Source organism: Triturus cristatus, chromosome 2_2 (genome assembly GCF_964204655.1).
Source record: "Triturus cristatus chromosome 2_2, aTriCri1.1, whole genome shotgun sequence".
Classification (NCBI taxonomy): Eukaryota; Metazoa; Chordata; class Amphibia; order Caudata; family Salamandridae; genus Triturus; species Triturus cristatus.
The window spans coordinates 1,247,520,020-1,247,592,108 of NC_140582.1; positions in this window are offsets into that span (position 1 = coordinate 1,247,520,020).

The window sequence follows — 72,089 nt, forward strand, 5'->3', positions numbered from 1 at the left end:
GTCTCTGCGCCAGGCTCTCTCGAGGGCTCGGCAGTTCTTCTTGGAGCTCTTGAGTTCGTCGGTGAACCATGGGGCTTTCTTGCAGCCGGGTCTGCTAGGTGGGGTCTTCAGAGGGGCGAGGTCGTCTGCGCAGTTGCTGATCCACTTCGCGAGGTTGGTGGCCGCCTGGCTTGGGTTCATTGCGCTGGTGGGAGGGTTCCTGCTCAGGGAAGTCACGAGCTGGTCGGCTGTGATCTTGTTCCAGCTTCTGCATGCAACCTGTTGCTGGTGGTGGTGGATCGTGGTCCTTCTGAAGCTGAAGTGGACGCAGCTGTGGTCCGTCCAGTGGAGTCCGGTGGCGTGGCTGAAGGCGATGTCCTTGCTGGATGAGAAGACGGGGTCGAGTGTGTGTCCGGCGTAGTGGGTGGGGGTGGTGACCAGCTGCTTGAGTCCCAGGTTTGCGAGGTTGTCCAGCAGGGTGGTGGTGTTGCGGTCGTTGTTGTTCTCCAGGTGGAAGTTGAGGTCCCCGAGGAGGATGTAGTCAGCGGAGAGGAGGGCGTGCGGGCTGATGAAGTCAGCGATGTCTTCGCTGAATTGTGTGCGTGGTCCCGGGGGTCTGTAGATGAGGGTGCCTCTGAGAGTGGTCTTGGGTTTGATGTGGACCTGGAAGTGCAGGTGCTCGGGGGTGCGAGGGTGTCGTCGGTGTTGGTCGTGATGCGGATGGTGTTCCTGTGGATGATGGCGATGCCTCCTCCGGTCTGGTTGATGCGGTCCCTTTGGATGATCTTGTAGCCGTCTGGGATGGCGATGGCGATGTCGGGCGCTGAAGAGGCGTTCATCCAGGTTTCCGTGAGGAAGGCGACGTCTGGTGAGGTTGTGTCGAGCAGGTTCCAGAGCTCGATGGCGTGTCTGTGGACGGAGCGGGTGTTGAGCAGGATGCATTTCAGGTGGCTGCTGCTGTTGCTCGTCTTGGTCTTGGTTGGTGCTGGAGTAGTGCTGGTCCGGATGCAGGTGAACTTGCAGGCGTTGCAGCAGAAGGGTCCGTGGGTGCGTCTGCGTCAACTCAAGCTGGAAGAGAACTGTAGGTACATTACAACTTTTGTGACTCATGTTGGTTTGTTCAGATACAAAAGACGGAGTTTTGGAGTGTCTTCAAATGCGGATATTTTCAAGATTTTATGTGTTACTCATGCTTTCAATTACAGTGATGACATACTGTTATTTGGGACAACAAAAAAGGAGCATGACAATCAATCAATCAGGGAACTGCGAAGTGCGCTACTCACGTGTGAGGGTCTCCAGGCGCTGGGGGTGGGGGTGCAGCTCCGAGTCAGCTGAAGAGCCAAGTCTTGAGGCTCTTCCTGAAGGTGTGCAGAGTGGGGGAGCATCTGATGTTGATCGGGAGCTCGTTCCAGGACTTTGGCATGATGTATGAGAAGGATTGTCCACCCGCTCTGGCTCTGTGGATACGCAGGGTTTCGGCGAGGGCGAGGTTGGCGGAGCAGAGATTTCTCTTGGGTACGTGGAAGGGGGCTCTTTCGTTGAAGTATTGGGGTCCAGTGTTGTGGAGGGATTTGTAGGCATGGGTGAGTATCTTGAAGGTAACTCTCTTCTCGACTGGGATCCAGAGGAGGTCTCGCAGGTGTTGGGTGATGTGTTCATGTTGTGGGATGCTGAGGACGAGTCTGGCTAAGGTGTTCTGGATGGTCTAGAGTTTGCGGACCAGGGATTGGTTTATTCCGGTGTAGAGGGCGTTTCCGTAGTCCAGTCTGTTTGTTATGAGTGTGTGGGTGACACTCTTTCTGGATTCTGAGGGTACCCATTTGAAGGTCTTGTGAAGATGCAGAGGGTGTTGAAGCAGGTGGAGGCGACAGCGTTGATCTGTCGGGTCATGGTGAGGCAGGAGTCGAGTATGATGCCGAGGTTCCGGGCGTGGTCCGCGGGAGTGGGGGGGGTTTCAGAGGGCAGTGTGCCACCAGGTGTTGTCCCATGCCGAGGCGGTGGGTCCAAGGACGAGGACTTTTGTCTTCTCGGAGTTGAGCTTCAGGCAGCTGCTGCTCATCCAGGATGCGACGTCTTTCATTCCTTCCTGGAAGCTGAGTCTGGTGGTGTGGGTATCCTTGGTGAGGGGGAGTATGAGCTGGGTGTTGTTGGCATAGGATACTATGTTAAGTCCATGCTGTCTGACGATGGCGGCGAGGGGGGCCATGTAGATGTTGAAGAGCGTGGGGCTGAGTGATGATCCCTGGGGTACTTCGCAGTTGATCTCTGTGGGTTCAGAGAGGAAGGGCGGGAGTCTGATTCTTTGGGTTCTGTCGGTGAAGAAGGAGCGGAGCCAGTCAAGGGCGGTTCCCTATGTGCCGACATTGTGCAGTCTGGCGGTGAGAGTGCGATGGGAGACGGTGTCGAAGGCTGCAGAGAGATCTAGTAGGATGAGGGCCGTGTGTAGCCTTGGTCGCGGAGAGTATGGATGTTGTCTGTGGCAGCGAGTAGGGGGTCTCAGTGCTGTAGTTGCTGCGGAATCTGGATTGGGATGGGTCGAGGATGGAGTTCTCTTCGATGAAGTTCATTAGCTGGACATTGACACTCTTCTGAGTGACTTTGGCCACGAAGGGGAAAAGAGAGATGGGTCGGTAGTTTTTGGGGTCCATCGGGTCTGCAGAGATCTACTTGAGGAGGGGCTTGACTTCTGCGCGTTTCCAGTCGTCGAGGAATGTGCCGGATTCAAAGGTGGCATTAATGGTGCATCGTAGCTCAGGTGCTATGGCGGCAGCGGCTCTGTGGAAGATGTGCGGGGGGCAGGGGTCCGTGGGGACTCCTGAGTGAATGTTTTTCATGGTCATGGCAGTGTCTTCGGTGGTGACTGGGGTCCAGGCGGAGATGGTAGGCTGGCTGTCCTTGCTGGAGGAAGGAGTAGTTTGAGTTTCTGGTGTCTGTTTGCTGAAGTTGTCTTTATGGGGGCATTGATTTTCAGATGGTAGTAGGATCCGAGTTTGTTGTGACGGTCCTGGGAGGGTGTGACGTCCATGGCCTCAGGAAACAGCCATCACATTGCATGCGTTACAACGCATGCGATTACAACGCGGTTGTTACAACGACTGCGCTGTTACATCGCAGTACTATTACAACGGAAGTCGTTACATCGACTTGCTGTAGTGGGCGTGCTAACCTAAAGAATAGTATAATTTACTATTTCGACACCTTCCCTACTGTTGCGCACACTGGGTTGTAATCGCATGCATTGTAAACGCATCCCTGTTATTCTCAAATCTGATAATGGTCCACCATTCAATAGCAAATAATTCAAGTAGCTTCTTGTTCGACTCAATGTCCATCATCAAAAGAGTAGCGCTCTCTGTTCCCAAGCCAATGGTGTTGTTGAACAATTTATGGGCACCCTGAAGAGGGTAATTCATTGAGCAACAAAAGAGGGAATCAATCTAAACCGAACCATGTGTCAAGTCCTTCGCGCCTAACGATCAACTGCTCACTCCACAACTGGTGAGAGTCCTAACTCCTTGCTATGTGGGAGAGTCATCGAACCCAACTACCACAATGGACAATGGACCGATCGATAAATGCCGAAAAGGTTCATGACACAGACACTTCTCAAAAGTGTAAGATGAAAACATATGCCGATCAGAGCCGACGCGCTCAGGAAACAGTCTTCAACAAAGGGGACTGGGTACTGGTCAAACAGAAACGGAAGCGGAAAATGGACACTCTGTTTGCTGTCGACCATTTGAGGATTGTAATGTGCAAAGGACATATGGTGACAGCGCAATCGTCCTAGCATGCCCATCAAACACAACTGGTCACACTTCAAACATCTTCCTCAGTGTTTGTCAGCTCCTGAGATCACGAGCGAGGCGACCCCATCTGAATTTCCAGATCAAGCACCTATGTCATCAGTGTGTGATCGTATGTTGAGGAATAAAGACGTCTGTTACAGAGCTCCGTGTGTGGCGTGTTCATTTGCATGCTCCCGGGCTGGGATGTCATTACAATATAATATGTAAGGCAAATAACAACAAACAACAGGGAAATGTCACAGAAGAGTGTACTGACCCAGCACAGTGACAAACAGAAAGTGACCGCACATTTCTGGACCGCACAGCATAGTTCAGAGTGAACATTTTGGGTCCTCACACCAACAGCTAGTCTTCCCCACACATGTGTTCTCACAAAGTGTTTTGTTGAACAATAAATGACTTCAAAGTTATTCTTTTTTAAATGTTAACCATGAAATTTCCTATGGGCTCCCTGTGTTATCATATTTACATTTTAACATGTTTTTTTCTCATCTCATCAGTATTTATCCATGTTTATTTGTTTACAGAGATAAAATGAAGCTGCAGCCAGAACATGTCCAGACTTACTTAGCCGTGTGCTGAGAGGTGTGCGCCTGTTTGTTTTCACATGACAAGTGGCCATTCACAGCATAGATCACTACTATAGTACAAATACAAACACAAATCACAACTATTGTAAAAACACAGAATACTACTATAGTACACGCTCAGATCACTACTATAGTACAAACAAGTACAGATCTCTACTATAGTACAGAGACAGATAACTACTATAGTACAGACACAGATCAGAACTTTAGTGCAAACACAGATCACTATCATAGTACAGACACAGATCACTTCTATAGTACAACCAGTACAACCACATATCACTACTATAGTACAACCACATATCATTACTATAGTTCAAACACAGATCACTACTATAATACAAAACACAGATCACCACTATTACTTTAGTACAAAGTCAGATCACTACTATAATACAAAACACAGATCACCACTACTACTTTAGTACAAACTCAGATCACTACTATAGTACAAAACACAGATCACCACTACTACTTTAGTACAAAGTCAGATCACTACTATAGTACAAAACACAGATCACCACTACTACTTTAGTACAAACTCAGATCACTACTATAGTACAAAACACAGATCACCACTACTACTTTAGTACAAACTCAGATCACTACTATAGTACAAAACACAGATCACCACTACTACTTTAGTACAAACTCAGATCACTACTATAGTACAAACACAAGTACACATCTGCAGTTAATACTGAAACCCTCTTTCCTTTCCTAACTCGCTGCTGCCAGTCTTCACAGATGCTGTCAGCAGCTGGGTTTGATGGCATCACCTGGTACTCAAAAGGAGGCCGCTTTTTGCAACTTTCAGATTTAAAAAATAAATAAATTGGCCACTCGAATGTTTTGGTTCTCCAGTTAGTTCAAATACATCTCAAAGACCATTGGGGGCCACAATTACAGTGTGGTTTGTGGCCGAGGGACGCACCGGTAGAGGTGGGGTCAGTGGAGGGATGGGATCAGTGGGGAGGGGGTGGGGGGGCCGGGACTAGAATCAAAAAATAGCAAAACAGTTTCAAAACATTAGACGACAATGCTGTATTTCAAAAGCGGATGTAACTACAAAGAGCACATTTTGATAATACATTTTTGTTAGCAGACAATAGCAATCTTAAGAGGCATTGCATAGCTTCATACATACTTTGACTCCAATTCCATCACAGTCTCTCTCTCTCTCCCCCTCTGGGTCAGCCAGTCTCTCTCTTTCAGTCAGTCTATCTCTCTCAGTCAGTCTCTTTCTCTGTCAGTCAGTCTCTCTCTGTCAGTCAGTCAGTCAGTCAGTCTCACTCTCTCTGTCAGTCTCTCTCTTTGTCAGTAAGCCTCTCTCTCTCTTAGTCAGTCTCTCTTTCAGTCAGTCTCTCTCTGTCAGTCTCAGTCAATCAGTCTCTCTCAGGCAGTCTCCCTCTCTCTGTCAGTCAGTCTCTCTCTCTCCTAGTCTCTCTCTCAGTCAGTCTCTCTCTCTGTCAGTCTCTCTGTCAATCAGTCAGTTTCTCTCTCTTTGTCAGTCTCAGTCAGTCTCTCTCTCAGTCACTCTCTGTGAGTCAGTCAGTCTCTCTGTCAGTCAGACTCTCTCTGTCAGTCTCAGTCAGTCAGTCTCTCTCTCTCTCTCTTGGTCAGTCAGTCTCGGTCAGTCAGTCAGTCTCTCGGTCAGTCTTTCTCTTTCTGTCAGTCTCTGTCGGTCAGTCTCTCTCAGACAGCCTCTCTCTCTGTCTCTCTCTCCTAGTCAGTTAGTCTCTCTCTCTGTCATTCTCTCTCTTTCTCTGTCAGTGTCTCCCTCTCTGTCAGTCTCGCTCTCTCTCTCTGTCAATCAGTCTCTCTCTCTCTGTCTCTCTCAGTCAGTCAGTCTCTCTCTCTCTGTCAGTCTCCTAGTTTCTCTCTTTGTGTCAGTCACTCTCTCTCTCAGTCTCTCTCTCTTTGTCAGTCTCTCTCTCTGCCAGTCAATCTCTCTCTCTCAGTCAGTCAGTATCTCTCTCCCTGAGTCAGTCTCTCTCTCCTTCAGTCAGACAGTCTCTCTTTCTCTCTCTTTCTGTCACTCAGTCAGTCTCTCTCTGTCTCTCTCGCTCTCTCTCTCAGTCAGTCAGTCAGTCTCTCTCTGTCAGTCTCTCTCTCTGTCAGTCTCTCTCTCTCAGTCAGTCAGTCTCTCTCTCAGTCAGTCAGTATCTCAGTCTCTCAGTCAGTCTCTGTCTCCACTCTCTCTCCACTCTCTCTCTCCACTATCTCTCTCTCTCCACTCTCTCTTTCTCTCTCTCTCTCTCTCTCTCTCTGGGGGGCCATGGGTACATTACCTGCAAGGTCTGCGGGCCACCAAGAAGGCCCCGCGGGCCGTACTATGAGTACCACAGTCACAGTGTTCAAAGTGGATGAAAAGCGTCTGTGATTTTATAAACATTTTTGACAGACGTGCGTGTGGATTGAGCCCATACGGGGAGGATGTGGCCTAAAGGCCACAGCGACTTTGGAGCTGGGGAACCAGGGGGCATATTATCAAGTACGGTGTTAAAATTATCGCCGCTTTAGCGGCAGAAAACTGCCGCTAAAGCGGCGATAATGGGCTTGATAATATGCCGCAGAGAATTCCAATAGAAGCCCAGGTTCACACCAGAACATGGGCTTCTATGGCTTCTCAAGGGCATATTATCAAGCCCATTATCGCCGATTTAGCGGCAGTTTTCTGCCGCTACAAAGGCGATAATTTTAGCGCCGTTGCTTGACAATATGCCCCTAAGCTCGACTCTCGGCGACGAAGCTCAACATCCTGTGATTCTGGGCAAATCACTTAATCTCCCTGTGTCCATCTGTAATGTAACTGATGCTTATGTAAAGCGCTCTGATACCTTCGGGTCGACTTCGCGCTATATAAAACAGAAAAACAATATATTGTGAGCTAAAAATAGAGACACTACATTTTATGCATTTGATACTTTTTCTTTGTGCCCAAGTGAAAAAAATTCAAATCAGCCCACAGCACACACTCTTAGAGTCCGCGGACGATTGAAAGCCGCGCGACCTTAAACATCATTTCCTAGCATAAATGAGAGAAAGAATGGAAAAATAACATTGCGTGCAAACACCTCCACCTGCTGGTCCATACTGGAACTGAGCTCCACTTTCTCTAAAGGTTTCCTTAAGCATGTTCACTCTCCTCAGATCTCTTAAAACCATGTTAAACACTATTTGATATCGTCGGATATCTTCATTTTACGTGTTTTCGGGTAATATCAAATAAACAAGCATTAGTCAAACCAATAGGTTCGCCTTTTGACTTTGGCAATGCTTTCTGCCGATGCGGTTTAAGATGGGTCAAAATGGTTACAATTGTGCAACGATGGACTCGTGCATCGTGCACATGTATGGGTCATATGCTGATCCAGCGTGATGATGTATAGACTGCATACGTCACCACGCAGGCTTACATATATGTCATGACATGTTTGCTACTTTGTGTTTTTATAATTTACCGTTTCAAGATGGCAAACGATCACCCTATAGCAGCAAATGTATATAAAAAAAAACTGAACAAAAGCGCATTTTAACAACAAAGTGACCAGGTAGCAAATTGCAGCTTCTGGGCCTCCTAATTAGTTGAAAGACATCAAATGTTTTTGTTTTTTTTAAATGGTCTGGGGATTGACGCGAAAGCAACAGGGCTGCGGGACATCAGGTGAACGCCGCCGCTGAGTGGAGGGGGAGTTTTTAAAAAGTCTGAGCAGTATGGGGAGGGATGGGGGGGGCAATGGACGAGAGGAGGGGTGGGAAAGGAATATGGGAGGGCAGTGTAGCGCGGGGAACCAGGTACGCCTTCTTGGCCTATGCCAGCGACCTAAGGACACACACGTACGCCAGTGCTAGTCTCACTCTCGGCCGAAGGTCACGTGCGACCTGGGCCCATTGATTTATACCCTCGGAACGAACCCGGTCACGAGGGCTGCTGTGGTGACACATTGTTGTGGAGTAGCCGGGTGGCTCGCTGCATCCCTCCTTTCCTTTAGACGCGCACTATCAACTGGGGAAAGAGAAAAGAAGACCGAACGAATGAAAGAACAGTACACCGAACAATTGAGATGGAAAAGCCTTGTCCGTGATCACCAGCACAGCGTCTGCTGGTGCCAGGATCGTTCAACACACAAAGTCTCTCAGTCTTTGGCTGGGCACAGGATTCGGTTGTAGTAGATACCGTTGACTTTCCCCTCTGGAGCCGCCTGTGTTGTCCTGGGGACTCCCCACGGATGCCTCTCATGATACTCGTACATCTTGGTTGCTTCGGATTGTGCTCGACTCTGGTTGAGGCGCAGAGGATGGTGGACTTTGGTCTCCATCGGGTGGTGGCATCACATGATCGTCCACAAGCTCTTCGTCTTCCTCTTGAGATCAGCCATCGAGGACTGAGTTATCGTTAGTTCTTTAAACCAGGACACACTTCTCATCATTGTGCCTGCCTCGTTGCGCCGTGATCATTGTGCCATCCACTCGAATTACAGTCCATACCTCGCGCTCATATGGCGTACAAAATTTCCAGTTGGGGTGACGGTCCGTGAGGACTACCTTGGACCCTACCTGCAGTGTCAGAACTCTTGCTCTGCGGCTTTCGGTCACTTTCTCGTTGGTCACCCGCCATTTCTGCTGGGCCCTTTCGACATCCAGGCAGGGCAGCGCCCACCCTGGATCCTCCGGGATTAGGTCCCTCGGCGATCATTTCAGCAGGAGTGAGGCCGGGGCACACCCGGTTGTTGAGTGTGGCGTTTGCCGGTACCCGAGCAGGAACTGATGCAGGCACTCTTCGGGTCTTGTTGCTGGTCCACTCCGATCCCAAGGGCTCTGTGGAGCGTCCTCGTGAATCGTTTCACCTCGCTGTTGGCTTGACGCCATTGAGGGGTGATTCGGCAGTGTCTGTTCGCTCTTGGCGCCAGAAGGTCATGGAAGTCTTGACCTTGGAAGGGTGGCCCATTTACTGATTTGACTACTTCCGGAAACCCAAACATGGTGAACATCTTCTCTAAGGCTGGTTGGACGTGGCTGAATGCCGTGGACAGTACTAGCTCGGCAATGGGGAACTTTCAAAACAAGTCCAGGATCACCATGGTGTGCCGCCCATTCGGGATGCTCCCTAAGTCAATACTTAAATTCGCCCAGGGTGTGAGACACGGCTCTTCCGTCAGTACAGGTGCCAGAGTGGGGTTGACCCCTGTGATGGTGCAAGTGTGACAGTGCTTGACCTCTTCGTCAACCATTTCGTCCATGTTGGGGAACCACACCTTTATGAGCAATCTTGCCTTCGTCTTGGCGGTCCCTTGATGGCCTTGAAGGGTGAGCCAGACCATTTGTTGGCATAGGCTTTTGGGACGCCGATCCGTTGCCCCCGTAGCACCAGCCCCAACCCGCTGACACTTAGCTCGTGTCGTACTCTCCAGAGTTGACATCGGGAATTCTGTTCTTCTGCTGTGAGCAACCAATGCCACTGCCCTTTCTCCAGGGCCTCTTTTACCCTTCCCAGGATGTCATCCACATCGGTGGCCTCTCAAAGATCTTATCTTGTCACAGCCATGGGGCAAGCATTGGCCTCGACTATGTTCACGAATGCTTCTGTGTTTGTGGCATCATCCGGTGTTGATTCGCCGTCCCTTTGGGTGGGGAGTCGGGACAGGAAGTCAGCAGGGTTATTTGCCCCAGGTCTGTAGAGCAACTGGAACGAATGCGCCTGCAGCTGGATTGCCCACCTTTCTATTCTTGGGGGTGCAAGGCATGATGATCTATTAAATAGTGTCAGGAGGGGTTTTTGATCCGTCCCCACTCAGAATGGATGACCGCAGAGGTATAGGTGGAAGTGTTGGCATACCCACCTTATAGCCAAAGCCTCATGCTCTATCTGTGCGTATCGCGTTTCTGTCGGGAATAGCGCCCCGCTGGCATAGGCGACGGGGACGCAGACTTTCCTCGTGTTTTCTTGCAGCAGGACTGCTCCAAGCCCTACAGGGCTGGTGTCCACTACAAGCTCCGTTTTCCTCTTGGGGTGAAAGTATGCCATGGTGTAACGCCCTGAACGTCTCAGGATCGTTTAACAGACACGATAATGAGAACGCAACCACTTGTGAAGGTTTAGTTATTTTAATGAAGGCAAAAATAATACAAGGAATAAACAAAGGTTATAGTCACTGGAATCCTCCAGGCTAAGTACGTTACCAGCCCACAGCACGGATGGTCCTAACCGTCCTCTGCATATACGCCGATCCCGGCGTATGCCAACAGAGGGCAGAAATGAAATGGCCGACAATGCCAATCGGTAGGCTGTGAGGGGCACGAAGAGTGTTGGGGAGAATCGAGGAGTCAGGGAAACACCCAGCCGGGGTCTCTACCTGAAGGGAGCAGCTGCTCAACCTCTTCCTCAGACTGCACCGGGACGCAGAGTCACCTCCTGGTGATGCGTCACCGATACCCCAAGCACAAGCAAAGAAGACTGAACCGAGAGCAGCCGCTCGATCGATCCTGTGGACTTCCGAGTCTGTAACGCGGCAAACACCTCCTGGTGTGCATTACAGCTGGCAGTCCCTGTATCTCTGGTCGGGCTGGGAGTTACGACTCCAACCAGCAAAAGCGCCACTGCGCTTTGACTCAGCCGAGTCAAAAAGCGAAGCTCAATGGTTATCCGGTAGAGCTTCCGGGTCCTTCACAGGTGACGATGGGGCAAGACACGGCCCAGGGAGTAACGACTCGACCTACCTCCGTTCTTGCCTTACTGGAGCACCACTCCGGAACACTGCTCTTCACTAAGCAGGTACGTCGGTGTAAACACAATATCCGACAGCGTTGTACCTCCCGGTTCCTCCCTTTATAGGGCGTGTTTTCCTTGAGTTATGTAACAGCTCTCCTGTTTACATAAGGGCGTGTTTTCCTTGAGTTATGTAACAGCTCTCCTGTTTACATAAGGGCGTGTTTCCTTGAGTTATGTAACAGCTCTCCTGTTTACATAAGGGCGTGTTTCCTTGAGTTATGTAACAGCTCTCCTGTTTACATAACCTCTCAACCGCTAAGCATCCTGGGAGATGTAGTCCGTTTTCGCTGGTTACCGTTTTCCTCCCCTCGCATGACAGGTATTCTTGACACATGGTTGTCTAGTCCAGAAGAGCCTTCTTAATGTTCTGGAATGACGATTCTTCTCTGGGGCTCCATTCCCAGGGTGTGCTGGTCTTTGTCAGCTGTCGCAGGGGTTCCGAGATCGAGGCCAAGTTTGGGATAAACCTTCCACAGTATGTCACCATTCTGAGGAAGCTCCTGATTTCAGTCAGATTCTGTGGGACTGGGGTGTTCCTGATGGCTTCCGCTTTGCGTGGGCCGACGCGGAATCCGTCTCGCGAGAAGTCATATCGGAAAAAGTCTATTGACCCTTGGTAGAAGACATTTTTGTGTGTGTAGGGTAAGCCCACAATCTTTATAGGGTCGATCTCAGCCGGATGTGGTATTCCTCCAGGCTCTGTGAGTATATTAGGATGTCATCACTCAGATTTATCACTCCGACCAGGCCTGAGAGGGTTTTCTTGATGGTGTTTTGAAACACCTCTGCGGCGTAGGACACACCAAAGCTGAGCCGGGTATACCGTCGGAGGCCGACGTGTGTGGAGAACATGGTTATGAAGTGGCTTTCTGGAACCATCTACAACTGGTGGTACCCACCATTTAAGTCCAGTTTGAAGAACCATTGGGCCCCATTGAGGTCAGCCATAATGTCACCCATCGTTGGGGTCACGTGCCTCTCTCTCCAGATGGCCTGATTAGGAGGCCTCATGTTGACACATAGTCCAATGGCGCCGGGTTGTTTCAGCTTTGGTGCGACTACCAATGGGGACACCCATGGGGTAAGTCCCGACACCTTTTCGATAACCCCCAAGTCCTCCAGACCTTACAGCTCTATTTCCACCAGGATGCGGTAAAAAACAATGCTTCGGGTGTGGCCAAAAGGTCCAATAATAAAGTGATCCTAAGGAGAGCACTTATGGTTAGAGAGTTGAAGATTAATTATTTTAAAGGAGCAAAAAAAAAATGTATAATGTACATAGGGACATAAGTCAGTTCATGTGAAACATTTATTTCCACAACAATAGAATTCAGGTGCTCATGCTGGAGCGGGTAGTACAACATTTTGTATACCCCCCTATTCTGCATTTTTATATTAATCTGAATAATCAACTAATAGTAATATTATTAATTTGTTTGAAGTGAAGACTCATCAATTATATTAACCAAAGAATTACACGTGGGATTTGCATTTTGCATGGCTAAACTAATTGTATACTAATATACGTACGCATACTAATGGTAGAAAATTTGAATATTGCATGATATATGTTGCTTTTGTGATGTAATTGTAAGTTGCACCAGATGACATCACTGGGTGAATATAAACGCTTTGAATGTTGCTATTATGCTAGATAATTACTTACACATAGGGGAATTAGTGAGGGTTTAACATTTTATTAGCCATTTCAATGTTTTAATTACATTTTTGTGTTTGTTTTGCTTAAGTTGACCATTTGGGCCTTCATAAAGATGGCTCACTGAGACGTTCCAACGTGACTGCTGCTGTCTCACGAGGTTTTGGGTGAAGGGCGCATGCGCTACCGCCAGCAACAATGGCCTCGTCCTGACCCCAGGAGAGATGTACCCACCAAGGTCATACTGGGAGAGTTGCCAGGACTACAAAACAAAGAACTGTCTTTAAAATCGGAACCAGCATGTGCGATGACTTAATCTTACGGACTATGTGAGAACTTTACAGAGTGACCTCAAATCCACCAATGAGGACTGTCTAAAACTCATTCCTGATACATTTTGACATTAAAATCATTATAAAAGACGGTAGAATAGTGAGTTCAGGGCTTGCTTGCTGACTCGCTTACTAAAAGCTTGTCATTCGATTTGTCTTGCTGCGAATTTCCTGACGTTATGCTGACGGAGAGGACGGTGACTCTGCTGGACAGCTGTTATCCTGAATCTTTGAGAGACTGAATTGCGGCTTGACTTTAATGAATTTAAAGATTTTCCACAACTTGACTGACTTAGAGGACGACTAATAGCCAGATTAGGTAAATATGATGTTCTGCGGTTTGGACGATGATTTCTAAAACTTCGCAATTTAATTAGATAAACTATGTTTTGATTAATTGACAAACGTGTTGTGTCGATTATTTGAAGAAATTAGATTAAGAGAAGCGTATAAATAAATGAATTGAATCACTAAACCATAAAAACAACTAACTGATTCATCACCAAATGAGGGGAATATCACAAGGTTAAAAGTTAATAAAAGTATTCAATGTGCATTAGGGTTTAGGTGAAAGATATTCCTTTCATGTCAGCGTTTGGAAACTTATCCCTATAGGGAAACAGATCAATGAAGTGTGAGTGTTGGTGTTATGGGCCCCACCAATGAATGTATTTGAATGAACGTGTTATTGCGATATTTGGTTTGTGACGAAGGGGGAATTTGACATTCCACGCTGAAACAGTTTTTCTGGTAGCAGGATGATGGTTGTTATTGTTTTGGTTTGGTGAATATAGCTTGTAAATTGCTTATTGATTATTGGTTATTGATTGATATTGGTTTATGTATTAACACTCTATGTTGAGTCACGTTGAGTTCTATGTTGTTTGCACGGCTTCTGGGATGTAGGAAGTCGGATGTTTGTAACGGTTCCGTAGTAGAGCAGAGGTAATCGCTGCTCTCTGGAAAGACGGAACTGTTGTTGCCCTGTAGGTACACAGGGAGAAACGTGTAACGATTGAAGTTGCATGACGCATTGTCTGGGTTCGATTCGGTGACATCGTCGTGTGTTGCCATTAGAGACATTTTCTGTGTGAGAGAAGTGTGTATGATAGCGAAGGTCACCTGTGAAGTTTTGGTCTTAGGTACCAGGAGTCTAAATGGCATTCCGATAACGCTTATCACTAGAAAGGTAATAGGTGCTCCCTAAGCTTGCTAGAAGGGTAAAGTAGAGGTAAGTGCTACTTTATCAACGTATGTCATAATTCTGTAGTAGGACAGACTGTTCGCTGTTCTCGGTAAAGACAGGATTCTGCGTGAATGTACTACATTTTCTCGTGTGAAAGTGCGTGAATGTGAAGGCATTCGGGTTAATTGTGAAACTCTTGTTTTATTTCTAGGGAGCATTGGGTCTCCAACCAAGTGTCTTAAATTTGGAGAAACGGTTAGCTAATGCTTGTTAGAAGGGTAAGGTAGAGGGACGTGCTACTTTATCAACGGAAGTAACGATTCCGTAGTAGGGCAGAGGTAAGCGCTGCTCTCGGGAAAGACGGAATTCTCGTGAGAAAGGTCTATTGCTATTCCTTAGTTAACGAAGCGGACAATGGTGGTGTTTTTATGTTGTTACTAACAGAATTGTAAATTTGAAACAAAACGTAACGAGTGGATTTTGTAAAGGAGGGGTAGACAGGAGCAGGAGCTGCGGCAGCGGCTGCTGACGTCAGAACGACCGCGCTGGGATTGGCCAGTCAGTCGGAAACATAGAACGCTCCGGATTGGTGCGTTACTGTACGCCGCGTTAGGAGTGGAGAATCACAGGGTGACGTAGACGCTCCGGATTGGTGCGTTAGTGAGAGTCGCGCTGGGATAGGTGGATGCAGAAGTGATGTAGAGCTTTCTGATTTGCTTATGAGTGTGTTTCCACAGTGGTATTGGTTGGAAAGGAAACAGCACAGAGGAAGCTGATTGGTAGAGACTTTGTATTGCACTGACGTTTCTAGCTGAACGCGAAAACAAAAGTTAAGCGAAAATGTATTATATTGGTAAAGAGAAGAAGAAAGTTTCGCTGTTTGGAAAGGTAAAAAGATTGTTTGTGAAGGACAAGCCTGCAGTAAAGCAGGAGTGGAGACTATTCTCTCCCCTGGGAACGCCTGTATTTCACATGCTAACGAAGTATGGCTATCACACTTGCTTGTGGGTTGAGAATTGGGTGCGATATACAAAAGGTGATGGTGCGCTTGCATTTCCTCCAGAAGGTTCTTTTAACATAAAAGTTTTGCGGCATTTGAGAGAAACAATGGAGAAACTTGAGCCTAAACCTAGACCTATGCAATTTGAAGCATTAATGGATTGGGAAGATGCAGTGTATGAGAAAGAACGCCACAGATCAGGAAGAGGTTATGATTTTGGTTTGGATAAATATCGGAATGAGAATATTGAGGACAGAATATGTACATGGCAACAGGTGGATGTACCAGATGATTTGTTTCCTGTCAGGAGTATGGGAGGATCTACAGGAGGTGAAAAGAAAGAGGAAAAGAAGCATGTTCAAATTTCAGACTGTCGGTACAGTGATACTAAAGATGAGTTGCTGGATGACATTCTGGGTAACAGACCACCTCCATATCAAGGGAAGCTTGCGGCAGTGGTGCCAAAGGCACCGCCAGCAGAAACTACAAAAGTTTTCAAAACTGTTCCAGTCCCTATAGGGAATAGTGCAATAAATAGACAGGAACCTGTTCAATTTAATAGTACAGTAACGAAGCCAGAACTCCTTCCAATGAGCAGTACGATTATTTGGCAAGAAACACAAGTGATAAATAGGTCAAATCATGTTTGCAAAAGTGAGGATAAAAAGGAAAAGCACCATATGCAGGAGAAGGAAATTAATGATGATAAAAAGCCTCAAATAAATAATGATTCAGGGGATAAAATAATGGATACATTGTTAACTGAGTGTCCGCCACTTTATGTGGTTCCCATTAAAAATACTGAAAATAGTGTACCAGTAAGTACTACAGTGGCTACTGCTTCTGTTGAACAGAGAGAAATACAGAATGAGAGAAATGTGCAGACATTTCAGATTGACCCACTACCTGTTGATTCAGCACTGACAGTGATACCTCCAGGTGTTACTGCTTTAAATGTGACTGATTCAGTGAAAAATCTACAAGCTGCAGATGCACAGACAGTGCCTAGACAAATTATGACTCTCCAAATTAATATGGTCCCTACTCAAAAGATTCAAACAGCTGTAGAAGGAGTAAATATGTCAGGGTTTACTTTGGAATCTCAGAATTCACAGATTATTGAACAGAAACTACCCCAGACAGCCCAAGCATTGAAAGATGGGGAGAAATTGTGTTTACAGCACTCACAGCCCAGGATAAAATAAATATACTTGGAGATGGAATTTTTCAAACATGGTTTGAGGAAGCAGCGGTAATTAAAAAGATAGAAAGCATGAGGGAACAAATTAACCCAGAGCCCGAAAAAGAGAAACAGCTTAGTGTTTTAAATTCAACATTTGAGCATGAAGAAATTAACAGTCCTTGCAATTTAAATCATGAAAATGTGAACCAGTGTCAGGAAAAAGAATTAATTTCCCTGAGTAAGGAAACAAATACATGTGCAGTAACTACACATGGTAGACTGACCGATTTGGCTCAAAAATATGAAATTAATGTTTCAAGAAGTTTTCCATTTCAGAAAAGCTTCAGGGTACACATGAATGAAGAGGCAAATGAGACAATGTGTTCTTCAGGAATGCAATTGCACGTTGCAGAAACGAAATATTTTTTTTAATACAATGGGTTTGAGAAATTAGGAGACAAGTGCACAAGAAAACATGAGAAGAAAAGGAAACCACCAGACCTAGCTGGGAAACTGGATAAGAAAAAGAAACCCCCAGATTTAGTTGAGGAAAATAATGAGCAGAATGAGGGAGAAGCTTTTGCTTGCTCATTGAGAAAAAGGAGGGATGTTGAGAAATGGAGAAGCAGGTGGAGAAAGAAGAAGAAACGAATCGCTGATAGGGGATCATTAGCATGTCCTGATGCTCACAAATGTGAAACTGACTACATTACCAGAGGGAATTGGTTTGCAGATGAATTGGCAAATTATTGCACAAAACTGAATTGTTCTTTGAATCAGGCACGGGCGAAGGAAGACACTTTTCCCCAATATCTCATGCTTACTAACACAGTAGAAACATGGAAAGAAGTGAGGCAGTTGCAGGATCAGGCAAGCGATGAGGACAAGAAAACATGGGTGAAAGAAGGTGGCACACAAAAAGAAGAGGATGATGTTTGGGTTTACCAAGATGAAAGAGCTGTTATGCCCGACAGTATGTTTGCCCATTTTGCACGCATGTATCATGGACAGGCACACACAGATAGGGAAACTCATTTCGCCAACGAAGTTATCCGTCTGATCTGTGAAATACTGAGGACTAAACAGAAACTGCATTGTGCCTATTGTCCAGACGATTCTGGAGTTGGTGAGCAAGTGAATAGCACAATAAAAGTCAAATTAGCAAAAAAGTGTGATTCCACTGACTTGAAATGGCCGAATGCTTTGCCCCTAGTTCCAATAACCATGAGAAGTACACCTGACAGAAGGACAGGTTTAAATCCCTGCAAGATACTAGTGGGACGAGCAATGAGAGAAGCATATGTACCTGATCCACAAGAAAGGCCACTGAGAAATAGACTGCAGATTTCGGATACAAGTTCAGAATCAGGTGCTGAGCAACCAGAAGCTGTTAACAGAAGAGAAGCAGACTGTGAAACTGGTGATACTAGATCAACAGACTCTGCGAGTGTACAGTAAGGTGTAAGACTCAACGATTTTTCACCTGACAACGATTTAGACGGTACGGCCGTACTAGGACAGGAACAAAGTCAAGAGCAGAGGCAAGTACATGAAAAAGAGAGAACAGAAGACTCAGAAATCATACAGTTCAAGATAAGGGGAAGTGAAATACAAGCAGACACAGAGACTGAAAGCAAGGGAGAAGAAGGTTCAGAAATCCTGACAGTTATCTTGTCTGACATTAGAGAAGAAACGGATGATCAGGAAATTCTGAACAAAGACTGTGAACCTATGGAGAAGGATGATTCACACATGTGGCCCAACAGAGTAAAGAGACTCAAGTATAAGATAGTGAGAAAAGGAACAACAGCTCTTGAAGATCAGATCTCTGAAATGACAAACAAGTTAGAACAGGAGAAATTGAACAGGCCACCTGAGTGGACTTACATAGTCTTACAAAACATAGAAGAAGTAGATTTAAGAAAGGAAAGGGACAGTGACAACGACAGTGAGCAGGACAAAGAAATCGACTTGAGGCCACCCTAACAGTGTTACAGAAAACACTTCTGGGTTTTAGCACACAAGACAAAGACAATTTTTCATGAACCATTTCCAAGTGGTTAAAATAAAAGAAGGGGCAAAGGACAGAAAGTCATTCAAGTGTGAAAACACACTTTGTACATACGGTACATATTTAGTAGAGTTCATTTATAGGTTAACTTAGACACCATAGCGGATATGGACAGTCCTAAAAATAGATATAACATTTTTGCTTTGGGTGTAGGGTGTGTTTATGTTGTACCATTTTACTAATGGTGCTGTTAATAATGTACCAATAGTTGCACAAGTAGATAGAACTGCACGTCACAAGGATAAGTAAGTTTTAGATTTAGAACTAAAATAACATTTTTGTTGAGAACAAGAGAAATGAGAAAGAAATATGCTGCACTAACAAAATTATTGAGAAGAAGTGTCTGATCGAATAAAATTTAGTGGGATGAATGGGTGGTATGAGATTTGGTGATGATGTAATCATCAAAGGGGGGATTGATGGAGCAAAGTACAGAAGATTTTGTGTGTACCCCGCTCAGACCAATCACCCCCCCATAACAAAGTAATATATTAATTTTGTTTGCTGTGTATTAACCAAACACACACATTACATGTGGGAAATGCTCTGCATTAACAGGTTTGATTAACATATTAATTAATGGTGTAAAACGCATGTTTAATCTATTTTGCGCATTTAAGTAGTGTAATAGTGCATGTCTATGTTGTAGTGTACATTGTGCATTGCATGATGCTTTTGTTTCATTTTAATGGCTTGCAGTGTGATGCTTTTCCGCTAGGTAACAGTTTTTAGGGGATAAATATTAGCCTTGGTGGGTGGGGGGACAGAAAACACTTATTTTCTGTGTATTTACATTTTCTTTGTGTGTGTTTACCGTAGTTTGGCTGGTGGCCAGTTTCAAGAGGGCTTCGTTTATCCCGGTTCTGCTCAGTAGAGAATGCTTGCATCATCTGGCTGGAGGAACCTCGTGCATGCCCTGTGCTCCTCTGAACTTTGCAACTCCAGCTGACTATGTTCGAGGCCGGTAGTGGCTGAGAGCCAGAATGATAGCACGAGAGCAGCTGAATGCCTGCCAAAGAGAAACAGTCGAATGCCTGCCAAAGAATGACCACGTGGAAACAGCTGAATCCCTGACACTGAACAGTTGAATGAACCTTTGGATGCCTGCTAATGAACTGTGGACAGTCGAATTTGTATCTATCAGCTTGTCAAACATAAAGTTATTCACGGACATCCTGGGAGCTGAGAAATACATTGTTATGAACGAACATCCTGAGACCTGAGAACTGCATTGTCATGACCAATCATTGCAAGGGAAACGACAAGAGTTGAAACATTTGAGGGTAGAGAGCCAGCAAACACAGTATAAATATCAGACCAAAATTGGGGTTGGTTGTCTGAGAAGGCGGAGGAGAAAAGCTGCTTTGGACAGATGCTGGGAGCTTGGAATTATGCCAGACTGTGCACTGATGACCCCTGTAGGTTCGAGATCGTTGCGGGACACTAGCCTGGGTGAGAGAAGTCATCGAGGAGGTCAAGGGTTAATTAAGTAAGTTGGGGTTTTAGTGCTGGGTAGGAAGGTTTTAGTGTAGGAAATCTTTAGAATTAAATGCATGTTTTTAACTATGGTTCACTGATCCTTCATTTTGGAACCCTCTGTCAGTTACATGACCAAGGATTGATTTTTAACCATTTTGAGAATAATGAAATGAATGCAAACCTACATTTTCTCTTCATGACTTTTATTAAACAGCTTCTTGATTTATGTCCTGAATAAATGACAATGCTCAAGTGGAAATTAATAGTGAGAGAATAAATGATAATTTCCTTTCTGCAAATTAATTACATAAAATCTTTTAAATGATTTCAGGTGTTCGTGATTCTTTTAGAGTCAATTAATTATGCAATTCAATGTATTTCTGTAGTGAGGTTAAGCTGGTCTTGACAATCACCATCAACCAGTCCAACTAATTGGTCCGTCGACCAAGTGGTGGAGTGCCTTGATGTTAAAGCTAGGATTCTACAGATGCAGATGTACATAAAGTATTTAATGTAAATATTTTCCTATAGGTAATAAGGTATTCCCCCACATGTCCAGCGCTTGAATTACTCATCCCTCCTGTGTGTGCAGACTCAGTGAGAGAGACGTGTGATGGTTGGTGTTATGGGCCCCACCAATGACTGCGTGTGTGAATGAGCTAGTGTGATGTCGGGTCTGCGACGCAGGGAGGGTATTGGTACATGTTATTCCCCATTCTTCCCGGTCATGCGCTGCAACACTCACACAATAAGTGAAAGAGGCGTGACGTGCAGAGTGATGGTGAAGTTTAAAATAACGGCATCGCATTGACAACAATAGTGTAAAACTCCTCAAGCAACTTTATACAATAGGAAGAGTTTTGTTGTAAAGGTCAACGGCGTTTCGATCTCAACTGTTCGAGATCATCATCAGGACATATAATGGGTGAGCACGCTGAATCTAAAATGAGGAAAAACGGGCAAATAAATAAGCTATAGTTTGATCCCTACATGTAGTATAATTAATACAATCAGAGGCTCCTTTTTATAAAAAACATAATGACATATATAAATATATATTACTCCTGAATTATTCTGTATAACATGTCTAGGGGTCAAGGTAGGTGTGGAAATGCATGAATTAAGGCAAATACAGAAGCGAAAGACATGATTTAAAGGCAATTCGGAAGCGAAAGTCAACGATGTAAATTACAAGTGGTGAAAGTATTTAAACGGTGGTAAAGAGAAGATAAATAGCAGCGATTCAGAAGCAAAAGACCAGTAATGGTGAAAATGCTGTGTGTGAATACGCAAGCATAGGTGGGAGTACAAGGAATAATTTGCGCTAGTAGGAAGGTAGAGTTGAGAGTGCAGATGAAGCTGGGTAGCAACCCGCTAAACGAGAGAAGGGGGGAGAGGGAGAACACTCAGAGTAGACTTACTGATGCAATTATTTGTAGCGCAAGGAAGAGCAATTGAGGGCTTCAGAAAACAGCTGAGGGTAGACGAGGTCACCCAGATTAATTTGCTGAAGGTACGAGCGTGAGAATATCACGTGCTGTAAAGGAGTTAGAGCAGTAATTAGAAACTGGTGTGCATCCGTGAAGGGCGCTTGCAAGGAAAGTGGTGAAAGGAAACACTTACTGTGTAAACTTGAAAGGCAGGGTCAGCTGTATAAATTGCGCTTAATGATTTGCTGCCAGGAGGCAGAGACGAAAAGGAATGCGCCAGTGTCGGAGCGCTCTCGGCTGGATTGCTCTGTCTATGAGCAGCTTCACTTGGCGTCCCTTCAGTTTTCCCAGGCCTCAGAAGAGCTGTAGGAATTCACTCAAAATGTCCTCCACATGTGTGTCGTGAAGCTGCTTGGTGAAAAACACAAACTCTTGGTCTTCCACGGTGTGACACCCCAACAGTGTTGTCTCCTTCCACTTGGTCACGTGAAACCTGGTCTGCACAGAGTGTTCAGAGCTTGAGACCTCGACCTCAATTACGGCTCGAAGCGGTATGGGTTCCGTACATCCATAGGTGTAAGTTTTGGCCAAACTGGGTGAAAGGAGTGGTTTGGGCGACAGTCTCTCGTATTGGTCAGAGTCCATTACGTTTGCGGACGCTCCCGTATCTATCAGGGCGTGCACAGAGGTCCCATTGACATGTACATCGCACATCGGGGGGGTGCTTCTTGCGGCTGGGCCTTTCTGCAAATGAAATGACAAAAGTGTCATCGTCATCCACATAGTAGGCGGTGGCACCTTGTTCTTTTGGTGTTTTGGTGGCTTTTCCCTCTTTAAGTGTTAGGTGTCGAAGTGTCGTAGGGCGTCCTCTAGACGCGCCACCTCAGAAGCGTCCTCCTCCACTTCGGGAGACGCTGGCATAGTGATTGGCCTTGCTGCATTTTGAGCCTCTCACTGGGCATCGGTCTTGCACTTTGTGGTCGAACCCGCAATGTCCACACTTCCCACCTGGCCGGCTCCTGGTGGCTCGCCCTTGTCCAGGTCCTGGGTCACCGTTGCATTACTTCCACCAACTCTTCCTTGTCGTGGGACATTTTCTGTGCCAGGGTTTGCTGGAGTGTTGCGAACTTGCACGGCCTCCATCTCTTCTGCCCATTTGTCCGATAACTTGTGGGAGCGAGCCAGAATGAGGATCTCATCGAGGGATATTCCGGGTTGGCAAAGCATCTGGTGTCTCAGCGTAACGCACTTGCATCCCTGGATGACCTGCGCCCTGATTTCCTCCATCTGGTTAATGTTCGTTCATGTGAGCGCCAACTTCCTCAGCCGGGCGTAGAACATGTCTACCGTCTCTGCCTCTGTTTGCCATGCCTGGCACAGTTTGAACCGCTCATAGTCTGGGTTCATTTGTGAGTCAAAGTACCTATTGAGTGCAGTGATGGCCGCATCGTACTAATGGGCCGCCCTGGTGTCCGGCAGCATTTCGAACAGCTCATAAAGATTGTCGCCTCCAAAATGCATCAACAGCGATCGTTTTACCATCCCATCTGTTTCTCTGGTCCCTGTAAAATAGTGGTTCAGGCGACCTTCCCAGAGCTTCCATCTGGGCGCGGTCGTGGCAGGGTCAATGAGCTGGCTGAATGGGGGTATTGGCTTCACCGACGCGTGTGAGTTCAGTGTTGTAGGCGCTTGTGCTTGCTGCTGTGGCGGTGGTGGGTCTCCCATGGTGCGCAGGAATGTCTCCCTTCCTGCGGTGGGTGTAACGATGTTTGCAGTGCGTGGAGTGTCGCCGTAACACTATGCCCCTGGAAATTGAGCCTGTTCCCTCTTGTGTCTGACTTGCGCCGCCTCGAGGGCCCTACGTCACTCCTACCCTTGGGCCTTGCGACTGACCTGCTGGTTGCTGTGGATGAGCTCCCTGCCAATGCTCCTTTGCCCTTGTTGGGTGGATCTTGTCATGGAGTATGATTCAGGCACCTGGTTCTGGCGCTAATTACAGTCTGCGCTTTTTTCCCCTTCCTTCTGTGATGTGACCCTTTGGTTTCTTTTCCTTTTTTTTCACTTCGTTGAGGCTGGCAGGGTGGGGCCTGCATCTGTCTATGGGCCTCAGATCGGCCTGGAGCTGTGCTGTGTTGCAGGGCCTCAAGCCCTACCCTCATGCCGTGCATCCGGTCTTCGGGGCAGCCCACCACACGCTCTTCTGAGGTTCTGTAATTCTCGAGTTCTGTGCCACCATTTTGTGTTGCCCTAACGTAGGCCTGTGAAGGTAGCGTGGCGATTAAAGTGGCCTGGCCTTCTTAGTTCATGTATACATTAACTAGGTTTCTTTTTGACTCTGAAATGAACTGTAAGAAACTGACCTCTGCACCTGAAACTGACCCCGCAAAGCCAATTTCCCTGATCGATCTTTGTCTGAGATTGCCAATCAATGTTCAGGACATCGTTAACTTTTAGTTTCCTTCAACATGCCTTATCTTGTTCAGCATCTGTTACCGTTTCTTTTTTTATGTTTCTTCATTACATGGGTTATGCATTCAGTTATAGGTTTGTCCGGCTTGTGGAGATTGAATTTGGGACATTCCTAATAATTAACTTTTGGGTTGGGATACTGTAAATTGAGTTTTTGTTATGTGACACTTTGTTTGAAAATGTACTTTATTTGCTAGAATTTTGTGCAGTGGGTGTACATTTATTAATGTGAATATTGGGTATAAAAGGAGACGTCTCGCCTTAGTAAAATGAGCAGTCTCCTGAGAATTTACACCGTGATGTATTTCTAGGATCACTGTTACTAGCTGAAGCTAATAAACTTGGTCTCTGATGCCATCCAGAAGTATTCTGTGTCTCTGTATACCAATCAATCAATCAATCAACAAAATTTGTATAGCGCGCTACTCACCCGTTAGGGTGTCAAGGCGCTGAGGGGGGGGAGGCGCTACTGCTCGAACAGCCAGGTCTTGAGTTGTTTCCTGAAGGAGAGATGGTCCAGGGTCAGCCGTAGGTGGGTGGGGAGGGAGTTCCATGTCTTGGCCGCCAGGTAGGAGAAGGATCTTCCTCCGATTGTAGATTTGCGGATTCGTGGGACGGAGGCGAGGGCGAGGCTGGCGGAGCGGAGTTGGCAGGTGGGTGTGTAGAATGTAAGTCGGCTGTTGAGGTACTTCGGGCCCGTGTTGTGGAGAGCCTTGTGTGCGTGGGTGAGGAGTCTGAACGTGATCCTCTTGCTGACGGGGAGCCAGTGCAGGTCTTTCAGGTGGGCAGAGATGTGGCTGTGGTGGGGGATGAACAGGATGAGTCGTGCTGAGGCGTTCTGAATGCGCTGGAGTCTTTTCTGGAGTTTGGCAGTGGTTCCAGCGTAGAGGGTGTTCCCGTAGTCCAGACGGCTGGTGACGAGGGCCTGGGTAACGGTCTTCCTGGTATCGGTGGGGATCCATCGGAAGATCTTTCGGAGCATGCACAGGGTGTTGAAGCAGGATGAGGAGACGGCGTTGACTTGCTTGGTCATCATGTGGGAGGAGTCCAGGATGAAGCCTAGGTTGCGAGCGTGGTCCGTTGTCTTGGGTGCGGTTCCCAGGGCGGGGGGCCACCAGGAGTCGTCCCAGGCGGTGGGAGATGGTCCGAGGATGAGGACTTCCGTCTTGTCTGAGTTCAGTTTAAGCCGGCTGATCTTCATCCATTCCGCGACGTCTTTCATTCCATCCTGGAGGTTGGCTTTGGCGGAGGCGGGGTCGTTGGTGAGGGAGAGGATCAGCTGGGTGTCATCGGCGTAGGAGATGATGTTGATGTTGTGTTGGCGTGCGATGGCTGCGAGAGGGCTCATGTAGACGTTGAAGAGGGTGGGGCTGAGTGAGGATCCTTGCGGAACGCCGCAGATGACTTCGGCGGCCGAGGAGCGGAACGGGGGGAGGCAGACTCTCTGCGTTCTTCCGTCGAGGAACGAGATGATCCACTCCAGGGCCGCTCCTTGGATTCCGGTGTTGCTGAGGCGCTGTATCAGGGTGCGGTGGCATACGGTATCGAAGGCTGCTGAGAGGTCCAGGAGGATGAGGGCGGCAGTTTCCCCGTTATCGAGCAGGGACCTGATGTCGTCGGTGGCTGCAATGAGGGCGGTCTCGGTGCTGTGGTTTGCTTGGAAGCCGGACTGTGTGGGGTCGAGGGATCCGTTGGTCTCGAGGAAGGCGGAGAGTTGTCTGTTGACGGTCTTCTCAATGACTTTGGCTGGAAAGGGGAGGAGTGAGATGGGGCGGAAGTTCTTGAGGTCCATGGGGTCCGCGGTGGGTTTCTTCAGGAGGGCGCTCAGCTCGGCATGTTTCCAGCTCTCCGGGAAGGTGGCGGATGCGAAGGAGCTGTTGATGATGTTCCGGAGTTGGGGTGCGATGATGGAGTCGGCTTTGTTGAAGATGTGGTGTGGGCAAGGGTCGGTAGGGGAGCCGGAGTGGATGGTGTTCATCAGGTGGGTGGTGTCTTCAGTGTTGATCGGGGTCCAGGTGCAGATGGTAGTGGTGGGGGTCGTTGGTTCGGTGGTTGGGTCCGTGGTCTGTGCGCCGAAGCTGTTGTGTATATCGGCGATCTTGCGGTGGAAGAATGAGGCGAGTGAGTCGCAGAGGTCTTGTGAGGGTGTGATGTCGTTGTTGCAGGTGCTGGGGTTGGAGAGCTCTTTGACGATGCTGAAGAGTTCCTTGCTGTTGTGGGTGTTGTTGTCCAGACATTCTTTGAATGTTGCCTTCTTGGTGGTGCGGATCAGCTGGTGGTGTTTTCAGGTGGCGTTCTTGAGGGCGGTCATGTGTTCTGCTGTCTGGTCGTGGCGCCAGGCTTTCTCGAGGGTGCGGCAGGTTTTCTTGGAGTTCTTGAGTTCGTTGGTAAACCACGAGGCCTTTCTGCTGCCGGGTCTGCTTGGAGGATTCTTCAGTGGTGCAAGTTCGTCGGCGCAGTTGATGAGCCACTGTGTGAGGTTGCGGGCTGCTTCGTTGGGGTCCGTCGTGTTGGTGGGCGGGTTCTGGCTGAGGGCGGTGCTGAGCTGGTCGGTGGTGATCTTGCTCCAACTTCTGCGGGGAACCTGTTGCGGATGGTGGTGTGTCGTGGTTCTCCTGAAGCTGAAGTGGACGCAGCTGTGGTCTGTCCAGTGTAGTCCGGTTGAGTGGCTGAAGGAGATGTGCTTGCTGGAGGAGAAGATGGGGTCGAGCGTGTGGCCGGCGTAGTGGGTGGGGGTGTTCACCAGTTGCTTGAGTCCGAGGTTGGCGAGGTTCTCCAGTAGGGCGGCGGTGTTGCAGTCCTTGTTGTTCTCCAGGTGGAAGTTGAGGTCCCCTAGGAGGATGAAGTCTGTGGAGGTGAGGGCGTGCTGACTGATGAAGTCGGCGATGGCTTCGCAGAATTGTGTGCGAGGTCCCGGGGGTCTGTAGATGAGAGTTCCTCTGAGGGTGGTCTTGGGGTCGGTGTGTATCTGGAAGTGTAGGTGCTCGGCGGCAGTGAGGGTGTCGTCAGAGTTGGTCGTGATGCGGATGGTGTTCTTATGGACGATGGCGATGCCTCCACCAGTTTGGTTGACGCGGTCCCTCCGGATGATCTTGTAGCCCTCTGGGATGGCTATGGCGATGTCGGGTGCTGAGGAGGCGTTCATCCATGTTTCAGTGAGGAAGGTGAACTTGAAGATCTTAGGCGTGTCCCTAATGCCGCTGGGTTAAACCCCAGTTCTTCAACTGGCGCCCAACATGGGGCGACTTCAGCGGTACTGGTCCAAGTCCGAAGATTGTGAGGAGCCCCGTGAGGAAATTCTGGAGGACGGCCGCCACTTCATCGACCCCTGCATGTCGACGTGGACCAAAGGTTTTTTTCTGCGAGGCTTTCCCTTTCCGACGGCTGCGAAGGACTGCTGCCCTGACTGTCGCCCTGTCTTGGACCCTCTTTTGATGATTTGTAAGGCGAGACGTTAGACGGTCTTCTGGTCGCGTGACAGACATTTTGGTTAAGTATAAGTGGGTCGCTCCCACAACTTTGTTTTGTTTCTTGGTTTTGATTCGGCCATTGCAATAGTCGAAGCCGGGGGGTTCGTATATTTGCGGGTGTATCATTTTTGATAACCCCTTGAAGTTTGAAGAAAGACTAGTGAGCTAAAAGATGCCTGGTTTTAGCAAATTTAGGAAATGGGTTTGTTATAGTTGTAATAGGGATTCCCGATTGGAGGACTCGTGTCCGATACCTCCGGTTGAAACTCCAACTTATGAGCTCTATTCAAAGCATGGTGTAGGTCCCATTACCTTTAATGAAGTATGGGTCCGTTATACAAGGAAAGATGGTGTTTTACGATGGCCCCAACATGGTCGTTTTGAATCAGATGTTTTAGATAACCTAGAAGTTGCGCTCTTTAAGAAGAAAGCCCGGCCGGCGATGTTTGACTCTTTCCGCCTTTGGCATAAGGAAGCCAAACAGCGAGAAATTAAGCAAGCTAAGAGAGATAGGAAGGAAAGGAATATATCGGTAATGCAAGCTGCTAGGCAGTTTAAGGAAGATGAAGAAGATCGTGCGATTGAAGTGTCAGATAGACAACATTGCATGGCCATTGACAAATGTTACCCGGCTTTGCCACCTCCCCTTTCAAATGTGACTGTAGACCCTGAAAAGGATCCTTTGATGTCACATTTACTGAGATTACCACCCCCTTATGTGCAGGGTGCTACTGCACCTCCGTTACCTCCAGTTGTTGCACCCCTTGTTGTCGTTCAACCCCCGGTTGTTGTTCAGCCACCCGTTGCTTCACAGGTGGTTCTTCCTCCCCCGGCGCAGCCCCCTCCAGGGCCGCCAGCCTTGCCACCAGCCTTGCCTCAAACTCCTTTGCCTTACACTCCTTTATCTTCGACTTCTCTTATTTCTGTCCCTACGTCTCTGTCACCTCAAAACACTTTGTCTCCTGTCCTCATGTCAACTTCTTCTCCTTCTGCTCGGCAACGAATGACTGAGACTGTCACTAGTCTTTTGTCTCCTTTCTTTGGGTCACTGAATATGACCCCTGTTTCTGAACGTAAGCAGAGACGTAGTCAGCTCCCTGGTCCCGAAGAGCGGGCAGTGCTAGATCTCCTTGCTCGTAGATGGGTTTTGAATACCTCCAAGTACAGTCCACAAGTGGTTATGGATATCTTCCCACAGTGGGAGGCACCAAAACAAAGGTATGTTTTTAATGTCATGTGTACCTTCCTTCGCCAGGAGTGGGAAGATAATGAGTTGGGTTCAATTCCACTGGAATTGCTTAATGTTCAGTCTGAATTTGCTAAAGGGACGATAGTGGGTTCCGATGTTGAGGACGCGGTAGAGACACTACTCACTTTTAGGTCTAGACTTCCACCTCAGTCATTGTTCGAACCGGACCCTTCTATTAGGAGAAAAGTGAAGCAGTATCCTATGAGAGAGGTTCCCCCTGTATTGAGAGAGGCATTTGTGGCTGATGCCGCTCATGGTATTGCGGCTGCACCGGCTCATTTTCAGCGAGTATGGGTGCTTGTCCCTTGGAAGAGAGCTGAGGTCATGGCTCTTAAGCAGACTTTGCCTGACCCCCGTAAAAATCCTGCTGGTTATTATAAGGAGTTGTCTCAGACAGTTGATGCGTGTGTTATGAATTTAGCTGACATAGATATGTTGATGGGTAATGTAGTTCCTCAACCCTTGTGGGCGAAGATCCGTCACGAGGATCACGCGCCAGAGTTAGGAGATATGTGGGTTAATATTACTGCTGCAGATGGTCGGCAGGTAGGAGGTGCCAAACCTGAACCCTTAGTTGCAGAACTACCTGGTAGGATTATTAATTTAATGAAAACTATGATGCCTCCTCTGCGGGTGAATTGGGACAAGTTAGCAGCATGCAAACAAGAGAAAGACAAGAGTGTGTCTGATTTCTTCACTAGGTTTGAGGAAACATTCATTGATCATAGTGGTCAGGATATGAGTACAGAAGGTGGTCAGAGGTTGTTTGTAGATACGTTTGTTTTTAATTTAATTCCTGAACTTTCTAATAAGTTAAAGGACTCTGAGAGTTCATGGGATGTTTCTTCTTCGGCTCAGATATTGGCTACTGCACAATACTATGAGAATAGAGATAAAGATGAGAAGGATAAAGTAGAGAAGAAGACTAGAGAATTAAAAACGAAAGTTCTTCTGCAGCAGGCTTATCCGCCTCGCCCTAATCAGCGTCAGTTTCAGCAACCTTCCCAGTTTCAGCAACCCCCACAGTTTCAGAAACTGTTGCAGAAGCCTGAGTCTTTTGCTTCGCGACTCCCGCTAGGCCCTAATCAGTGTGCTTATTGTAAAGAAGAAGGTCACTTCAAGAATAGTTGCCCGATCTTGCTACAGCGTGCGAATGGTATGTCTGGTCTGAGAGATCGTGGTGGTTTCCAACAAGTACCTAGGGGTAGGGGACGTGGTACGTTTCCCCAGAATGAACGTTCCTTTTCCCCTCAGAATTCTATGAATTATTTTGACCAACAGAATGTTCCGACCGTCCAGTCCGCTCAGTACTACACTGTTGATTATTATGTTATAAGTGAGAGTGCTGGTTTTAATGATAATTAGGACAGCCATGGACAAAGGAAGGGAGTAGTGTCAGTTCCCGTAGACCAGAGTGGACCTTATGTTGAAGTGATTACATCAGGTGTGGCAGAACCTTTTCTTTTGGATACTGGTGCAGCAAAGAGTTCTATCATGCACTCTAAACTCCCCGGCGCACCTTTGTCTGACTTGACCAATGTTTCAGTAGGATTTTCTGGCGCCCCAGTCCGTAATCCGGTTTCTTGTCCTTTGCCCCTTTCTATTGGTCCCTGTGAATTGGAGGCTCCCCATATTCTAACGACGGGCTGTGGCGAGAATCTGTTGGGTTTGGACTTGTTGAAAAGATTGCATGCGACATTACATTGTTCTCCTTCGGGAGTACATCTTACGGTGGGTAAGAAAGTGATTTCCCCGATGTATCTGTCTAAGGATCGCCTTCCACTGGAACTGCGTTCTCTCCCTGATACACTTTGGGCTACAGGTCCCAATGATGTTGGTCTCTTGCAGATTCCACCCTACGTTGTTACCCTTAAGTTGAATGCTAAATTACCTTGCATTCCCCAGTACAAAATTTCCAGTGATGGCGAAAGAGCTCTTTTAGCGATTATCTATGATTTGGTTGAGAAAGGTGTGGTTGAAGAAACGAGAGGTAATGTGTGTAACAGTCCTGTTCTGCCTGTCCTTAAGCGTACTGACTCTTCTCAGCCACCTGTGTATCGGTTTGTGATCGACCTTCGAGAGGTCAATAAGATCGTTGTGCCACAGTTTCCTGTTGTCCCGGACATTACTGCTTTATTGACTATGATCCCTGCCTCAGCTGCTTGGTTTCTGTTATTGATCTGAAGAACGCTTTCTTCAGTATTCCGATTGCTGAGGAAAGTAGGGATATTTTTGGCTTCTCTTTAGGAGGCCGCAGTTTCCGGTTTAAGCGCGCTCCTCAAGGCTATTGTGAGAGTCCCTCCATTTACAGTCAGGCTTTGAAAACTCAGCTTGATACTCTTGCATTGCCTTCTGGTGTTACTCTTATCCAGTATGTTGATGATCTGTTGGTTGCTGCTGATGATGAAGAGATTTGTAAAGAAGTTACTCTTTCTTTGTTGCGACACCTGTCTGACCTTCATCATAAAGTGTCACCTTCCAAGTTGCAGTATTGCCGCCAAGAAGTGACCTACTTAGGTCATCTCTTGTCGAAGGAGGGAAGGCGATTGACCCCAGAGCGTATTCAAGCAATTGCCCAAATGACTGTGCCATGTACACAGAGAGAGGTGCGTGCCTTCTTAGGTATCACCTCGTATTGTAGACAGTGGATTCCGAATTTTTCTTTACTAGCGAAACATTTGTTGGCACTTACTCTTAAGGACACACCACACCCTCTTCCTTGGTCTGACGAATGTCAGAAGAGTTTTTCCGAATTGCGTGATGCATTGTGTTCTGCTCCGGTGTTGGGTACCCCCAACTACAGTAAACCTTTTACACTTTATGTACACGAGAGAGAAGGTTGTGCGTTGTCAGTGTTGACGCAACAATTTGGAGACAAGCAGCGCCCATGTGCTTATTTTTCAGCTACTTTAGATCCGGTAGCTAGGGCGTTGCCTAGTTGTCTAAGAGCTACAGCGGCAGCGGCTGTTTCTATCCGACAGTCTGCTGGTTTGGTATTGGATAATACATTGATTGTGAAGGTCCCACGTACAGTGGATACCCTATTGAATAGAACGAAGACTCAACATCTTACCAGTGCGCGTTTGTCAGGTTATGAGTTGACGCTTTTGGCTAGCCATGTGCACATCAAGCGGTGCAACACATTGAATCCAGCTACATTGTTGCCGATTTTTGTAGAGACAGATGCTCAGGAACAGCATGACTGTTTTCTCCGGACAGAGGAGGAAACGAAGGGTAGAGTTGATGTGAAAGATACTCCTCTTTCGAATCCTGATGGTACCCTATGGGTAGATGGTTCATGCTTTAAGCTTCCGAATGGAGAGACGACTGCAGCATATGCTGTCACAACTTTGCACACGATTGTTGAAACAGCACGTATTGCACAGAATTCAGCGCAAGCAGCGGAGTTGATAGCATTGACTAGAGCGTGTGTGTTGTTAAAAGGAAAGAGAGTGAATGTTTATACTGATAGCCAATACGCATTTCGCGTGGCTCACAGTTTTGGTCGCTTGTGGAAAGAGAGAGGATTTCTTACTTCCCATGGTACGAAAATTCAGCATGGACAATTAGTGAGTGAACTTCTTGAATCACTTACTTTGCCGACCCAAATTGCGATAGTGAAGTGTAGTGCGCATAAGAAGGTTACGGATGATGTGGGTCAAGGGAATGCGTTTGCAGATGAAGTAGCGAGAGAAACGGCGAAAGATGTGACGAGTCGGATGTATGTTGCAGGTCCTGCCAGATAGGTTGTGGAAGGAGGAATGTGTGAAGATACAACAGAAAGTGTGAAGATGATTCAGGCAGAAGCTACTGAGAAAGAATTGAGTATGTGGAGAGAGAGTACGGGAATGTTGGATTCAACAGGCTGTTGGGTTGAGTTGTCAGAGCACCAGCGATGGTTGTTGCCGGATGCATATGTGCTTCCGGTGGTTACTATGGCTCATGGGTTGGCTCACATTAGTTCAAAAGGGATATGTAAGTTGTTGGCTCCGGTATGGCAGAATGGTGGAATTCCTAAGTGTGCTGAGAATTTGGTTAAACACTGCATGATTTGCTTGATGCATAATCCTGGAAAGGGAACCCCAACTCCAGCGGGTCATTTTGCTCCTCCAACGTATCCGTTCGAGGTGCTGCAGATAGACTATATTCATATGGAAAGATGCAATAACTTGAAGTATGTCCTTGTGGTTGTTTGTGCCTTTTCCAGATGGATAGAGGCCTACCCCCTAAAGGATAATACTGCCTTGTCTACAGCCAAGGTTTTGCTCAAAGAATTCTTTCACAGATATGGCTTGCCGAGGATGGTATGGAGTGATACTGGAAGTGAATTTGTGGGTCAGATTATGAAGAAAGTATGTGCGGGTCTGGGTATTAAACAGAAATTTCACGCTGCGAATCACCCCCAGTCAGCAGGCCTGGTCGAGTGCTATAATGGCACTCTGAAGCTGAAGTTGGCCAAGGTGCAAGCGAGCTCTGGTCTTACATGGCCCGATGCCTTACTATTGGCACTTTTGTCCACGAGAACGACAGTACATTCTCGCGTGGGACTTAGCCCATACGAGATTGTTTTTGGATGCCCGGCGAATGTCTAGGGTGTGCAGAGGCCTAAGAAGTACAGTGATATCGAGTACCCTATGTTGGTTGACTACTTACATGATTTGACTGCTAAATTGCGTGTTCTTCACCAACAGGTCCATGACACTTTGCCTTCAGTTTCTGTAGACGCAGGCCACACGATTCAACCTGGCGACTGGGTTCTAACCAAGAATTTCCAGAGGTCAAAGAACTTGGAACCAAGATGGACCGGTCCATACCAAGTCCTGTTATCAACTCGGACTGCTATTAAGGTGTTCGGCAAGAAAAACTGGGTACATGGTACCCATTGTAAGAAGATACCTTTGCCCTTACCGTACGATAAGTGGGTCCGGAAAGGTGTTGCCGATTCCGAGAGTGAAAGGGTTCCGAGATTTGTACCTTTTAGCGATGCACATCTGGAATGGACTCAGTCAGAACGTGCGGATGATAAGGTCTTGCAAGAAGCTGTGCCGCAGTGTTTGAGACTTGATACTACTCACCCAGAGACACTCTTTCAGGATCAAACTGTGCCTGGTAAAGAACGCTACAACTTAAGGTCTAAAAAGGACAAATAAAATTTGATTTTTTTTGTGAATTACACTCTTTCAGACAAGAGACTATTTTTCTTTTTCTTTTTCTAGCCACCATTCGGGTTCAGCTGCAGGGTCGCGGTATAAGAACTTAAGGGGTGGCTCGCGTATTGACGAAAGGTCTGCGGTTCTAGGGACGTCTAGGACGCCTGGACGCACACTTGAGTGAAGAAGGAAAATTGCCGCGAGCAGCACGTTAGAGGATGGAGTCTGTTGTAACTGAAAGAGGTGTTGAGAGAATAGATCTTAAGACAAGATTTTGTACATTGATACAGAGCAAATGTTTTATAATATTGTGCTTTTTGATGTTTTTAAGTATCACATTAGCTTGTGTGGGTTGGACTGTCTATGCTCCACAACAGACATCGGCACCCACCTCCCAACCTATGCTTTCTTTCACTACTGTTTCTTTGCACCAGTTTTATACGTTGCCTGAACATGAACAAACAAGGAGATCAGAATTTGTCAACAACTCGTTTATACAGTTGTTGCATCAGCATCAGTTAGTAGTAAATGCCACTAATTGTTGGGTTTGTGGTCTTATGCCTCATACGACAGATAAAGGTATGCCATGTTTGGTTTTACCTTTTTCTTTTAATGGGTCTGTGTGGGCTTTTTAGACCATGTTTATCTATGCAAATGAGGTACGCCCCTTACGTTACCTTAAAGATAACTCGAGCAATAGTGCCTTAATAAGGGGAATAGAAGCTATGATCCGAGATATTAATGCATATAATGCTATCCCTAAGGATGAGGTGCAGGCTTACGTTGGTTGGAACGTGACTGGATATAGTACCAGTTTGACAGAGAGGGAGAGACGAAAAAGGTCTCCCCCTATTTGGATTGTACCCCACCGAGGCCACTTTTGTTTTCAAGGTAATGGTCGGAATCCGAAAGCTCAGCTAGGTAAGAGTGTGTGTGCTCAAACCTATGTCTATTCATCTCGGACTTCTCCACCGTTTGTGCCAGCTAAAGGCACATATTTTGTTTGTCATGACAGAGATTAACCACTCCTGAGGCGAGATAGCCGGGAGACGTAATTGATTGATTTTAAAGATTACTTTTAAAATTGTTGTGTTTGGATAACGGGTTGCACTGTTTTTAAAGGATAAGCTTTTAACTGAAAATCGCTTTTTAAAAAAAACTTTTGCACAATACCCCAGAACACTCCCCCACCTCACCTGTTGAGAACTCCCCGCGCTGCCGATCTCAGGGCTGCGGCGGGTCGGAGTTCTTGGCGCCAAAATCGGAGCGAGTACAAGCCACGCCCACCGACGCAGGCCACGCCCCCTTCGCTAGACTTTAAAAGCGAGAGGAACACACGCCGCTGTCAGAGATTAACCACTCCTGAGGCGAGATAGCCGGGAGACGTAATTGATTGATTTTAAAGATTACTTTTAAAATTGTTGTGTTTGGATAACGGGTTGCACTGTTTTTAAAGGATAAGCTTTTAACTGAAAATCGCTTTTTAAAAAAAAAAAAAAAACTTTTGCACAATACCCCAGAACACTCCCCCACCTCACCTGTTGAGAACTCCCCGCGCTGCCGATCTCAGGGCTGCGGCGGGTCGGAGTTCTTGGCGCCAAAATCGGAGCGAGTACAAGCCACGCCCACCGACGCAGGCCACGCCCCCTTCGCTAGACTTTAAAAGCGAGAGGAACACACGCCGCTGTCAGAGATTAACCACTCCTGAGGCGAGATAGCCGGGAGACATAATTGATTGATTTTAAAGATTACTTTTAAAATTGTTGTGTTTGGATAACGGGTTGCACTGTTTTTAAAGGATAAGCTTTTAACTGAAAATCGCTTTTAAAAAAACTTTTGCTCAATACCCCAGAACACTCCCCCACCTCACCTGTTGAGAACTCCCCGCGCTGCCGATTTCAGGGCTGCGGCGGGTCGGAGTTCTTGGCGCCAAAATCGGAGCGAGTACAAGCCACGCCCACCGACGCAGGCCACGCCCCCTTCGCTAGACTTTAAAAGCGAGAGGAACACACGCCGCTGTCAGAGATTAACCACTCCTGAGGCGAGATAGCCAGGAGACGTAATTGATTGATTTTAAAGATTACTTTTAAAATTGTTGTGTTTGGATAACGGGTTGCACTGTTTTTAAAGGATAAGCTTTTAACTGAAAATAGCTTTTAAAAAAAAACTTTTGCACAATACCCCAGAACACTCCCCCACCTCACCTGTTGAGAACTCCCCGCGCTGCCGATCTCAGGGCTGCGGCGGGTCGGAGTTCTTGGCGCCAAAATCGGAGCGAGTACAAGCCACGCCCACCGACGCAGGCCACGCCCCCTTCGCTAGACTTTGAAAGCGAGAGGAACACACGCCGCTGTCAGAGATTAACCACTCCTGAGGCGAGATAGCCGGGAGACGTAATTGATTGATTTTAAAGATTACTTTTAAAATTGTTGTGTTTGGATAACGGGTTGCACTGTTTTTAAAGGATAAGCTTTTAACTGAAAATCGCTTTTTAAAAAAAAAAAAAACTTTTGCACAATACCCCAGAACACTCCCCCACCTCACCTGTTGAGAACTCCCCGCGCTGCCAATCTCAGGGCTGCGGCGGGTCGGAGTTCTTGGCGCCAAAATCGGAGCGAGTACAAGCCACGCCCACCGACGCAGGCCACGCCCCCTTCGCTAGACTTTAAAAGCGAGAGGAACACACGCCGCTGTCAGAGATTAACCACTCCTGAGGCGAGATAGCCGGGAGACATAATTGATTGGTTTTAAAGATTACTTTTAAAATTGTTGTGTTTGGATAACGGGTTGCACTGTTTTTAAAGGATAAGCTTTTAACTGAAAATCGCTTTTTAAAAAAAACTTTTGCTCAATACCCCAGAACACTCCCCCAACTCACCTGTTTAGAACTCCCCGCGCTGCCGATTTCAGGGCTGCGGCGGGTCGGAGTTCTTGGCGCCAAAATCGGAGCGAGTACAAGCCACGCCCACCGACGCAGGCCACGCCCCCTTCGCTAGACTTTAAAAGCGAGAGGAACACACGCCGCTGTCAGAGATTAACCACTCCTGAGGCGAGATAGCCAGGAGACGTAATTGATTGATTTTAAAGATTACTTTTAAAATTGTTGTGTTTGGATAACGGGTTGCACTGTTTTTAAAGGATAAGCTTTTAACTGAAAATCGCTTTTTAAAAAAAACTTTTGCACAATACCCCAGAACACTCCCCCACCTCACCTGTTGAGAACTCCCCGCGCTGCCGATCTCAGGGCTGCGGCGGGTCGGAGTTCTTGGCGCCAAAATCGGAGCGAGTACAAGCCACGCCCACCGACGCAGGCCACGCCCCCTTCGCTAGACTTTAAAAGCGAGAGGAACACACGCCGCTGTCAGAGATTAACCACTCCTGAGGCGAGATAGCCGGGAGACGTAATTGATTGATTTTAAAGATTACTTTTAAAATTGTTGTGTTTGGATAACGGGTTGCACTGTTTTTAAAGGATAAGCTTTTAACTGAAAATCGCTTTTAAAAAAAAACTTTTGCACAATACCCCAGAACACTCCCCCACCTCACCTGTTGAGAACTCCCCGCGCTGCCGATCTCAGGGCTGCGGCGGGTCGGAGTTCTTGGCGCCAAAATCGGAGCGAGTACAAGCCACGCCCACCGACGCAGGCCACGCCCCCTTCGCTAGACTTTAAAAGCGAGAGGAACACACGCCGCTGTCAGAGATTAACCACTCCTGAGGCGAGATAGCCGGGAGACGTAATTGATTGATTTTAAAGATTACTTTTAAAATTGTTGTGTTTGGATAACGGGTTGCACTGTTTTTAAAGGATAAGCTTTTAACTGAAAATCGCTTTTTAAAAAAAACTTTTGCACAATACCCCAGAACACTCCCCCACCTCACCTGTTGAGAACTCCCCGCGCTGCCGATCTCAGGGCTGCGGCGGGTCGGAGTTCTTGGCGCCAAAATCAGAGCGAGTACAAGCCACGCCCACCGACGCAGGCCACGCCCCCTCCCATCCCACTAGAAAATGTGCCCTCCACGAACGCGCAGCGGACACGCGCAGCGGGCGCGACGATGGCGCGCCGAAGGTAAGCCAAAGGTAAGCCCGTCTGCGCCCGTCCGCGCCAAGACCGGGCCCAGGGCCATATCCCCTGTCCAAAATAACCCCGACAAAATACAGTGGAAATACTCCAGCCAGGAACTTCGAGGGCTAAGACCAAACATCACATGCGCTCAAATAGAGCCACACAAAGAAGGTAAGAAATGTCTGTCTTGCCCACTCACATTCGACTTTCTTCCCGTTAAAAATATGGATAAAACCGAGATTCCAAGATATAGAAACCATATTTTGAAAACAGGATTGATTAATGCTAGGTCATTGGTCAAACATAATATTCAGACAGCCGAACTAATAGATGAACAAAACATTGATATATTATTTATTACCGAAACATGGGCAGATGAGGCTTCAGATGCTGATCTGGCCTTAGCGATCCCGGAGGGATACTCTTTCTACAGAGCTGACAGAAAAATAAAACGGGGAGGAGGGTTAGCAATCATAGCGAAGGAAAGTTTTAGAATTAAAACCTCACATAAAGGTAGCACCCCAGACTGCGAAACATTAACCTTCCAAATAAAAATCACAAACAACTACACGTTTAATGGAATACTAATATATAGATCACCTAGTGCAAAAACTCCCTTAATAGACTTGTTAAGTCCATGTCTTGAATCTAGAGTGTCATGTCCAGACTATACCATCTTAGGTGATTTCAATCTGCATCTAGAGAAAAATTCAGACCCTAAGATAGCAGCATTCATTGATGCAATGGCAAACTTCGACCTGAAACAGAAAGTACTAATAGGTACCCACAATGCCGGACATACGATAGACGGTATCTTTACATCATGTCAGAGCCTAGACAAAATTGACACTCTCCCAATCCCATGGTCAGACCACAAACTAGTAAGATTCACACTGGAAATTAAAGAGGAAACTGGAAGGCCGGTGGAACATATTAAACAAGCAACCTACCGTGACTGGTCAAAAATTGACAACCAAGCATTTATAGAAAAACTCCAAATATCCCAGCCTACATTAGACGATAACAGTATTATAGCCTGCAAAAAATTTAATGAATGGATAGAGAAGGCAGTCGATCTGACAGTCCCACAAAAAAAGGCTACTCTTAAAAGAAAAACCCCCTCACAACCCAGGTTCTCAGAAGCTCTAAAAACACAAAAACAAACATGTAGAAGAGCCGAGAAAAAATGGAGAACTAATTACGATACCCAACTCAGACAAGAATACAAAGATACCCTAAACAGCTACAAAAAACTAATAATAGCAGAAAAAAGTAAATACTTCGTTAAAAAGATCAACGAGTCAAAAAACTCCAGCAAAACCCTCTTTGATACTGTCAAAAAACTATCAAAGTTCGAAAACAACAACCCAGAAGCACTGTCATCAGAATTCTGCAGCATACTAGGAGAATACTTTGTGAATAAAGTCTCATCAGTATACGAATCCTTTAAAAACCAGAACACTGAGACAATAGAAGAGGACACATCACAGCCACCAATTCAACAAGATCAATCAGTTTTTAGATTTACACCACCTACAGCCGAACAGATTGAGAAAGAGATACACACTACCAACTCAGGCAGCCCAATGGACCCTTGCCCACCCAAAATAATGCAGGTTTGTTCCATACAACTAAGCCGAGTATTGGAAAAATTATTCTCCAAAATTATCAACACCAATATCTTCCCAGATGATTGGAAGATGATATCTATCAGGCCACTACTGAAAAAACCCAACCTAGATTGCGAAAATCCCAGCAATTATAGACCCATAGCCAGGATCCCTTTTGCCGCAAAAATCTTGGAGAAACTGCTAAATAAACAGCTATCACAACATCTGACGGACGGAGATTGGCTGGATCACTCCCAGTTCGGTTTCCGGGTAGAACACGGGACGGAGACGGCTCTGATCACAGCAGTGGAGGAGCTTAGGCAAATAATGGACAATGGATCGAAGGCCGCCCTGATATTACTCGACTTATCGGCGGCCTTCGACGCGGTCAGCCACGAAATCCTTATTACACGGTTAAAAACAGCATACATACATGACACAGCATGCACTCTCACAGCCTCCTACCTAGAGAATAGAACTTTCTCAGTAGAGTTAGGAGAAGCGAAATCCAAGCTGTTCAATCTACCATGCGGAGTCCCGCAGGGCTCATCGATGAGCCCTACTCTTTTTAATTTATATGTAGCCCCACTTGCACAAATAATAAGGAACAACGGCTTCACTCCTATATCCTACGCCGACGACACCCAAATTGTGGTGTCAATAAGCAAGGAGGTACAGGACACAGCAGAAAAATTTCAAATCTGCATGACAAAAATCAGTCAATGGATGAAAATGAATTGCTTAAAGCTAAACGGGGACAAGAGTGAGGTCATGATACTAGGAAGAGACACAAACATATGGTCCCCCATATGGTGGCCTAAAGATATGGGAAGATGCCCAGAGTCGTCAGAAAAGGTAAAAAACCTAGGGATCATGGTAGACACTAACCTTTCTTTCGACGCTCAAGCCAGCAAACTAGCTTCGTCACTCTGGTACATTCTAAAAATTATCAAAAAGATTCTACCGTACTTACCGTTTGATTCACGCAAGACAGTGGTGATAGCACTAGCCTTGTCCAGACTGGATTACGGGAACGGCTTATACGCCGGAGCAAGGAAGAAAATCCTACTTAAACTACAACGCCTGCAGAATGCAGCAGCCAGGTTGATACTAGGAATACCAAAGTTCGAACAAGTAAGCCATAAACTAAAAAATCTGCACTGGCTACCAATTGTAAGTAGGATACACTTTAAATCATTATGCTTAGCGTACAAGGCACTAAACGGAATTGGATCACAATTTTTAAAAACACATCTGCAACTATATGAGCCAAACAGATTACTCAGATCCAGCCAAACGAAATGCATCAGGGTCCCTAGAGTTCGGAAAACTAACTGGGGCGGAAGAAGCTTCCTGGTACACGCAGCAAGAATATGGAACCAACTACCACTAGAGATAAAAACTAGTCCATCCCTGAAATCCTTCAGAAAGGAAGTTAAAACATGGCTTTTCTCCACACATCTGTAGTCAACATCATCAGACCCAGTGGTATATCTCAGCGCCAAGACGCCCTCGGGCAATCGCGCGCTATACAAATAGATAAATCAAATCAAATCACAGAGCCTACACATGGTTGCCACCTGATTTTTCAGAAACGTGTTATGTGGCGTTTCTACTTCCCCCTACATACACTACTGCTTCAGACTATCATAGAACGAGATATGGTAGAGGTGTCTTCAATAAGGAAGATACCGCAGCACACGAAGTAGGAGATTTCTTCAAGGGCTTCTTGCCCTTTTGGGGTCCTATGATCAATAGTAGGCATATTCGACAGCTTGTCCGCGTTGTTGAAGCTACTATTAATGAGACAGCAGGTGCTCTTAGTAATGTTACAGCTGAGCTTCAAGTGGACCGCCTTATGACTTTGCAGAACCGTATGGTATTAGACATCATACTTGCAGATCGAGGAGGAGTATGTAAATTGATTGGATCCAGTTGCTGTGTTTACATACCAGATAATGCCCCTACAGTGTACCAAGCCATCTCTAGGTTCTATAAAATCTCTGAGTCTATCCATGTAGACGAAGGTGACTGGTCATTGACGGGATGGTTTTGGGGACTGCTTTCCAAATGGGGATGGAAGATTTTGACATTCCTTGGTATGGTTTTAACCATCCTTTACTCTTGTTGTCTTTGCATCCAGTGTGGTCCCGCCATTTGTAGTCTTTGTGCTACTATGTGTGTTCGGAGACCTGTCCCGAGAGAAGTAGAGAATAATAAGATGATGCTACAGCAACACCTTGATGACCTAATGAATATCGACATAGACCTAGATTCAGATTAACATGAGTCTTAGGTTATTGCCTACGTAATGGCAAAAGGAGGGTCTGAGGTTCTGTAATTCTCGAGTCTGACTCCATTTTGTGTTGCCCTCACGTAGGCCTGTGAAGGTAGCCTGGCGAATAAAGTGGCCTGGCCTTCTTAGTTCATGTATACATTAACTAGGTTTCTTTTTGACTCTGAAATGAACTGTAAGAAACTGACCTCTGCACCTGAAACTGACCCCGCAAAGCCAATTTCCTTGCTCGATCTTTGTCTGAGATTGCCAATCAATGTTCAGGACATCATTAACTTTTAGTTTCCTTGCACATGCCTTATCTTGTTCAGCATCTGTTACTGTTTCTTTTTGTATGTTTCTTCATTACATGGGTTATGCTTTCAATTATAGGTTTGTCCGGCTTGTGGAGATTGAAATTGGGACATTCCTAATAATTAACTTTTGGGTTGGGATACTGTAAATTGAGTTTTTGTTATGTGACACTTTGTTTGAAAATTTACTTTATTGGCTAGAATTTTGTGCAGTGGGTGTACATTTATAATGTGAATATTGGGTATAAAAGGAGACGTCTCGCCTTAGTAAAATGAGCAGTCTCCTGAGAATTTACACCGTGATGTATTTCTAGGATCACTGTTACTAGCTGCAGCTTATAAACTTGGTCTCTGATGCCATCCAGAAGTATTCCGTGTCTCTGTATACCAAGACAGGTGAACTCGAAGATCTTAGGCGTGTCCCTGACGCCGCTGGGTTAAACCCCGGTTCTTCACTTCCACTCCGATTTTAGGGCATGTCACCGCGCGGACCGGGGGCAGAACAAATTGCCGTATTTTGATGCCACCACAGTGTGCCTTAGCAGGGAGTGCGGCCAAGGTGGCAATGCTGACGGGACGTTCCGCTGATGCTGATCGTTCGGCGACTGCTTATCACATTGGCAGTCTGCCAGACTAACGCTGCAGCTGTGCGGGGGAATGTGAAGGTCCTTACACCCCTCATTGCCAGTGTAGCGTGGGGAACCCAGGTACGTCTTTTTGGCCTATGGCAACGCTTTAAGGACACATACATGTACGCCAGTGCTAGTCTCGGCCGAAGGTCACGTGCGACCTGGGCCCATTTTTTTATACCCTTGGACCGAGCCCCGTCACAGGGGTGCTGTGGTGATACATTGTTGCGGAGTAGCCAGGTGGCTCTCTACAGGCTGGGGTGTTAAAGGGAAAGAAGCACACAGGGGAGCAGGGAACATGGACGTCACTCAAAGGTCACGAGGTGTAGCAGCTACTCCCCCTGGCTTCCCCCTTGCCACCTTCGGCAGTGACTCTGCGACCCCTTGCCACAGATCACACAAGCACAGTGCCAGGAACAGGTCGAAGGTGGGGTCAGGCAAGCCTGGTTTACTTTGTGCTGCTCCAGACAGTGGCCTTTACTAGAGCCCCAAACCAAACAGAAGCAAGCTCCCTCCAAGGGTTTGGTGGAAAGGGTGATAGATTAATGAAGGCATGTGCCAGAGAGCCCTCACGACAGGTCTGAATGTGAAAGAGTTCATAAGAGTCTGGCGTTAGGGTGTTTCTCTACACAACTCTATTGGTTCCAGTATCACCTTTCAGACAGATCAGGGGAAGAGACCCCAAAAGTGAACACATTCCAGCACAGTTGGATCTCAACACTGCTTCAGCCATGAGCAGGAAAGAAAGAGAAAAGAAAACTTTGGGTAGGAGAGTTTTTGAGAACAAGTCTTAACTAAGGATTATTTTGATGAAAAAAACAATACCAAAAAAGTCTGATCGGACAGTGAGTGACTGAGTCTTAATCAAGAAGGCTTACCCCACTTCTGTTCTAATCTGTATGTCGCATCCCCCCGGAATATACACCTTACCTAACAATTGCTCTTTGACTCCTCCTCTACTCTAAATCTGAGTGTCACGTCCCACCGGAATATATTCCAATCCTAGGTGGCCGCTCTGCTTTCGAATTGACTTTGCCCATTAATTAAATATTTGTGTCATGTAATGTTGTCACTGTACAGAATTGAAATGCATATATAATTCCTTTCTATAATTATTTCTCAACTCTCGCTTTAACTAAACATATTTAAAACTATCAGCCTTGTCATACAAGTTTTATATGTTATATTGCTTCAGATTTATTTACCCCTCCAACTAGGTTGGTGATGCTTAATTGTTGAATAGTCTGTTTTCCCTTTCCGCTACCCTTCCTTCCTGCACGTTCCTCCTGCGCGCACACCACCTCCCACCAGCGTCCTTGACTACACCCCCCCCACCAGTGACTACGCTACCTTAGGTTGCGGTCACCTGACACGCTGACACCCGCATCTGTAAGCGCAGCGTTTATCATGCCTACACGATACCTTTAATTACTCGAGACTTCGGTGGATACCGCACACGAACGTGGCGGCCCGACTCTGATCTCAGCGCCTCTCGTGTCAACAGATTAATTCCTCCCTTTGAACTTCTCTAAACAACGGTAAGCCCTTATTGCTGACCTTGCCCCCACCGGACCCGGCATGCTTGTTTTATTTTGTCTGGTTGCATTGGTCTCCGCAGTAACCTAATCACCCTCCGCTCCCCCCTCCCCTCTTTTCCACACCCAGGTTTCCATTTCCGGACCTACATAGTGGATCGCGTCTCCGACACTGTTACTCACCCAATCCAGTATTCTACTGGTGGACAATTGGTGAGTTTACCTCTTCAACCTGCGCATTTGACTGCACTTCTTAATATTGTTAGTTAATTCTATCCTTTTCACCACTAGGACAATCCCAACCTATCTGTCACCACACAGACGCCTCCTCACACTATGCCTCATCCGTGGTTCCTTTACTCATGCCGGAATCCTGTCCCCTTAGGTGAGTTTTCTTACTCACCTGCACATTCGCTTGCATCATCCATTTCTTCTGTCAGCTAACCCTATCTCTCCCATTCCTAGGCAAGTCCTACTATATTCTGAATTTCACGCAGACGCTTCCTCACGCTGCGCCATACCAGTGATCTCTATCACTCATGCCGGCACCTTGACTCATCACGGGGCCAGCCTGTCAACCCCCCGCTATTTGCGCCTCTCGAACTACAGGTAGGCTGACCTCCCCCTACCTCAGCCTCACTCCAGCTCTTATGCCCCCTTTTCCCCAGTCCCCGCCCTGAACTCTCCGTTTCCTCCCCTGTACAGCACCTCAAAAAGTGGCAACCCAGTCCTGAAGATGATCCTAAATTAATAGGATCGAAACGCCGTCGACCGATTTATCAGTGCACCTCACGGCGCACTTTCAACTTTGGGTCATAAAAAGTATAAAACCGTGCTCAATCACTGTAAATAACCATTTTTGTTGGTTTGGTGGTGCAGCAGGTACAGTGGCACTGGGGCCCAGTCATCTGCAACCCAACTGTGAATGGTTTAATGCCCCAAATGGGGATAGATGGGCAAGTGCCGGATCAGTGACCTGTGGGGTTCATACCCCTGGCTCCAGGGTCGCCAGGTTAGATCCAGAGGTAGCTTGTAGGGGTGCAGGCATCAAGGTTACACCACTGAACTCATAGGGATTCAGAAGACTCCAAGTGTCTCATATAGAACAAGTTACGCATGTGAAAAGTTGGCCTGGTATATGCTGTCCACTAGTGGGCACCTTGTACCAGTCCAAACAACCCTTATTGATGATTAGGTTAAAGACAACCTTTATTGAAAGCTATCCTAGTGGTAGCCATGGAGAGCAGCATTCAGGCTAAGTCTCGAAGGAATGTAAAGCAGCTTGGTTTACCAGATTATAACCTCCTGAATGACCAAATCAAAGGAGAACCACACAAGGTATATATAAAATATATGTATTTATTACTAAACACTCTCTACTAATCTCTTTATGAGATTAGAGAACAAGGCACACAATATTACAGTACTAGAACAACAGTAAATAGCACAATACACAGCGGGCTCCAGGGGGAAACCGAACCATAAACTAAGAAAGTGGTATAACAATCACGACTTGACTAGACACAGTGCTTAGAGCACGTAGAATCGCTGGGACTCCAAGGAACCACTCAAGGTAGTGACACAGGGGACCCATGGAGGACGGGTGCAGTGTGAGAACACAGCCGCGAGCTCCGTACAACTCTATGGGAAAGTCACTGTTGGAATTTTAAAGATTTAGGACACTTAGGAGCGGACTTCAAGCAAACTCTTTGGAACATAGAAGGTTCTAAGGCCAGCACCCTTGAGAGTACCGAGGTACCCGTGTTGCCTATCCCAGAGGAGCCGGGTGCATAGGGGTCAAGTGGTGTTGGAAACGTGCGTTGATTTCAATGGCATTATACGAACAAGTGCTGCTGCCGGGAAGATGAAAAGTGTCTAGTGTGATCCAAGCCTGGATCAGAGCTGAGAAGAACCTGGCAACAGAGGGGACAGAGTCTGAGCCACTTCAGGGGGAACAGGGGCTCGGTAGACGAATGCCCACCGATGTCGGGTGTTTCAGGTGAGAAGAGATGAAGCTTGACTCTGCAGCCACGGGGACCAGGAGACGTCGACGAGGACCAAAGTTCCCAGGTCAGTGTCCGGATTCAAGACCAACAAGCCTTGGCAACTGCAAGCCACGCTGTCAGAGAAAAGATGCTTCGGTGAGGGCCAGCAAGGTCCTGGGGACTCCCGAAGCGCTGTAGAGTCAGGGCACATCTGGAGCAACTAGAAAAGCCCACTGAAAGTTGAAGTTGCCTTCACAGGGACCCACAGGTCCACGGACCAAGGATAGCGAGAAGACCTCGAGAGGAATCATAAAATACCAGCCCATGGAATACTCGCGGAATGTAGGCCGGTAATCATCAGTGGAATCACTGCTCAGGGTCAGAACTACAAGTAGCCCAAAGCATAGCCTCAGGGATCACCGAAAAGCATATGTTGCTGCAAATGTATACGGTGCCCAGGGGTACGGGTTGTTCGGTCCCCACGAGGGATGTGGATCTCAGAATTGCTGAGAGCACAGATCAACCTCAGAGACCATGGGAACCCACCTCCTGTGTTGCAAAAATCTTCGGAGTCCTTCAGGAGCTGCGTAGATGCAAACCTGTCAGATGTGTTTCAGGTGCCTGTCTTGCAGGGGAGTAACTCCTTTACTCCAAGGGAGATTCTTCAGTCATCCAACGAAGTGCAGATAGTCAAAGTACTTGGTTTCTGTAGCAGAGTTTTGTCCAGGTAAATCTAAAGTCCTGTAGTCAGGGTTCCTACTTTATACCCAAGGAAGGGGTGGGACAAACTCTGGGGACCCATCTATGGGAGGGTCAGGACAGAGGGGTGGCTACACCCATGTCCTTTGTACAGTTTTGCGCCATTGCAGGAGCAAATGGCTCCTGCAACCGGTTTGAGCTGAACTATGCACAGGGACACCAAATGTGCCCCCAGTGCAGACATCAAAGCACTCTTGGAGTACACCCACCCAGCCCCAATACACTAAAGCCTGTCTGGGAGGTGGTGACACCTCCCTGTGACAGGAAACCTATTGTCCAGGCCTCCCCTGCCGGAGATTTGCCCAGCAGCAGGAGGGCAGACTCGTGTCTATGGCTGCCAGCATCCATCTTGTGATGCCAGAGTCAAGAAAGCTGGTAACGGGTTTACCGGTGCTGTCATATTTCTCTCTCTAGTAGGGTGGAATCATACTTCCCACACCAGTTACTGGCGGGGAGGTATGATTCCAAGGTGTTTGGCACCAAACACGAGATGTTTCCATGCAGCCGTTTTAAAGTTAGCGTTAACCGCGAGGTTATAATGCACTTAAGAGTATATGGTTTGACTGCATCACAAACAACCCCGGAATAGAGGCTCCGAAGGCTACAGAGGGGCTCTGCTCATGCACCCTCTCACATAAAACCCAGCACCCTGCCTTCAGGATTGTTAAGGCCTGCCATAGGGGTGACTGATAGGTTTATATGTGCAGTGATATGGAGAGATAAAGGGAACCTATATCTAAGTAAGGGGTACATGCACCACCTTACACAGGCTGCAGTAGCAGACGTGATGTGTCATTTTGAATGGTCTCCCAGGGGTGGCATAATACATGCTGCAGCACCTGGGAGGCCTCTGGGGTACCTATGCCCTGGGTCTATAGTATACCATATACTAGGGACTTATAAGGGTACCCCAGAATCCAAACTGGAGTGTACCTAAAGTACATGGACAACTAATTTATGGAGAAAGCAGATAGACTGGGGCCCTGATTAGCAGGATCCCAGTCAGACTAAGTCAAAAACCAGCAACTCACCAGGCAAAAAGTGGGAGTAACCATGCAGTCCGATTCCACTACCCTACAACGCAAACGAGGCCCGCCACTCAGCAGGAGTGGTGAGGGTGTGGTATGTAGCGGGTGGGGCCCGTTTGAGCACACGGCCGCTTATATATTACTAAAGCTTTGTGTTGCCGTGCACTGTCATTTACAGAGACTGCATTTCCCATTGAAATGGCTACTAAATAAAAGTGCAGCTTTTGATAAGGTGGAACCAAGAGACTGCCGCTGCCCGCGTCCCAAGCAGTGGGACATCAGCAGGGCAGCATGTTAGTGGCCGCCCGTCGGAGCCTTCCCCTTTGCTGCCTCGCGCGCGAGGCTACGCCCACCAAGGTATGACTCCCTATAGTTTGGAGCTGGAGGCGGGCCGTTGGGGGCGGGGGGCGCGGCTTGCCCCCCCCCCCTACTTAGGAGGCCCGCTCGCCCAGTTCCTCCTCTGTTTCCTGCGCGCCGCTCCAGCCTGGTCACGCGATTTCGGGAGGTCGTCGTCCTCGCGGTCGCCGTCCTCGTGTGCGCCGTCCTCGTGTGCGTGGGATGTGCTGCCGTTCGCCTTGCGGTGTGTCGTCGTGGGGTCCGGCTGTTTGTGGTGAGTGCGGGCCACTGCCGAGTGCTGCCTTCCTCGCTCTTGTTGCTTTGGGTTGAGTGTTTGTGTCGTGACTGTGGCGCACGGTCCGGCTGCTGACTGACTCGGTGATACACTCAGTGCTGGTTGCTCACCTCATCCCAGGGCGGTGTGTGCCTGGCGCCTTCAGGGTTCTCACGGACTGTGCCTCGCGCCGGGGCACGCAGACCTGAGCCGGAAGAAGGTCCGTGTATGGTGTGTGCCTGGAGACGCTGAGCACGCGCTCGGGGAGTGTTTCTCATGGGTGGGGGGGCTGATCCTCGGGGTATGGAGCGCATTCGGGCGCACATCACACAGGGGTGGCGACGTCACACAGATGCATATCTCATCCGTTTCAGGGTTGTTTCGGCCAGCCTTCGCAGGAGCACAGCGCAGCCCGCCTTAAGCCCCTCCCCCCCCCACCTGGTCTCTGCTGTTTTGTGCGGTGATACGGGATGCAGAGTTGCGATGCCGCAGGGTTTTTCCCTGTTCCCCATGCCCCGCGCACCGATTCTGGCACACTGGGCTGCGGGCCTGAGCTGCGCGCTCCGGGCCCCCTTCGCCGCACTTCGCTCGGTCGCACCTTGCGTGGCACGTCGTCTCGGGTGTGTCAATGTATCTGTAGGTGGTCCAAAACTTAACAGGACAACGGGGCTGAGGCATGCAGTCGCCAATCTACCTGAAATTATGTTGGTTAGTGAATAGTTGTGTGGTCGTTCCTGTGATTTTAAATGTATTTTAAACCTGCATTTCACACTGCTTGCTGATTGTAATTGGTCTAAACCATGGCTCTTACTTGTTGCTATGTCCCTTACCTCCTAGTCTTTTGTTCACGGGAGTTTTGTCAGGGGTGTTTCTCCTTTCGGGGCCCGCTCTGAATTTGAAGGTGCCCTGAATTTGAATTGTTGTTATTTTCTGTAGCGACACTGCTGAATTCAACATGGCGCAGTGGATGGAGGTTCTGGCAGCACTGGTTCAGAGAGGGTGGTGTTTTGATTTTGTATTGTGTTGTAGTGATTGTGTTTTTGGCTCCCGCTTCGGGGAGCGTTGTGTAAATTCCGGGTCATGGAGGAGATTATTTTGCACCTTGGCGTGTAACATGTTTTGTATTGCGATGTTTGGTGTGGGCACAGGTTGCTCATCATTCCTGGTTTCGTGGCTTTGAGTGGAGGATAACACGCTGATTGTGTATATTTTCCATTGTCCGAGGTGTCCCAGTGCAGGACGTCTGATGTGTATGCCTGCGAGCTTGCGTCGCGTGTCACTTGGGGTTTGGATCTGGGGGGGGCACGCGGCTGTTGCGGGCTCACGGCGGGCGGAATGTGATGCGGGGCCGCCCCCTTTTGGTTGTGGTTGCTGGGCGCGCTTGCCGGCGGCGTGTGGGGTTGTCGCGGGATTTGTGTGAATCTCCGGAGATATCTTGGGGGGGCCCCGGCCGTCTCCCGGACACGCTGCGGTTGCTCCCCCGCTGTGCCTGGTGGTCTCGCGCCGGCCGGCGCGGTTTCTTCGCTCCCCCCCGCTTCATGCGCGATGTTTGCGGCACACTCTCGGCCTGCATGTTTCCGGGCCAGGGGGTCATCAAGGCATGCGCGGTGAGTTTTGGGGGGGGCAGGGAAGTTCTTTCGGGTCTTGTTGGGCCAAGAGCATTGGTGATGGTACGGCGGGCGCCTTGTTCAGGATGATTGCTGCGCCAGTGTGAGGGGGAGGAGCGACTTCCTTCATAATGCCATGCCCCGCCGCATGTGTGAGATCGCGGGTTCAGCCGCTCGTTCGCCTTGGGCAGCTTGTCGTCGGTCGTGTCTGCCGCGTGCCCGGCATGGCGGTCATTTTCCGGTGAGTGGGGCCTCTGGGGGCCGGTTGCCACTGATACTGTGGTTCCTGTATCAGCACTGTTAGGGCATGTCAGCGCTAGGTAGAGCACAGTTGCTGTGTACCTGTCAGGCAAGTCTTGGCCACATCCCCGTGTCGGGCAGTTGCTGGGCCTTCAGTCTGGCTTTTGTTTGGAGCGAGGCCGGGGGACAGGGAAGTGGCGGTGCGGGGTGCCTGAGAACAGGAATGGCCTCAGTGTTGGTGCGGTTGCGGGCTTTGCACTGCGGTGGATCCACGGCCGTCGGATGTATTATTGGGTATGTTCCTGGGGAACATACCCCCCCCCTTCCATATTGTTGACTTCATGTACCCATAGAAAGCACGAAGGGCAGGGTAAGAAAGGCGGCGCACTATTTGAATCGGGGAAATTTGCCTGCACACCATGAGACACAGCATTAGTGGGGTGGTTTGGGTTCCGGCTGGGGATAGATATATGCCGCCTGGCGGACACTATGGGGATGGTTCTATTACTCGACACGCAATGAGTGTCAGTAAAATTGCTGATGACGCGGGCCATGTCTAATTTATATGGCTCCTCCCATCAAACTCTCGGTCGATCCTGGCCCAATATATGAACTCTGGGTCAGTAATTAACATTCAACGGAGGGACGAGCCCAGATGGCAGGGGCGTCATTTGTTTTCGTAGCAGCAACGTAAACGGTACAAATTTCGGGCGCTTGTAGTGCAGGGATGTTTACGATGTGGTCTAAAGCATTCTATTTATCTGAAATGCACTGTGTGGTCAAGAGAGATGGAAATTTTCGGGACAAACGCCGAGCACCTTTGTTTCAGACGCATGTTCACAATTTGGTCTACGCCGCCCTGTTTTCGGGACATGCATTGTTTTTGGGTTGTTTAATTGTTGCAGATACGCTCGCAGATAGAGTTCGCGCCATATAAATAGGCAACAACAAAGCAGATTTAACAGCCAGGAGGGGGGAAAGTATATGCCAGAATGTGTAATGTAAATACGGTGCTACGCAAAGCGCTCCATACCTTCGGGTCGAGTTCGCGCTATATAAATATGCAACAATTTTCAGCCGTAAGCGCATAGAATTTCTGCGACTGGCAGAGTAGCGTAGGGGCCAGCTGCAGTGTGTCCCAAGCCTGACAACCTGATGATAGTTCTATTAAGCCCCCAGAATGGAACACGAGTGATAATAATATCAACTTATTTGTTATATAGCGCATCTAATCAGAGCCCAACACTACTTACAACGCGCTGTACATAACAAGTTCTATTAAGGCGCAATTGAATGGTACTCAATTTATCGGGCGCCAAAGGATGTAAGGTCATAGTGTCATCCCAGATGTGATCAGGAAGTGCCAGATTCTCAAGGCTCACAACGGATTATTTGATAAAGAACGTGTGCCAAGTAGATTTTCAGAGGGTGTATGATGTATAGAGGTCAGCAGGTTACTGTGTTCAAAGGAGGCACCCCTTTTGTCACTTGCAATGTAGATCTTACAGCCCTAATAGTCAACCATGAGCTACGAACGTTCATCCTAGAGCTGCATTCACACCACTAAGCAGACATCATTAGAACATTGATTAGTGTTGCAAAGAGGGTTAATTTGGCTGACTCGACCGAGCTTGTGCTTCTCCACGCCAAGCAGCCTTAAACTATACTGCCTGCCAGTGGGGAAGGCCATGAATTGCCTACACTTTGAGTCCTTTGGCTTAGGTCACCTTTCCTATACACTGACTCATATCCCCCCCCCCCCCCCCCCTTTGCATATGATTGATTGGCTCGGCGGATTTTGTGTGAGATGCAAAGTCGCGGACACCCTACACGGGTAGGAGTGGCGCTATATAACTAATTAAATGCATCTGAGAGTGGTCATGGAAACGTCGTCATCAGTAACTTCTGGTATTTCTTGCCCTGCGCAATTCAGTTCGTTTCTCTCCAGTTCCCTGGGAAAGGTTTGGGGGGGCCAGGGTGATCTATGACGGGTCTGTACTCATTACGGTTTATGGTAAGCGTTTTGAACAACATATGGTATAGTTTTTACTAGTTTAGCTCTTGGCCAATGGTAGTTTTCGTCAGCCAGATTTGGAATAGCTGGTATTGCAGGCCACTAGAGGCGGTTGTGTGTATGCCCAAGTTGGGGAATGGCAGGCTTTGCAGATTAATTGCTTAAATGCATAAAGTCGCAGGTTCCAGCTCGAACAGAGCAACTGTTACTAATCGCAATGACATGGGTTCACACGCACTCGAGAGCCCCCCCCCCCCCTTTGCATTTATTACCTGGTATCTTTGTCCCACAATGCAGCATTGATTTGGATTATCTGGTACTAGGGGGGAATCTCGTTGGCTTTAGTTCCATGCCGGTGGGTACGAATGGACAAAGTTGTGTCCCAAGTGGTGCAACAGGATAAGGGCAGGTCTATAGGTAGATATATGTTCCCGGGCAGCAGGTGTACAAATATGTCAAGGTTCAGCCTAAATCCCAGTCTCAACCATGATGCACTGGTCAGCTTGTGGAAAGGTGTAACACAGAAATTGAGCGACCAATGTTATTAATGTAAGTTCAACGCTTGAGTCAGGGGATGCTGCTGTCTCTCATCTTCGCCTTGCTATTTAAAAAACAGCCGGGGTAAGGATTCTCTCAAATTAGTCATAGTGACGGCTTAGCGTATATAGAAAAGTCAGCAGCCTGTGCGGTGTTGAGGCAAGTTGTGGGCTTGGGTTTGTGTATCATACATAACATCTTGAAGGTATTGTGTAGTTCCACGCTTAAGTCAAGAGATGCGGCGGCTTTTCATCCTTAGCCTTGCTTTAGGAAACAGCTGGTGTGATCATTTCTGCAACCCAGTCATAGTGGCAGCTTAGTCTATACAGGAAGGCAGCAGCATGAGCCGTTTTGAGACAGGCGGAAGGCCTGGGTTTGTCTATCATACTTAACATCTTTGAGGTTATTCTCCCTGTTCCACAGGGTGGCCAGGGAAAGCACGGAGTAACATGGGTGACCGAGACTTAGCCTGGCCAGGGAAAGCACGGAGTGACATGGTTGACCGAGACTTAGCCTAGCTTGCCGCTTCTGCGACCTTGTGAGGTTTGTTTATGTATTGTATGAAGGTGACAGAGGCGGTCACTGTGGTTTGATAGGCGCCAGGGCCAGATGACGGTTCAGTGCAAGGCCACAGTTGGGGGGGCAATCCCAGGCGAAAGCATTAAACCAGACAGCCCTGGGAATTAGGCAGGCGGATGATTAGCTAAGATTTTTGTCAAACTGAGGGAGAACATATCCAACACAAATAATTGGGGAACCAGATATCGCTTTACAAAGCAATGCTGTAGATTTCCGGTAGAATGCTGTATGGATAAGGCCGTGACCTTCCTGGAAGGGGCATTCTTCTTCGACCTGTGTCGAATTGGGAAAGGAAGTAAGGAGGGCAGGATAACTCTTTATTCTACCTGCGTTGGCACATTTTGCCAGGAGTGATGGTCAAAGGTTTGCCTTCAGCCAGCCCAGGCAACACCCATCCACTCCAAGCCAATTGTTCATGGTGGTTTTGGGCCGCATTTGCACAGCCCAGTATTTGGCCCCTGGGGTTGTCAGTGTTGTGAATTACTAAATTTCACTGAACTGGAGGTGGGCCGGGTTTTACACGAGCAGAAGTTTGGGAGTGCAAGCCTCCACCTAGGGGGTGGCTGGCTGAATCTGATGAACTACTTCAAACGGTTCACAGCACTGCACGTGGGAGAGTGTCAATGACCTGTGCATACTTCAACCAGACACCCGGGTATGGCATGCCCTCAGCCCATAGTAATAATTGAGAGAGCAGAGCGACCGGGAGCATGACCAGAGACGTGCTGCTCTCCACAGACATTTGACAGGTTAATGGGCAAGGCTAGCGGAAAAGCCAGATGTAATGTCGTCATTTAAGGCAGACGTGCCCCAGGTATTGGCAAGATAGAGACACTGTCAACTATGATGATATGAACGATAGCATAACTGGGGCTCACAACAAATCATTTGATAAAATATGACGTTCATTTTCAAACCACTATGGCGGCACCACGGATTACCTATAGCACAGCAACACCGGTATAACAAGGACGGTAGGCAAACCTATTGACCCTTTCCAGCAGCAATAAAGTCCGAAAGCTAGCTCCTATTCATCAAGCGAGGCAATTGTATACGCTGTCCCAGTGGAGAGCAGGAAATGATTGGGATGGACAGCGGGACTAGTATACGACTCTATCGTCCAATTTAATGTAACTTAAATTTGCAAATAGAAAGGCTAAAACGAGGAGACGTTGCTAAGATATGGGTCGGTTTGCAGTAAACAATAGGATAATACCTTGTGAAAGGAAGCAAATTTATATACCCGGATGTCAGCTTGCGTTTATATACGTAGGTAAAGTGGCTGAATCACACGCCACCTTTACCCTGCTTGCTGTGCTGTTGGGAACACAATTACGCCAGGAAGGCACTTAATTTGGCCAACTGGAAATCCCAATAGGATTGTAGGTCCTTAGTGCCTAATTCACCTATGCCTTGTTATCAATGCCATATTTCCCAGCCTGACCAGATTTAGGTGTTGCTTTTCCCGCTCAGCCTTCCTTGGAGCCAGGGAGTTGGGAAACATTCACATATTTGGGCCCCCGAGCTGAGAGATGTATTCCTCGGCAGCTCAGTCAGTCAAATTGGCTTTATCCGGAGTCATGATAAACGGCGTCCGATTAGCAGTTGCGTTAAAAAATGTTTTGCCCAGCCGACAAATCATGCAATCCTCGCAGTAGCAACTCAGGAACCATGACGCTATCAATACATCACCTTTGTAGATAGAGTGGAAATTAAAACCTTCGTGCTAGGATATGAAGGGAATCGATGGATTGAGGAATTCAGCTATGGTTCAGTTCTGGCTCCATATGCAGGTGCTAGATCTTCCCATAATGACGTTAGGACGATCTGCTGTGGCTTCGCTTAGAAGGTTAGGAACACCAGTCACGTCTAAGCTTACGGCAGTGGGGCCAAAAGACATCCTTTGTTCGTCTGCCCTGGGCTTCTGTGTAAAGTTGCACATTAATGCCGTCTTTTACGGGTTACTGAACAGGACCCCTAATTTAGCCCATTAAGCTGGATCGCAGGGGCAGGGCACATATAACAGCAAAGGGAGGAAGGGGGGCTCTGGCAGCGACGGTAGCCTCCCCAGAGCTGTGGCGGAGTTACAGGGCGATCTGGATGCAGACGGGTACAGTAAGGGTACCTCTGCGACAGGCGGTACAGTAAGGGTACCCCTGTCCGGCACAGTAAGGGTGCCCGAGCCAAGGTCCAGGAGCCGAAGGGGGTTCTGGGAAGACCGCGACGGCGCCCCGTTAGTCCTTCGGGCGGTTGGGGGGCCTGACCAACCGGGGGTGTGCCACAACACGCTCCGCCCCTGTCGGAAGGGGCGGGAGTAGGAGACAGATCACGTGACCCAGTGGATGATCTGTAAATAATTATGTGCCACACTGCCGGGCATCGACCCACCGTGTGTGCTGGCTCACCAGGCGGGCGGAGCAGCAAGGGGCTGCCTGCCCTGGATCGCCCGTAAGATAACCCAATTTTATTATCATACTGTGTTGTATGAAATAAACCTGCAGCAGTTCTTCACCCACAAATAAAGTGTCAGTGTAATCTTTGGGTGACGTCTGTGTATGCGTGTTGACTGAAGCGGATGACGGTGTGGTCACTATGCCGCTGCCCGCGTCCCAAGCAGTGGGACATCAGCAGGGCAGCATGTTAGTGGCCGCCCGTCGGAGCCTTCCCCTTTGCTGCCTCGCGCGCGAGGCTACGCCCACCAAGGTATGACTCCCTATAGTTTGGAGCTGGAGGCGGGCCGTTGGGGGCGGGGGGCGCGGCTTGCCCCCCCCCCTACTTAGGAGGCCCGCTCGCCCAGTTCCTCCTCTGTTTCCTGCGCGCCGCTCCAGCCTGGTCACGCGATTTCCCACCCTTTCCACTTACCCCACGTGTCAGGCACAGCGCGTTAGTTGGAATGTTTTAATGTTTTCTTTTGCGTTGCAGGCGGAGTTACAGGGCGATCTGGATGCAGACGGGTACAGTAAGGGTACCTCTGCGACAGGCGGTACAGTAAGGGTACCCCTGTCCGGCACAGTAAGGGTGCCCGAGCCAAGGTCCAGGAGCCGAAGGGGGTTCTGGGAAGACCGCGACGGCGCCCCGTTAGTCCTTTGGGCGGTTGGGGGGCCTGACCAACCGGGGGTGTGCCACAACACGCTCCGCCCCTGTCGGAAGGGGCGGGAGTAGGAGACAGATCACGTGACCCAGTGGATGATCTGTAAATAATTATGTGCCACACTGCCGGGCATCGACCCACCGTGTGTGCTGGCTCACCAGGCGGGCGGAGCAGCAAGGGGCTGCCTGCCCTGGATCGCCCGTAAGATAACCCAATTTTATTATCATACTGTGTTGTATGAAATAAACCTGCAGCAGTTCTTCACCCACAAATAAAGTGTCAGTGTAATCTTTGGGTGACGTCTGTGTATGCGTGTTGACTGAAGCGGATGACGGTGTGGTCACTATGCCCGAGGCAGCTTGTGGGGACCTCTGTAGGAAGTGACGTGTGTATGAGACAGTGAGGCTGATGGAAGTCTTGCCACAGTAAACTCTTTATAGATATGTAAATGGTTACTCATGGGAGTACTCCTGGAAAGCGGTGACTGTCCCATAGCTGCCAACGGTCCCGCATTTGCCGGGACGGTCCCGTCAAAATGAGAGTCACTTAGCGAGTCACTTAGCTTTGCACGAGCAGCAGACTGCTCACTGCTCACTTTCATACCTTAAAATAAAACGTGAAATGTGTATCCAAAACATCTGGTGGAGCATTTTCACCAGGAGTCCAGCAGATGGCAGTACTGTATGTGTTTTGAAATGTTATCAACATCTTGCTGTACTTTTCTTAATCCTGTAATCACAAAACCCAAAAGTCAATTTAAATTATGCTAATTATGTGGGTTGGGCGGAGTGGGCGGAATTTTGGGGTATTGCGTGTGGTATATTTTCAAGCAGGTAATTGAAAGCTGTGCTGTAAAGTCTCCCAGGATTTTTTTAGGTCTCGGCTGCGAAGGCTGCGCTTGCGCAGTCTTGCTCCGAGATTTAATGACTTTGAGAAGAGGGGCTTGCACCCGCCCCTCTTCTCTCCTGTTCTCCATTGGCTGGCCTCTTAAATGCTGGCCAGCCACTGGAGAAGAGGTCCAGTCACTCCGTTGAAGCCCCGTCCTTTTCGGATCGGGGGCGTGTTTTTTGCGAGAAGTCTCAGGGAGGAGACAACAGCAAAACACGCCCCCAAATCCGAAAAGGACGTGGCGTTTCTCCGAGGCATTTTCTGCTGTGCGTCGGAGAAAGGCGGTGGTGTCCCGGCGTTGCTCCCTCACCTGATCTCCTTCGTCATTAACGATTACCAGCCCGGAGGCTGCATCGTCTCGCACCTGGACCCCATCCACATCTTTGAAAGGCCCATCGTTTCTGTGTCCGTCTTCAGCGACTCGGCGCTGTGCTTCGGCTCACCTGATCTCCTTGTTTTGCTATCAGGATCCACACCGTGCTTTGGACGCCTTTCCCCCTTGTGCCTTCGGAGCTGGCATTTCCCCGGACTCGCAGTGATCCCGCCGGAGATGGGGTTGGTTACAGACTCCCACGCTGGCTCCTGCGTGGTGTCTCCGGTCTTGCGGTTTAGGCCCAGCTCGCCCGGCAGCCTATTGCCTTCCTCCGCCATCCTTACCGGAAGTAGATCTCGCCCGCCACCGGCTCCTAAGGCACCGGAAAACAGACAGCACAGACTGAGATGGTGGCCCTTTTCTGAAAACATAGACACCTCCCCGTGATTCCTCCTGGTTACAAACGACGCCCACATGCGGCGTACATACGCCATTCAGGTAACAGACATAGATCATGACTGCTGACCGTCCGCACACTGGTAAGTCTGATATGATTTTCCTAGCTTTCCCCTGACACTAATTTTCGCTTATTTATTTCCCCCGATGCACTAACGGACCTCTATATGTCCGATCGCGCTCTCCATGATTCCGTTCTTGGGAGGAGCGGACATCACTTAACGGTCCGCCTATCTCCCACCTTACTATGCTCTCAGCTCCTTAAAGCCACTCATGGCAGATTCACTGCTTACTTAATATCCCGGGAGCTGCACCAAAGGACCCCGATACTTCCGATCGCGCTCGACGCCATCACGTTCTCAAAGCGCTTCATGGCAGACTCACAGAGCTGCAACCATGCCATCGGGACACGCCACCGGCCTAGCGGGGCCCCTGGAAACTCCTCATCTATGTTTAAAATCCCCGGGAGGCAGACTTATGGATCTAAATGTGTTTGAGCCCAATCTACTCGATAACGTTTTGTGAAAAGTGGACTTTAACAGACAGTCCGCCAAGCTTTTATCTCACCATGATCTAAATCTCTCACTTCCTCGGAAGGCTCATCCTGAGAACTGCATATTTTCCCTTCGCTGTAAAAGTAATTTTAAACCGAGTGCATATAAAGAGTCACCGGTTGTGAGACCGGCCCCTCCGGCGAACGCCTTTCCAACACCGGTTTAACGGGGCACCGTAGTGATCTATAAAACGCCCGCACCTAACGTTAGCATCATTAATGCCCTCAAATTCGAAACGACGAGGCACTGAGTGGCCTGACTGTACACACTAATATGAATGTCAGAGCAACTATTTTACGAATCACAATTTGTGTTTGACTGTTTTAATTGGATAAAAAAACGGAGAAATGCTTATCTATGTTCTAGATTAACATTGTTGAAAGATTTTTCAATCCATTTAATCCTGATTGGAACTACAAGACCTGACATGAACTTGTACAAAAGGTATATCAAATGTATGCAATTATGTCTGCTCACGTTGTCCGAACCAAGAGCACAAACATGTTTATCTCTAAGACCTATAACACAATGTAAGGTTCATTCTGGCTCGCGTTAATGTATGCCCTGCATGCCATCACCAATGCATATGGGACTAGCGTGATTGACCTATACCCCACTAAACATGGCTTATTTGGATAATGAACGCATGCACAAAATTACGAAGCAATCATTTGTAACCCTCGCAATCCTGTCACTAAATCTTGCACTCGGTCCTCTCAGTAACTCCTTGAATTTGGAATGCCAGCACCAGAGCTGAGCATGCATAAAATATGTAGCAGTTTTTCATGACACTCACAACCTTGTCACTAAATCTTCCACTCTGTTCCCTCAGTAATGTCACCTTACGCACATGTGGACTGTAATGCATGGCAGATAACTCATTATTCCAACTCACCCCCTGCCGCAAAGCACCTGGTGGAGGCTATGCATAACTACTGGAAAAGGAACACAGATTCTCTTGTCTAATTTCCTTACAGCCTTGAGGAAGCCCAGGTCCGGATGACCATGTAAGGGCGAAACACCTGTCGACCATGTAAGGGCGAAGCGCGTGTCGACTGTTTGAGAGTTCATTTTGTGTTCTACCTTGCGATGAATATTGGATAAGTACAATAAACATACGTTAAATCACAACCAGGATCCTTGCAGTAATTCTGTACCTAAAATGAACTGAGAAATGGAGGAGGAGGTACTCACTTACACCTTACGCTACACCAGAGATTGCAACTTTGTTGCCTGCTATTACCTAGTCCAGAGACGTGCTAGATGCCAAAATTAGGGCAGTGGTGTTGGATGTAGCGCTGCTGCGCCAGGATCTTCGTAATGCAGTGAAGTGTATTACCGAAGCTGAAACCCGGGTCTCTAGTGTCGAGGATATAGCCACTACGCTTCCAGGGTTTGAAAAATCAAAACCAAGTTACTAAACCTGCAGGTTTAGTAACTTAAAAAATCTACTCAACCTAACTGTAATGCACTTGACCTCTGTGAGCAAATGCGACAAGTTAACAAGATTTAAAGGCATTTTTTATTGCTCATTCACTTTGTGAGCAATAAATATGGCTTTAAATCTTGCTATCTTGTCACATTTGCTCTGCTGAGAGAGACAGAGTTCAAAAGTCAATTTGTCTTCCTACGCGCTAGAAAGGGCAAGTAGAATCTAAAAATAGCTTGGCCAAATTAAATCTGCCTCGCAAATGTGAGCGGGCGAGTGGATTTTTCAAGCCCTGGCTCCAAAAGAAAGTCAATACCCTGGTGACACGGGTGGATGATGCTGAAGAGTTGGCCCGCAGAAATAAACTCTGCTTTTTGGGCTTTCCAAGAGAGAGGATATGGGTAAGTTCCTCCCCCTCTGGATTACTAAGTGGATTTCACCAGATGCACTCTCCTCCTGCTTTATAATTGAACGTGCTCACAGGGCTTTGGTAAAGAAGCCCCCTCCCAGTGCCCAACCACGGCCTGTCATCGCCAAGATCCTCAATTTCTTTGACTGGGATACCATCCTTCTATTGACAAGATTTCAAGAAAATCTCCCATTTGAATCTCACGGCATTATGATCTTTTCAGAGAACACCAAAATGGTCCAACGGCAGCACCATTCCTTTAGGGCTGCGAAGGCCCACCTCCAAGATCTTAAAATGTCCTACATGCTCCTATTTCCAGCCTGTCTGCTTGTGATTTACTACTCTTGCATGCTATTCTTTGACACCCCAGAGGAGGTTTTTGCCTGGACAGACTAAGTGATACCTGTAAAGCCTCATACACCGCCACGTACTGACTCGGATTAGTCCCCCAGCGACCCACGCCAGCAACAGTCTAAGCCTAAAGAGTAGCATCATCCCACATCCCGATCTTCGTGGCGTTCAAGGCCCCGAACAGAGGAACTGGCAGACACCGTCAAATTGTAGGGGTCAGATGCATGGCCTGTTGTGCTGGGACGATCTCCATTGCTGGGATAGAAGACACGTTGTTTAAGCCTGAACATTCCGTATTATGGTACGCTACATTGGCTGCACTTCTGAATAATTGCACTCCGAACCTTCCAGAAAGGCTATATGTTGATGGAGCATATGGGGATCCACTGGACTGGCCCAGTCCCCGGCTTCCGTTGAGGTTGGGCTCCCCTTTGCAACAGATACTTCAATGGTTTTGAAGTATTGGGATGGTGGTTGGGTGGGTTGCAAAGTTGTTGTTAGTTTCTTATATTCGATGCGCAATTCTGGTGCTTTCTTTATGGTAGCCCTGCTTATGGACAGTCTGCCACATATTAGTTTTGTGTCCAGATGACTGATGCAAATGCTAATGCTGCACTAGGGAGACTCCACATTGTCAGTTGGAATGTTTGGGGGTCCTAGATAAAGTGAAACGGGGTGCAGGGCTTCCCCAGGCCAAACGATTGCAGCCTGATGTGCTATTATTGCAGGAGACACACCTCCTGGGGTCTAAAGCTCCCTGTGTGGCTCGCTTTGGTAATGTGCAAACCTTTCACTCGGGTTTTACAAGAGGTTCTCAGCGAGTGGCTATTCTTATACACCGCAGAGTTCCCTTTCAGTCTCTGAAGACCTGGGTAGGCACTCAGGCGAGATTAGTTCTTGTGGCAGGGACCATGCATGGGGAATCCATAGTTATTGGCAGTGTCTGCGCCCCTCCACCACTTAGTCAAACCTATGCAGTTCGACTCGTAGACAAGTGGGGATTTCTTGTCCGTGGGATAGCCATCATCGAGGAGACTGGAACGATGCTATGTATCCAGATTGCGATAGATGGCGAGCATCTGGGTCGGTGGGTGAGGTGCAGAATCTCGCCTGAGACCACTGGCAGACGTAGTGGGATGGGTGGACACGTGGAGAGCTCACCACCTCACTGAGACAGGCTATACCTTTTATTCTTCAGTACATGGGTCGTTCTCCCAGCTCGATTACATATTTGTGTCGATGGGCCACGCTCACAGAGTGTCTTTGGTGGAGATACTGCCCAGAGGGCTGTCCAACCACTCCCAAGTGGCATTATGGCTTCTGGTGGGCCCCTGTTGCCCTTCGTTTCATTGGCGAGTCTCTCCCTGGCACTTGAAGTAGCCGACATATAGGACACATTTACTCCGCGCTGTGACCAAATATTTCTCCCTTAAAGGGCTGACTGCCTCCTAGTAGAGTATTCTGTGGGAGGCAATGAAGCCCACTATACGTGAAGTTGATATATGTTTCTGTGCGGCCGAGCGCAAACGATGTCTGAATACATTATCACAGATTGAAGCTCAAATTCTGGAGTTGGAGATGCAAGTGAAGGAGGAGGAGGGGGGACGGGCGCACCAACACTTGGGCCTTGCTTAACAACCGTATCAGGGGGAGCTACTGGAGGAGGCCAAGTGTGTCTGACTAGCACCTCAGAGCAGGATCTATTAATGAGATAAGTATGGCAAATTACTACACAGGCTTTGTCAGAATGCTCTGACAGCAGTTCAGGTCCCCACGATTTCTGACGAACATGGTACGGCTCTCACCAATCCAAGTGCGGTAGCCAGCAGCTTTGCCGGCTTTTATCGGGCCCTATGCACAAATAGAGACGTCTTGACCAATGCACAGGTTGCCGTTTTTAGGTCTCGGCTGCGAAGGCTGCGCTTGCGCAGTCTCGCTCCGAGATTTAATGACTTTGAGAAGAGGGACTTGCACCCGCCCCTCTTCTCTCCTGTTCTCCATTGGCTGGCCTCTTAAATGCTGGCCAGCCACTGGAGAAGAGGTCCAGTCACTCCGTTGAAGCCCCGTCCTTTTCGGATCGGGGGGCGTGTTTTTTGCGAGAAGTCTCAGGGAGGAGACAACAGCAAAACACGCCCCCAAATCCGAAAAGGACGTGGCGTTTCTCCGAGGCATTTTCTGCTGTGCCTCGGAGAAAGGCGGTGGTGTCCCGCCGTTGCTCCCTCACCTGATCTCCTTCGTCATCAACGATTAACAGCCCGGAGGCTGCATCGTCTCGCACCTGGACCCCATCCACATCTTCGAAAGGCCCATCGTTTCTGTGTCCGTCTTCAGCGACTCGGCGCTGTGCTTCGGCTGCAAGTTCCAGTTCAAGCCGATCCGGGTGTCCGAGCCAGTGGTGTTTTTGCCTGTGCGGAGGGGTAGCGTCACCATCCTCAGGTAAGGAAAGTTGGGGCTACTGCCATGCTGGGGGAGGGAAGATACCCCCGTGTAGGGCTACAGTGATAGGTAATGTCATTTTAAGTGCAAAAAGGCTAAGCATCTTGTCCGGCAGCGAGGCCCCATGCACTCCGCCATGTTGAAGCTTTCCAGTCGCTATTGAGCTGAGGGGCCTGTCTCTGGACCCTGCCATGGCTGGGGAGCAGCAGCTGCAGGAACCAGTGAGTACGGGCCTGGCTTTCCTTTAGCAGTGGCGAGCGGGCCTCCAGACGTTCGCTTGCACCCAGGGACATTTTAAATTTTCGGGGGTCCTGGGCCACTCGTATTTTGTGAGGCCTCGTTTGTAAGTTTTGAAACGTATGATATAATTTCAGCACTTTAATGCCGTCCTTGGCCATGTTACTCACAGTGCACAGGCACACCTCGAAATTCAAAATGTATTTACATCTAATATTCATGAACAGTGACGTGTGCTTTCAGGATTATAATTCAGCAGCAGTTCACTAACATGATTGTTTATAATCTGTGAGACCTCCTGCGATTGCTGATATGTGAGGTCCTGTTTTGGTCTAAAAGAAACTGGTTTTATGGCTGTCACATGGGGTTGAAAAACAAACACTTTTGTGCCATGTCTGCAACAGACTCCAATACATCACCCACGCTAAAAATAAATTAAAGAAAACTTATTTTAAAAAATGGATTAAGAATTATTTAGGGTCTTCAGAGCAAAAGCAAAGCTGGCTCTATCAGGGAAAATATACAATTACTAATGCTTTACAGGTAATTCCATTTGTGTCTGCCACCCTGCAGGGTGGAGGGTGACGCCACACCACATTTGAAGCAGTCCCTGCTCGCTGGCCGCGTGTGCACGCTCACGTGACCGTTGTGCCCAAAACCTGACAGGCCCGGGTGAGTACGGGCACTCTCCTCAGGCCTGGAGAAGTTCCGGTACTCAGAAGAACAAGCATTTACAATGCAATGGTCTCGTCATTGGTTAAGTTAGAGCTATTGGCATTGCTCATGACAATGCCGTTTCTTTACATGTTTTAAAAAGAAAAACATAAACAAAAATAATGTCATGAGCAATGCCAATAGCTCTAACTTTACCAATGCCGAGACCATTGCATTGTAAATGCTTGTTTCAAATGTTGGCAACTATGGTGTCGCGGCTACACGAGAGAGCTCCTTCGGTACTGTGAGAGATTCAAAAATCTTCTCCAAACGGAGGTGTAAACCTAGGGGTGTAAAACGACAAATGAACAGAGCCGGTTTGACGCTGCACTACAGAGCTCTCTTAGTGTGCACTACAGAGGTGTCTGAGTGTGCACTGCAGAGGTGTCTGAGTGTGCACTACAGAGGTGTCTCAGTGTGCACTACAGAAGTGTGTGAGTGTGCACTGCAGAGGTGTCTGAGTGTGCACTACCGAGGTGTCTGAGTGTGCACTACAGAGATGTGTGAGTGTGCACCGCAGAGGTGTCTGAGCGTGCACTACCAAGGTGTCGGAGTGTGCACTACAGAGGTGTCTCAGTGTGCACTACAGAAGTGTGTGAGTGTGCACTGCAGAGGTGTCTGAGTGTGCACTACCGAGGTGTCTGAGTGTGCACTACCGAGGTGTCTGAGTGTGCACTACCGAGGTGTCTGAGTGTGCACTACAGAAGTGTGTGTGTGCACTACCGAGGTGTCTGAGTGTGCACTACCGAGGTGTCTGAGTGTGCACTACCGAGGTGTGTGAGTGTTCACTACAGAGGTGTGTGAGTGTGCACTACAGAGGTGTCTCAGTGTGCACTACAGAAGTGTGTGAGTGTGCACTACAGAGGTGTCTCAGTGTGCACTACAGAAGTGTGTGAGTGTGCACTACCGATGTGTCTGAGTGTGTACTACAGAGGTGTGTGAGTGTTAGACGGACCGGGAGGGTCGGCCGAGGACAAGGGGAGAGGTCTCCAGGGAGAGCCGTCTCCAGCGATCGTACAGACGAGTAACTTCCCCCCCACAGATGTACACCACACAAGGATAGGATTTAACGTTCTTTATAAGCGATTTCTTAAGGTACGATGGAATGGTACAAGGAGGTCTGGACTCAGGGGTCCCCTCGATTCTAGTCTCTTGGTTTGGGAAGAAGGGTAGCGGGACAGTCTGGTTACCAATCTGGTAGATGCGATGATGGATAGCTCACAATCCTCAAGCTCGGTGTTCGGGCTTGGACGGGCCGCGGCAGCGCCAGCAGGTCCCGGTGAAGGTGGTCGTTACACGGTCCGCGGCAGCGCCAGCAGGTCCCGATGAAGGTGGTAGTTCCAACGGGCCGCGGCAGCGCCAGCAGGTCCCAACGAAGGTGGTAGTTCCAACGGGCCGCGGCAGCGCCAGCAGGTCCCAACGAAGGTGGTAGTCACAACGGTCCGCGGCAGCGCCAGCAGGTCCCGACGAGGATGGAGGTTGCAGAAGGCCGCGGCAGCGCCAGCAGGCAGGATGATAGTTCACAAGGCAGGGCTACGGCAGCGCCGGTAGTCCGTCACGGATGAGTTCTTCTCGGTGTCTCTCGACTCCAGGATACAACTGCCTTCCTGCTCTGGAGCTGCCCTAGTTATAGGTCTGGCGTCCTTTGATGTCCGGACCCTCGCACTTGGAGGTCGGAAGGTCCGGGATGAGGGAGTCCAGACACCCAGCAGGGGGGTGGAGCCAGCGCCCGGGGGAGCTGGAGGGCGATCGGCACCTGGCGGGGGAGAGCCATCGGCACTTCTTTCTCCCATTGACCTGCCAAGTGGTCCGTTCACCTCCTGGGTGGATGGTGGTGCCGGGATGTCGGGGCCTGGCCAGGCCCAGGGTTAGGGTCGAGCTGAGGCCATGCGGCCTCGTGGTGCCGTGTCCAAGATGGCGGCTGGTCCGGCCGGGGGAGCCGGCAGTGGTTCGGCCCCATGATACCTGGATGTCCGGGGGCAGGAGTTCCGTCGGGAGACGGGGTGCGGGTTGTTTCTGTGGGTACACCTGGAGGGCCGGGGCTTGGGCCCTGTCATGCGGGGAGGGAGCAAGTCCTTCGTGTGGCCTGTCCAACATGCGTCCCCCCCAGCTGAAGGCGGGGAGAGTCACCCATCTTCTTGGGGACTCTCCTCGTCGAGGCGGAAAAAGCGTGACAGGCCATCTGCGTTGGCGTGGTCTTGGCCCGGTCGATGCTCCACAGTGAAGTCCATCCCCTGCAGGGAGATGGACCAGCGCAATAGTTTAGGGTTTTCCCCCCGCATCTGCATTAGCCACTGCAGGGGTCGATGATCTGTTTGCACCCGGAAGTGGGTACCGAAGAGATAGGGCCGGAGCTTTTTGAGGGCCCACACCACTGCGAAGGCCTCCCTCTCGATTGTGCTCCAGCGCTGTTCTCGGGCCAGGAGGCGTCTGCTGATGAAGGCCACCGGTTGGTCAAGTCCCTCGGAGTTCAGCTGGGAGAGGACCGCCCCGATGCCATGGTCGGAGGCATCCATTTGCACAATGAATTCCCGACTGTAATCGGGGGCCTGGAGCACAGGGGCGGTGCACAGGGCGGCTTTCAGCTTCTCGAAGGCCGCTTGACAGTCTGGGGTCCAGTTAATCTTCTTCGGGTGGTTTTTGGATGTGAGTGCCGTGAGGGGCCCCACAATGCTGCCATAGTCCCTCACGAACCGCCGGTAGTAGCCGGTGAGTCCCAAGAAGGCTCGGACCTCTGTCTGCGTGACTGGGGGTTGCCAGGACTGGATGGCAGCGATTTTGAGTTGCAGAGGGGCCACCAGACCGCTTCCCACCTGGTGTCCGAGGTAGGTCACGGATCCCTGACCAATTTGGCACTTGCCGGCCTTGATTGTGAGGCCGGCCCGCTGGAGGGCCTGCAGGACCTCTCGGAGGTGGTGGAGGTGGTCGGACCAGTGGAGGCTGTACACAGCGATATCGTCCAGGTAGGCGGCGCTGAACTCCTCGAGCCCCGCCAAGACCTGGTTCACTAGTCGCTGAAAAGTAGCTGGGGCATTCTTCATGCCGAAGGGCATGACCTTGAAGTGGTAGTGGCCATCGGGGGTAGAAAAGGCGGACCGTTCTTGGGCCCGGGGCGTGAGACCGATCTGCCAGTAGCCCGCTGTCAGGTCGAAGATGCTGAGGTAGCGGGCAGCCCCCATGCGGTCGATCAATTCATCCGCTCGGGGGATGGGATGAGCGTCGGTCCTGGTGACAGCATTCAAGCCCCGATAGTCGACGCAGAATCGAAGTTCAGGAGTGGTGCCGGAGGCAGCAGCTTTGGGGACCAGCACGACCGGGCTGGCCCAGGGGCTATCCGAGGGCTCGATGACCCCGAGCGTGAGCATCTTGGATACTTCTTCTTGGATACAGGCCCGCACCCGATCTGGTACGCGGTATGCCCGGTGTCTGATAGGGGGACTGTCCCCAGTGTCCACGTCGTGCAAGCACCAGGGGGTGACCCCTGGGGTGAGGGAAAACAAGGTAGCAAACTGCAGCAGGAGGGCCCGGCAGCCTTGGCCGTGCTCTGGGGTGAGGGCATCAGAGAGCCAGACCCCGTCCATGGAACCATCTTTCTCCTGAGTCTTCAGGAGATCAGGGAGGGGCTCGGAGTCTTCTTCCGCCCCACTGTCTGTAGCCATCAGGAGGCTGAGTTCCGAGCGCACAAAGTGGGGCTTGAGTCTGTTAGTGTGGAGGACCCGGAGGGGGTTCCGGGGAGATTCCATATCGATGAGATAGGTGACGGGGCTCTTGCGTTCGACCACTTTGAAGGGCCCCGTCCACTTGTCCTGCAAGGCACATGGTTCGGTGGGGGACATCACCCACACTTGTTGACCAGGTTCGAATTCGACGGAGGAGGCATTTTGATCGTACCATTTTTTCATGTCCTCCTGACTGGCCTCAAGATTCGCTTTTGCCATTTCCCTGAATCGCCTGGTCTGGTTGCGTAGTGTCAGGAGGTACTTGAAGACGTCTGGAGGGGTTTTTAGGGGGGCCATCTCCCAACCTTCTTTGACTAGGCTGAGGGGCCCTCGCACAGGGTGCCCGTACAAGAGTTCGAAAGGGCTAAAGCCGAGGGACTTCTGGGGAACTTCTCGATAGGCGAAGAGGAGGCACGGAAGTAGTACATCCCACTGGCGACGGAGGGGCTCTTCCAATCCCCCAATCATTCCCTTGAGCGTGCGGTTGAATCGTTCAACTAGTCCGTTCCCTTGAGGGTGATAGGGGGTCGTGAATCGGTAGGTGACCCCGCACTGTTGCCAGAGGGACTTCATATATTTCGAAATAAAGTTTGTGCCTCTGTCGCTGACGACTTCTCGGGGGAAGCCCACCCGGGAGAAGATCCCCATTAAGGCCCGGCCGACCACCGGGGCTGTTACAGTTCGCAGGGGCACAGCCTCGGGGTAGCGGGTGGCGTGGTCCACCAGTACCAGGATGAACCGATGTCCTTGTGCTGTACGGGGGTCCAGGGGCCCCACAATGTCTATTCCCACCCTCTCGAACGGGGTGGTGACAACTGGGAAGGGTTGCAGAGGTGCTTTGAGTTTGCGGCCGCTCTTCCCGCTGGCCTGGCATGTGGGGCAGGACCGGCAGTGGTTGTTGACGTCGTTCCTCATCTTTGGCCAGAAAAAGTGGGTCACCAGGCGACTGTAGGTTTTGTCCTGGCCCAGGTGTCCAGCCAGAGGGACATCGTGGGCCAAATTTAGCAGGAAGTCTCTAAAACGGAGGGGCACCACCAGCACTCGACTGGCCCCTAACTCCGCGATTCTCTGTTCACTGTATAACAGGTCGTTGTCCCAATAGACCCAATGGGCTCCGGTGGTGTCCCCGGTGCTCTGGGCGAGGGCTTGCTGGCGGAGTCCCTCGAGGGAGGGACAGGTCTTCTGCTCTTGACGGAACTGTTCCTGGGTGGGCCCCCCTTCTTGACGCCACTGAGCCAGGTCGGGAAGGTCCTGGGGCTGGGCGACCCCTTCGGGGGTTTGCTCTGGGGGGTCGGTATAGTCGGTGTCCTCTACTGGAGCGATCGGGGGAGGAGGTGCAGGCCATTCTGGTTCTTCTGGTCGGGGGATGGCCCGGGCGGCCATGGACCGGGTGGTTACGCACGCCCAGTCCGGGAGGCCCAACATCCCCAGGTGCTCTCTTCTCTCGACGGCGGCCCACGTGGAACTCTCAAGATCATTCCCCAGGAGACAATCCACGGGGGCATCATCCCGGACCGTCACCTTCAACATGCCGGAGACTCCTCCCCACTCGAAGGGGACGCAGGCCATCCGACATAGACTCTCTGAATTGTCGGCTGAACGGACGGGGCAGAGAATGTTCGGCAGGATCTGCTCTGGTTTTACCAGGTGACAGCGGACGGCCGTCACACTGGCCCCTGTGTCACGTAGTGCTTCGGCCCGGCGCCCATTAATGTTCACCCACTGACTATATTTCCTGGTGTTGGCGGGTAGGGGAGCCCGCGGGACCATGTCTTTTCCCCCTAGGCACGCTAGAACCATGGCGGCCGGTTCCCACTCTTGTTGGGCCTGCTCGTATTCTTCTTGTTCTTCGGAGATTTGTTCTCCCCCCAGGGCGGCGGCCGCTACCTGGCGGGGTTTTGGAGTTTGGTTCTGTGGACAGTTCGGGTCATTGGCGTAGTGGCCGACTCGCTGGCATCGATGACACGTGACGTTGGCTCGGAACCCCGGGCGCATCGGGGGGTTGCCCCGGCTGGCCGGGGGCGGGGTGCTGGCAGCGGGAGCGGCCGGGACGGTGTCTCTTCCTCGTCCCTGGCCTCCTCCTCCTCCTCGGGGACGGTGCTGACCCTGGTAGTTCCGGTTCTGCTCGTGTGGCCCTCTCCGGCCCACTCGGGTGCTTTCCCACCGGTCAGCTTCGGCGGCGAGTTGCCGTGGGTCAGTCAATTTACAGTCGAGGAGGTGCTGCCTGAGCTCGACGAAGCAGTTGTTCGAGAGGTGCTCCCACACCATGAGATTAAAAAGTTGCTCGTAGGTCGTTACGTGGCTTCCCTTGATCCAACCCTCGAAGGCCCGGCTGAAATAGTTGACATATTCCACCCAAGTTGTACCTGGGATCCGGGTGCAGTCTCGAAACCTCTGGCGGTACATTTCGGGTGTGAGCCCATATCGGGTGAGGAGGGCAGCCTTCATGTGGTCATAGGATGACATCTGATGGTCTGGGAGCTGTAGCAGGGCATCGCGGCCTTTGTTGACGAACCTCCCCCATAGGCCGGCTCCCCAGTCACTTCGATCGATCCGGTGGGAGGTCATGGCGATCTCGTAGGCCTTGAACCACTGTTGTATGTCGTTGTTGGACAGGCCTCACAGACGGCTTGCTCCCTCCCCGCACGACAGGGCCCGAACTCCGGCCCACCTGGCATATCCCCGCGACAAGCACCCGTACTCCGTCTCCCGACGGACCCTCTGCCCTCGGACCCCTACTCATCACGGGGTCCAGCCCCACCGGCTTCCCCGGCCGGGTCAAGCCGCCCTCTTGGGCCCTGCACCACGCGGCCGCATGGCCTCACCTCGACCCTAACCCCGGGCCTGGCCGGCCCCGACATCCCGGCACCACCATCCACCCAGGAGGTGAGCGGACCACTTGGCAGGTCAATGGGAGAACGAAGTGTCAAGGGCTCTCCCCCGCCAGGTGCCGATCGCCCCCAGCTCCCCCAGGCACTGGCTCCACCCCCTGCTGGGTGTCTGGACACCTTCATCCCGGACCCTCCGACCTCCAAGTGCGAGGGTCCGGACATCAAAGGGCACCAGCCCTATAACTGAGGCAGCTCCGGAGCAGGAAGGCAGTTGTATCCTGGAGTCGAGAGACACCGAGTGAACTCAACCTTGACGGTCTACTGGCGCTGCCGTAGCCGCTCTTGTGAACCATCGTCCTGCCTGCTGGCGCTGCCGCGGCCTTCTGCAACATTCATCTTCCTGGGACCTGCTGGCGCTGCCGCGGCCCGTTGTAACGACCATCCTCACCGGGACCTGCTGGCGCTGCCGCGGCCTTCTGCAACCTTCATCTTCCCGGGACCTGCTGGCGCTGCCGCGGCCCGTTGTAACGACCATCCACACCGGGACCTGCTGGCGCTGCCGCGGACCGTACATCTTCCGGGGACCTGCTGGCGCTGCCGCGGCCCGTTGTATCGACCACCCGCACCGGGACCTGCTGGCGCTGCCGCGGTCCGTACCACCTAACCACCAAGCTCGAGGATTGTGAGCTCACCATCATCTCATCCGAACTACCTGATTGGTAAATAGACTGTCCCGCTACCCCCTTCCCTACCTTGCGAGACTCTAATCGAGGGGACCCCTGAGTCCAGACCTCCTTGTACCATTCAACCGTATCTTAAATAAGTGCTTATAAAGAACACTGAACCTTATCCGTGTGTGATATCTGTCTGTGGGGGGGGGAAGTTACTTGTCTGTACGATCGCTGGAGACGGCTCTCCCCGGAGACCTCTCCCCCTGACCCCGGCCGGCCCTCCCGGTCCGTCTACCTTTTCTAACATTGGTGGCCAGCGGCGCGATCCGAATCAACGCGTAATCGTACAGAGAGTAGCTCACCCCACGACATAA